The sequence below is a fragment of the Colletotrichum lupini genome, chromosome 11, assembly GCF_023278565.1.
Source record: "Colletotrichum lupini chromosome 11, complete sequence".
NCBI classification, from domain to species: Eukaryota; Fungi; Ascomycota; class Sordariomycetes; order Glomerellales; family Glomerellaceae; genus Colletotrichum; species Colletotrichum lupini.
In genome coordinates this window covers 35,598-89,585 of record NC_064674.1, presented here as the reverse complement: position 1 = coordinate 89,585, position 53,988 = coordinate 35,598, and the positions used below count along the sequence as shown (strand labels likewise).

Below are 53,988 nucleotides of genomic sequence, written 5' to 3'. Positions count from 1 at the left end.
TAGAAATACGATAATTAATGATTCTGCTTATTTCGATCTATAACTCGTTACCGCTATTAATATAAAATTTAGCGCCGATTAGCTAATAAAAAAAGAAATAAACGACCCGAAGTTATTAATAATACGTAGCGACGTAGGGATTATATATAAATACCAAAAATCTAGTAGTAAATACGAGGTAATTTATAGACTTTAAAAAGATCTTTCCGAAAGAGAAATTATACTTTAGGGGGAAGTATAAGGTCTTATAAAAAACCCTAACGATGTTTTATAATTACTATAAAAAAGTTAGAATTAGGGAGTATTAGTATTATTTAGTAATTAATATTATACTCGTAAGTAAAGCCTCTAATTATTATTACGAAGCGGTGCGTAATCTTAATTAAAACGACTTTTTTAGTATAATTAACGTAATCTAAAGCTACTTTAAGACCTACGATAGGAACTTAGAGCTCCTATTTAAGCTACGAGCGATTTTTTTTATATTTATAGCTAGGATAATAAAAGGTAAATTGCGAGTAGAGATCTTTGAAGAGCTTATTAATCGAATTAATAAACTAGCGAAAACCTAGCTAAATAAGGGGATAAATAAGTAGAAAGTCGGATATTTTTATACCGTAGTTTAGCGTATACTAGAAGTAAAAATAACCCTATACTAAGCACCCAAAGACTATAAGACGCTCTACTTAAAACTAAGATTTAGTTTTAATATTAAAGCGAGAATGCCGTACTAAACTTACTTCTAAGCGTATAACGGCCCTTATTAATAATATTAGGTCGATTAAACGTATAATAAGAAAAGAAAAGAGGCTAAATATAATAATCGCTAGTAAGGAGGCCTAGATTCGTTAAATAAGTAGAGATTTAACTTATAGGTAGAGTAATAGAAAAAGTAATATTATATTTATAAAAAGGATAGATATTAGTTAAGTAACTACTCCGAGGAAGAGCGTACTAAATCGTATAAATAGTATAAAAAGTTAAGGGTAATAAATAGTAAAACTAGCCCTCGTTAGTTTAACTAATTCCTTATTATATATAAAAGTAAATCCGGGGGTACGGAACTTAGTAACAGTAGTTAAAGTAGCGGCCTAAAGTATATACCCCCTATAAGAGATTCGGAAAATAAAAAAGATCTTACCCCCTATATTAATAAATTAAATTATAACGAAATTAACGATATTAACTACTCTTTTTTCGCCCCGTTAGCTTTTAAAAGATATATAAGGCTAAACGAATAGAGGGTAATAAAAGCTCTTAATAAGTAGGCTTTTATTTATAAATAGTAAGGGAAGGTCCCTTAGATAACGGATACGGAGGCGGCTAAAAAGGCGAATTTAATAGGGCCGAAGCTTATTCTCTTAATAATTAAAACGAAGATGCTATTTCTCTTAATATTTAAAAAAAAAAGAATATAGTACTAAGTAAATCTAGGGGTAGCTAGAGGGGTCTTTTTTATATTATTTAGATCCCTCGAATACTAAGCTTATATAAGTATTCTATACGAGCAAAAGGTATAGCCTAGACGATTTTTATAAAATTATCTTAGATATTAAGGTATCGTAATAGTTAACTAAAAGAAAAGGGTAATTCTAAGCGCTATAAAAAATCGCGCTAGTAATATTTAATACGTTAATAGCGGGTATTACGAAGATTAGTTTTAGCCTAAGTAAGGAAATCGTCGCCCTAGGTATAGTAAAAGTAAAGACGTACTTCGGAACGATAACTTTTTATATTTTATTTATTAATACCCTATTTTTTTTATATTTAAAAGATATGGATCGACTAGGTATTATATTCGATAATATGAGGAATAAAATCTCTAGTAGTAAATACTTCGAAATAGTCGAACGACGATGGGGGCATGCGTTTATAAAGCTTACTAATAATACGAAGTTAATTAATTACCTAACGGAAAGTAAGCTTAGAAGACTATACTAGAGATTTGGGTACCCGTTAGTTATAAAGTTATATAACCTCCTAAAGTAATTAAGTAATAATAATATTAAAATAGGGGCGCTAAAGTAGTTAATAAAAGTATATTATTAATACTAAATAAATACGCAGAGCCTACGTAAATTTAAATTTAAATTATATAATAAGCTTAACTTTAACTAAGAAATCGTCGTCGATATCTTTTATTTAAATAGTTAGCTAGTATTATATATAATCGACGTAGCTATATCCTTCTAAGTAAGGTAATTCCTCCGGGATTTATAAGTAAAAATAGTATAAATAGCCCTACGAAAAAGCTAGATTAATATATATTAAGGACCGCTAGATAGTATTAAAACCGATACTAATACTAACTTTAAGTTAGCAAAATTTAGGGATAATACGACGGCTTACGGTATATAGCTAAAAATCGTACCCGTTAAAGCGTATTATAATATTAAAAAAGTAGAGAGGGTATATTAATAATTAAAAAGGGCGTTTAGAATTATTAAAAAGAAAAATCCGGATTTTATTAATAACGAATACCTCTAAATAGTACTTAAATACTATAACGATACTATAGGGCCTAACGGACTTATACTAACGCTATTAGTATTTAGAGCATATTTAAGAACGACCTTAGCCTCGCTACTATCGCTAGGTATAAGCTAACGAGCCTAAGTAGTTAAAAAAGTAATACGGGTACTATACGAGGTAAGCGTAAGAAAGTAAGTTAATAAGGTAATTACTATGCGCAATAGGCCCGATATAGGGGATAATTTAAATATATTACTAAATTCGGATATATAAGTATAGTGCGAAATTACTTAATAATAGGCTAGGCTATATAAGTTAATTTTTATTAACGAGCGCTCTTATATAGTTACGAGAGATCGCGACTAGCTACTCGAAGTATTAATTATAGTAGTTAGACCGTATTATATAGATCTTAATAAAGTAATTTCTAATTTATAAAAAGAAAAAGAGCTAGGGGAAACTATATAACCCGCGGTAGAGGTATAAGAAATTATCCTTAATAAAATCGTCGTAGTAGTACTAATAGATAATAAGGAAAAAGAAATTATTAAAAGGGTACTAATACTACTAATAAGACGTTATAAAAGACTACGACGGTAAGCCCTAACGCGGCAATTTATTATTAGTAACGAGGTAATTAATACTTTTTATATAATAAAAAAGAAAGCCGATTTCGAGCTAGCGGTTAAACTACGTAAAAAAGGCGTAATTATAATTATTAAAAAGCTATATAAGGGATTAGATCTTATTAAAGTAGATACTCTTCGTAATCGAGGGGTCTATCGATTTATCCTATACGACTTAGAAAAATATATAAACCTCTATATATTTAAATTACGAATAGTTCGTAAGATTAAAGAGAAAGGAATACCCTAGCCGTACAAGAAGTTTAGATACGTAATTTAGGGATATAGCGATATTAAAAAAGTAACGCTACTTATATAATTACTTATTATATAGCGCTATAGCTAACGATTAATAATAGTACTAATAGTATTACTATGGAAAAAGGGATACGAAATTTAGAGCCGTAATATTACCTAGGCCTATACCTAATCGGCTATAGGGCTTATAAAGAAAATCCTAGCCCATTTACTAAAGGAAATAGCTAATAAGTACTTAGAAAGTATAATTATTAAAGTACTTAAGCCACTATATAGGCCCGCAGAATCGGGCACTTATTAATAAGCTACATACTACGATTTTTATATTAATTAACTATTAATAATTACCTCTACGTACGACCTATACTTATTAATCGCAGAGTATAAAAGTAATTAATTTAAAATCGTTAGAATATAGACCGACGATATATTAAGCCTATTTAATATTAACTTTATAAAAAAAGAGGATAAAGAGCTCTAAAAAGCGGGCTTTATAGTAAAGCTAAAAGAGGTCTTTATAATAAATACCCCCCTAGTATTTAATAGTAGGATTCTTATAATTAAAGGGGAAACCGTTATTTTTTAATAAAAGGGGTAAGGTAAAAAGATTAACCTCGTTAATCCGAACGTAATTAATATTAAAAAGTAGTATAAAACTAAGCTTGCGCAAGGGGTATATATTATAAGTATTTATTAGCCCGAAATAACTTTTAACTACGCTAAAGTAGCGCAAGCTATAAATTTAACTAAACGAGACGTCGAGGTACTTAATAAGTAGCTTAAGTAATAATAAACGAATCTCGATCGAGGTCTCGTTTACTACCTAATTAACTTTATAATTAATAAGCTCTACGTCTTTATTAATAAGTTATTTATAAATAATAACGACCTTACTTCGTAATTAGGGTATATTATTATCCTAGTTAATAAGAGTATAGGTAAGAGCGAATTTACTATATACGGTAATATAATCTATTACTCGTTAATTAAAAATAAGTAAGTAATAAGAAGTATACTAGTATTAGAGGTTTACGGTATAGTTAACGGTATTAACCTCTCCTACGCAATTTTAATAATACTAAAGAAGATTACTAATCGAATTAGCCTTCTACTTATTCTAACGGTTATCTATACTAATTCCTACTTATTATACGAATACCTCGTTAAATTAAGAATAAAAAAAAAAAAGGCTTATAATCGATATTATAGCCCTTAAGTAATCGTACAAAAGGCGCGAAATACTTACAATCCGTTAAATTAATAATAAAAATAACCTCGTAAACGCTTTTATAAAAATAGTACTAAATAAGGGATTAAAGTAATTTATAAGTAGCGAAAAAGTTACTATATAAATAGAGGGATAAGTTATATAAAAAGAGTAAAAAAAAGGGGGAAAAAGAGATAACTTAATAAACGGGCCCGAGGTCGAATTATACCTCTAACCGCAGCGGTTAAATTAATAAAAAAAAGAAAAAGTTAGTATTAAATTAAAAATCTAATTCGACCGCGGCGTACGGCCGACTACGTAGGGGCCAATTAGGGGCCCTATTTATAATTATCGTAGCCAGCCTAACCTACGGTTAGAACCTCCTTTTTACAACTACCCAGATATTTATATAGTTCAATTAATCTCTTCGTCAACTACGGTTCGAACTAACTACCCTGTAATAGGGATACCAACACGTGGCCTCTCGCTAGCGAATCCGTCTGGGCCAGTTCCTCCGGTCCATTGCTTAAACACAGTCAATGTCCACTACCCATGTAGTTTAGCGAATCTCTCGGGAGGGTATCTGTGCGATGTTGTTAGTACCTTTTGATGGAGGGAAGGCAGGGGCATCGTGTGGTAGCTTCTGTGTAGGCATAGTATGGTAGCGAGGTATCGCTGATGGAAAGAGGATGGTCGGCGCCGCTTAGGGCCACACCCATCAAGAAAGAGGTAGACGATAATAATCAATAGATGAGGAAGTTCGGGGCGAGTGAGAACAGCGCCGTCAAACAAGCACATTGACTGCGAGGAGTGCCATCAGGTAACGCCCGGTTGATGGGGAGGAAGCCATGTTTGCCAGAGTGACGCAAAGTAAGGTGAGGTAGACTGAGGAAGGAAGGGAGGCCGAGACGACTACACGGCGACCTAGGTAATCTTCGAACTGGGAAGTCGCGCTGAGCTCTGGAAAGATCTTTTAGTGGGCAAAAGGAAGGTGCATCGTCGATATTGGCAACAGTGAGAGGACAGGAAAGAGCTGGTTGTTGGAAAGGCAGGAGGGAGTGACTTTGCGACCCAGCCAACGACTAGCAGCAGTCGCCAGCAATTGACGAGTGGAAGGAGCAATGCTCATTTAACAGCAACAATGCTGCTGTCAAGTCCCATGTCGACCAGCAGCATTGACAGCAGCTGCGAAGGGACCGCATCTGCCAAACACATGAGTGGTCTGTCCAGTTAGTCCAGTCTCTGTTGTGTTCTGTCTGTCTGAAGTCCAGTGTGTGTGGGGCAGGTCCCCGGTACATTGAGAGGAAGGGAAGTCCCCGAGGATTAGCCGAGTGGAGTATTGGTGACTAATCTGACGTGACAGTGGCAACGACAGCATCCAACATCAACAGCAGCATTGCTGTGTGCCAAGTCCCATGTCGAAGGAGCTCTTTCAGCTGTCATTAAGTATATGTAACGGTCTTACATGTGGAACAACTCATCTGAGACTACAATATGCGGGCAAGCCAAGATCAGGATCTAGAGAACCACCTTGAAAGCCTTCACCGTGAACGTCCTAAATGTGGTTTTGCCAGGTGACGCTATTGATGTTCAGCTGAGGTAGTGGTGGGAAGTAAAATATGCGATTAAACTTGGGTAAAGGATTCTAATGACATGAATGACATATGTCTGTCGCGGAGTTGCGATTGGCAGAGTCCTGCCAGATGAAGTCACACCGTGGAAATTTGTCGTGAACAGACTGCTCCCAAAGTGTTTCTGCGGCAATGTGCAGTCGCAGGTCTTCGTGTGTCTCAGTGGCTTGCTATGCAGCGGGTTTCTCATCCAATAAGGAGTCGAAGAGCCACGTGCGAGAAAACCAATGAATCGAAATCAACCCGTTCCAGATCTGGGAGAGATGAATGATTAGCCGAAGATCGGATGATCCAAGGCAGGGCTTGAATTCCCAGTCAGCATTTATTACGTCTCGTCTAAATTCGGCAACACCACCGAGCATCTGCCAAACTTCTGAATCTTCGATCCATTGGCTGCAGATCAATCATCCTTGGCGTTGGCATCGCCTTCGGAGCTGCTAACTGTGGGAGAAAGGAGCTTGCTGAAGTGACCTTTCGGAGGAATGCCTACTGGGGAGGCTGAGGAGTTCGTGAAGTGATCCTTCCGTAGTGGATTTTCGGGGTAAAGAAGTCGCATGGCGTACTGAACTGCCGTCTTCTCAGCGGGCCGAGGAGTTGTTGGAGGAAGCTTTCCCGGTGGCCAAAGATCTGGCGGAAGTAATCTCACGTGATGTAATGCGCTCGTGAAGCTTTCATCTGTGTTCCGCAGTCGAGTAATGATCGTTAACACAGAGTCGGTCGTCATCCTACCAATCAGCCTCAATGACCTAAACAGTAGGTAAAAGAGCTCTAGCTCTTCTGTTGAGTGTTCTCTGGCTAACCTATGACAGAACAACCACTAGTCCATACGTACAAGGACGCATGATTCGGGATTATTCCAATAATCGGAAAACCAGAAGCTGCTTTCGTGGTCCATGCTCGACATCATGGCTGGGAAGGGTTTTTTGACAGGAAGGCGGCTCGCGGGCTTTCAAACGATGTAGCTGATGTCTGATATCTGCAGCTGAAGTATCCCATCGTCAACCAGGTCACCGTCATCTTCCACAGCTTCGGGGACGAGTGGAGGGGAGAGAGCAACAACTACGTCGTCAACTACAACGTCGTCACCAACCGCATCTTCGCCGATTACGATTCGCTGGTGACATGGTCGAGGAGACCTCCCGTCTTGAGTCGCACAAGATGTACAAGATCAAGTTTGGGCCGAGAATCCTGAGACTGGCTGGAGCACTTAGTTTTGTGGACGTCCAGCGACGCTCGAGTTGCGCCCAGTTGCGGCTCTCGTATGGTGACGATTCCAGTTTCCCCTTTGATCGTCGCCACATATGCCTCAGTATAGCTCGGTCCAACAATGCTTGGAGAAAGCCAAGCTCAGCCTGCACTCGTGGCATGGTCTGTCCACCTTTAGCGCCCGCCCTCATCTTAGATCCAGTGTAAGGAGCAGACCCTCGACCAGGTCACACAAAAGACGCCAACTGACATCCTTCTATCGGCCCATCTACTCCGTCAGCATCTCATTAGTTTCATTACCGAGAGTATTCGGGTAGGATAGGAATCGGCAGCGGCCGGCCTGATCGAGGGAGTCTTAGGGAAGCCACTGCCACGCTTGGCGTCGCAATACAATCCCGCCTGAAGAATCCGTCAACGAAGCCTGTCTGTATTGCACTGCTGACTACCTCGGCGTTCATCAAGAGCTCGTCAGTCAACCGAAGGCACATGAAAGAGCACTGCGGTGGGCTCCTGTACGTCACGACCTTGGTATAGAATGTATCGCAGAGCTTGATGCTGAACTTCACGTCGTTGTCGTAATCCGTGACCTGTCTCTTCATCGAGAGCGAGATGACAACAGTTGCGTAGCATCACGAGCTCTTGACCTCGAGTATCCTCACTACTTCGTTTGGCTTCGGGGGTGTGTGTTCCTTTCTTAGCCACGACCGGGTGCTTGTATCAGGCTGTGAGCTGGCACGCGGTTAGCTGGTAGCATTTGAAGGTGGATGGTATTGACTTGCCTCGCTTCTCAGAGTTGATGCCTGTGTCTATCATCCTCGGGTCCCTGTTCAAGATCTTCATTGGGACGTCCTCTATGACGATGTTTTCGCAGCTCTCCTACAGGCGTCATGAACCTTCGTGATGATGCTGGAGAATAATCTGGCCTTGCTGACCTTCTGGTTCTTTAAAACTTCCCAAGACCGATTGCGTACCTCATGTGCGGGATGTCGTTTGAGGAAATGAGGGCTTTTTGTGACTTACACCCCCTCGTTAGGAATTGAGCACTTGGTAGTGATAATGACATTGACGACGACACAGTTGGGGGCCTGATGATGCATTCGTGATTGATCTTGACGAGCTGCTCCCCCATATGCTTGGGTTCGTTAGCGCTCGACCCGATGTTCGTGCCCGGGACGTACTGAATGGGCCTGGTTGTCTCCACGCTTCAGCTCGTTGCAGACTGCTTCATGGGAATTGCCAAGGTCATGTTCTAGACCTTCACCTAAAATATCTTCGCCAAGCCCGTACCAGCGCCTTCTCCTCAGCCCCCAGGGTCTCGGTAATCCCGTTCGCCTCCGACGTCGCATCCGCAAACCTGTCCGAACGATTATCGCTTTCTTCGTCGTCGTCGTTATGATCGCCGCTGCTTTGGTCTTTGCGGCTCTCGTTGTCGCCACCGTCCCCGTGATCATGGCCATGTTCGTCCTCGCCCTCCTTATATCCTCCCTTGTCCTCTCCGTCTTCGTCATCGCCATCTTCGACAGGTTTCTCCATTTTCCGGTTTCCTGGGACCGGGTGTGGGCGCCTAACCGTCTGCTCCAAGCTCATGGCGTCCCGTATCTCGTTCGTCCTTGTTACTAGCTGCGGAGACGTCCTGGACAGCCTTCTTGACGTTGATAATCCTAACATTCGTCTGCCTGGGGGTGTTGTAGATTCTTTCTAAACGAGCTCTTCTTGGCCACCTCATTTTATAGTAATCTCTTGTTTTGAAGTTGATGGTGAACTCGGCGTCAAGCTCTTAACGACGGTCTACACGATCCTGTGCTTGATCGTGTGTGTGTGTTAGTTCGAAGACCTTCAAGTCAATAGCGGGTCGATAGGCTTTCTTCATGTTCGAAGCATGAATTGGGGCCGCACTCTGTGTACCTGTCAGCATATACGTTAGCGAGTAACCGTATGATTGGCACGAAACGTCAATAAAGTGGTGTGCGTTGCTGCGTATGGAGGTTGAAGTGTCGTTGGTATGGCCCCGACCGCCTTCCCGATCCACCCTATCCGCCGGCTGCCCAGAAGCCAACAGCGCCTGATCTTCAACGGCCCGAGGTACCTCGCGTATTCTCTGCAGACGACGGCGTTTTCGCGAGGCTGGATGGCATGGCCTTGAACGCCGCTGCTCGTCTTCACGTCTATGCCGCACTTCACAGCCATCGCTCACGTCGCGGCCTTGCACTTGAACTTATCCGACACCTACTCGTATGCCCAACCCCCGGTGATCTTGTTCGCGGCCTTCTGGAAGAAGCGCGTATCTCGTGTTGGCCTTGTAGACCGTCATAGCCGCGGATAGGAACTGGACGAGGGAGGTGTTGGTGATCTAGCCCATGTACACGAGCGTCTTCTCTGACATTTCCCTGTCCACGTGGTAGATCACGAGCCTCCTGTCGATGGTGTTGACGATGAAAGCCTTGTCGTTGACCGGAGTTGGTTGCTGATAATGCGAGTCGCAGGAAACGAGAGAACATCGCTGATGTCGTACTTGTCGCAGACCAGGAACCTCTTCTCGACATGTTTTTCACTACCTACAACTCCGACAGCACGGTCTTGGCTGTTAGTACACGTACGACACAGGGCAGAAGCTCACAGAGGCCATTTTCTGTTGGGTTCAAAAGGATGAATTACTGAAATTTGTCCCTCCCTAGACGTGTACTCCCTGCGCTGACATTTGTGCTGGAGCGATGGGTATGTATGTAAAGACGAAGGGAAGGGGACAAAATTCTCTGATGCCAATGGAAAAGAACGCGTCTCTCGACTCGTCAAAGAGAAGTTTGTTCCCTGTAAGCCATTCATCCCAATTTCCAAGTCTTGCAGATGCAGCGGCAATTTTCCTCATAAGACATGTCCCTCTGCACGGAACTTGTTCCCCTACGCCTTATTCTCCTCCTCATATCTCCTATATCCCTTTTCCAAACATCCTTAACAACATCCGCAAGGCCCATCGCCGGGATATGCCGGCCGATGTTCCTGAAGTTGTCGACTCTCAGTGGCGGCGCAGCGGCCGATTCGACCCTCAACCAGACTCCAATTGACCCTCCAACCTACGGCTGGAACCTCATTTTCACACACCACACAAAATGAATCAAGAGCCAGCAATTGACCCTTCGTCACCCACAGAACCCGGACAGTTCGAACCAACTACCCTATGACAGGGATATCAACAGTTTGCCATGTCATCTGTGTGCTCGATGCAAGCGAGGCTGTGAACCTCGTCGGGTCGGGCATGGCTAAAAGAGCTCAGAGAGTCGGCCTTGATGCCTGTCTTGGCTTTCGTCGTCTGTGTCGATGAATGAAGTGCTTGTTTTCGGACAGGGGCAGATGATCTGATCGGCTTGGGCATCGGGAGATAAGATCAAAGTTGTTTGAGGCTCGTGGCTCTCACGCCATTCAGATCGAAATATTGCCAAGAAGCAGGATCATTGACGGGCCCGGACCGCTAGATCGACGCGTCAGTACTGGATGCAAACGTATCCACCATATTGATCTTGCCTTCATGGACATACCTGCCAAAAAATATTACTACCGCAACAACGCCCTCCTCGGCGTTCGCCAAGGGCCTTCCTACTCTTCACATTAAGTTGGGCTTCTGGTCGTCCCCGACGGGCAACAGAATCTTGTCAATGACCTTCTTATCCATGTGACCGTGCACATGAGTGGGGGTCTCGGACGACGAGGAAGAGCAGCGACCTCAGGCTCGACCTGTATGTCGTGTTAGCGAGCGATAGGGTTGGCCCAGACGCAAGGGCGACTTACTGCTTGTAGACGAAGTGTACGTCCACCTCGACCGGCGTGATGGCGAGGGACGACATAATGATGAGACTCATCACGAACAGTTGCCGGTCTTGGTCTTGGAGATGGAGGACCAGATCTTGGTCAGGTCCTGGACCAGGGTGTTGCGCAGGTTCGCAAGGGGCGTCGTGTCAAGGTGGTCTCGGATCACGAGAAAGAGCGGTGATCTTAGGCTCGACCTGTGTGACGTGTTAGCGAGCGGTGAAATTTCCCTCATGCAAGGACGACTCACCGCTTGTCCTTGATGAAGAGCTGGACCCCGAAGGGCTCCGAAAATATCGGTCAACGAAGAAGAATAGCAATCTTAGGCTCGACCTGTATCGCATATCAGCGAGCGGCGGGGCTTGCTAAGTGTAAGGGCAACTTACTCCTTGTCTTTGAGGAAGAGCTGCATGTTGTTGACCTCGAAAACGGTCTTGAACAGACCCATGTTGGCACCGTTGTACAGGCCAATCAGGTCTTCCACAGGTCAAAGGTTGACAATCAGGACCCCACTGAGTGCCCGGGCAAAGAGGACTCCATTCCTCTCGAAATCCTGGTCCTCGCCACAGTCACGGCCCCTGGGTGGAAGGAAGGGAAGCTGCGGTTTTGGTGGTTCGACTTATGCAGCTGAGCACTCAAAGTAGCTGGTGTTGGATAGCAGTGTCGGCTTCCACGAGATCTGAACGATGTATAGGTAGACGAAGACAAAGGACAAGGTCAGCGTTGCGACGTATGTGCTTGGAGCGATTGTAATGCTCAGCAGGGAAATGTTGTTGTTGACGGTGACCAGCGACGACATGGAAAGCATGAGGGTCAGAATAGGTTGGGCGCGCGACCCTCTTGTAGGTTCCGTAACTGCGACGGTCTAACGTAGTGCTGTCCATGCTGTCGCTGGTCTCCGTCAACAACAACGTTTCCCTGTGAGCCGTCTGGTTGATGTGTTTGTGTGTGTAGGGTTGAGGTTGAAGTTGAGGTTCTGTCGTAGAAGGTGGTGGAAGAAAGGGCAGCTCATGAGGTGTAGCTGTGGTTGGAGCTCTTGCTGATTTTCCTCACATGACAGTACCAACGGCCCCCCGCCCCTACCTTAGGTAAATGCGTAGTAGATGGGAGGGCCGACCTACCAGCTAGCGACGTTCGTCTCTTTACTCCTTCCCCACTGTCGCTATACCTTAAGGTAGGTACCTGCTATTGTCGTGGTTGCGTCATCGGGCCTTATCTTGCCTTTTTGCCTTGGTCTTGCTCTCTGGTGCTTGGGACTGCCTTAGAAGGTGCCACTTACTCATCCTTCCGTAAAAGCCCATTCATCTCATTGCCTTTCCTTTTCTTTGCCGCCGCGGGCCTTTATCGTCTAGAGGCGGTGCTATAGGAGCTTTTACGACCCCGTTTTCGAGTGAACCTGCATCCACGATGCCTAACCCCCGTGCATCAGCTGAAGTACGTCAAACCGTTCGCCACTGCCAGAGACTTTGAGTGCGGTAACTTCGTCAGGTCCCTCTCCTACCTAGTTGGACATTGCAAATGAGTCCCTACCCCACGCAGGAAAGCCGTCCAGGACGCACATGACGCCGTTCTTTTTGACCGACACCGAGAGCTGCATATTGGATGTGTGCTGGGTTATGTACTTCAGTTGTGTATGCAGCATGCTCAGCATGATTCTGCGCATAGCTCTACAAAACCCGCTGCGCGTCAGAACGCGGATCTGAACGCTAGTGCGAGTACCATCCAGGTAGATGGACTGAGCTATAGGACAAGCAGGACGATTCCCGGCGTTATCTTGTAAGTCGTCAGGAACAGGATGGAGACAAGGACATGGGATTTGCAGAGTCCCTAGACTAAGTTACTAACGAGAAATTTTTGGACTTGAACTGACTGAATCTTAGATGGCTGGGTGTCATGTGGTAGGGTCCAGGATAGCGCGCGGAAAGAACAGGATAGTATTGCACACCATTTTGACCATTCCCACCCCGGCTGAGATTTTGGCGAAAGTTGACGTGGATAATGAGGGCCGCGATCGTGTAATCACTAGTCTGTCAAGCCGCGACCATATCCAGCATCCAGCTCTAGACCTCCTTGGTGTGGGCCTACGCCAGCTTCTGGGTGTCGTTTTCCGGACTCCGAATCACCGTACCGGAGCGGCGTTTACTTACTCTATGCTCTGTGTCTGCACGTATTTCATACTGACTTGACCATCCCGATCCCAACGAAGTTGATGTCAAATGTGAACGCTGACAATTCCAACCGCAGAACCGGGACCTTACCGAGCTTTAAGAACGAGTTATGCTGCTGAGAGCGTGCTCGATCTACGGGACTGTCTCCAGCGGCAAGGTGGTCTACGAAATGATCGGGATGCTGAGCCCGGATGTCATCGCGATCCACAACGGTCGGCTTCGACTTGAAGACCGTTGAACGTCACCGTCGTCGTAGGCTCTAAATACGACGTGAACAAAGACGTGGGGTCGAAACGAACCTCCATCTATCTGGATAGCATCTCGACCGAGTTGAGGCTCTCCAAGAAGGAAGAAGCTCGGGCCCGACAACATAATGACGAACATGGACGACGAACATGGACGACAACTAACGCCGTGGTCCAGATGATGATGTCAAACGTCAGGGGCTTAGACTTGCACGCCCTTGTAGCCGGGAAGATGAAGGCATGCGACGGGTTGTACAGTCTGGCCAGGATATCGAGGAGCACGTTTCTGGACACCATCACCGGCAACTCCGAGCTCATGGCCTTTTGGCCTTTTGCTATACCGCTCCTGTGCCCAAGGCCATGAACATGACGCTAGACATGGCCCGGTAAACTACTCGCTATATATCCTCAGACGGACTTCGTCTTAAGACAGCCATCGTCCTAAACCATCCATCGTCTTCAGACAGCCGTCGTCTTAAGACAGTCGCCGTCTTTAACTAGCCATCGCCTTAAGACAGCCATCGCCTCCAGACAGTCAGCGTCTTGAGACAGTCGTCGTCTTGAGACAGTCAGCGTCTTGAGATAGTCGGCGTCTTCAGAAAGCCATCGTCTTAAGGCAGCCCTCGTCTTAAGCTAGCTATCGTCTTGACCTAGCCATCGTCTTAAGCCAGACATCGTCTTCAGACAGTCGGCGTCTTGAGACAACCTTCGTCTTCAGACAGCCATCGTCTACGGCTACATCATCTTAGAGCTCGGGATACATGTCGATAAGGATCTCTTCAACAGGACGCTAGATGGTCTTGCGGAGAAGCTACTGATACATAAACATGCCGCAGCTCCCACCCGACGTCACGACCAACAACACAATCGACCAAGGAGACCAAGTCTTGATGATGGACGGGACAGGGTACTTGTACATTGTAAAAGGCTGTTCCACGTTATTCGGTGAGGTCTCACATGACTTGACCAAAGGGAGAGCGACGATGAAGGCGGAGGGGAACATGAACAGGAATGCAGGGTACAAAACACTGACAGTGAGCGCTTTCGACGCCGCGGCCAGCAGCTTCGGCGTCAGCAACTCCACAATGTGCGCCATAATTGTTATGGTCACTGCCAGATACTACATGAGGGACATGGTCAAGGTCGCCCGGAAGCTGGGCTTCAACATCATTTACGGCGACATCGATTCGATCCTCGTCCGCGTCGAATGGAGACAGAGCACGGCTGCGAGGATACGGCCCATCTCATCACGCAGTCCGTCGTCAAGGACATAAAGGGGACCATCTTCGCGGAGGTCGGAGCGGGCGTCGAGGCGAACTACAAGCCCACAAGCATATCGGCCAAAAAGAAGTACAAAGACATGAACTGGGACGACATGTGTGACACCGAGGGCTTTCGATGAAGATTGTAAAGAGGGTGCGACTTATGCAGAGTGGTTTCAGTCCTCCACGGGGAGAAATCTGTCGGACGCCAACAAAGAGGCATATATCCTTTCGGGGATCGTCAGGACAATCATGATGGCCATCCAGGAGGGGTTTGTGGACGCGGACTGAGCCATCTCGGAGACAAGGATCCCGGGCTAGCCGCACCATGTCTACGAAGATAGCAGATGGAAGCAGCAGAAGAGGCAGGCCGGGTTAAGGATATGTCCGTTTGACATGCGTAAGAAATGGGCGAGGTAGAAGATAGTGTCGGAATCGACTTCATTCTCGTGTCCGTGGGCACAGATAACGTCGGGCAGCTGATCTTTGTGTATAATATGCGAACAAAGATATCCGCGAGAACCGAGGGGTTCAGAAGGGCAGATGAGACCGCAGACGTAGTCGATAGCGGGCAAGCCTAGATCAGCGGGGTCCGAGGTCGACCTCTCCATCATCGTCATGCTGTGCTGGTGGACGGATACCGACTGATGTGACACCTGGAACGCCAATACGACTGGCGACATGATATACAACGACGAGGTGTTCATGATCGAGCAGCTACCTACGGAGCTCTGCTTGGATAGTCCTTATTCCTAACTTGGAGCTCTTGCTCGTCACCAAGTCCTGTGCGAGCGCGTACTACGATGGCGGAGTCATTGTAGCTGTGGATTCCGTCATCTCCGAGAATGGCAGCAGTGAGTCCCGCCCGGTCAGATGTATGCGACGTCCACCTGGGCTCGATAGTCGGTCACGGCTCGATAATGGACAGCGTGGGCCTGACCGTCAGCTTGGTTCTGTGCAGGGTGAATACAAGAACATATCCGTAACCAAGGTGCTAGCGACGCTGGAGAAGTACAAGAGTCTTTCGACCAAGTGGTCCAGTCCGAAGTCAACGTCTTTGGCGGCTCCACTGTCTCCGTCAAGCTATCGCTCAAGGCTATGTGGCTGGGCTGGACCGTTTTCAAAGACAACACCCCATGTTCGTGGCCGGGGTATGCGTCAGGGTCATAACGTTGGGGACGATCTCAGGTGGCGCGGGAGATGCCGTGGGGGTCCAACATGTACCACACCGAGATCGTTGACAGATGGAGGATATAGTGCGAGCCCAACATGCCGATGGTGCACGTCTTTGGGAAGGCAAAGGCCTTGGTGATCTCGTTGTCCAGCGGTGTCCTGATCAGGCCCATCAGGCTCTTGGCCGACGGCAAGAAGTTTCACGACTTGCGTTGAACAATGCGACACGATGGAGTGAGACTTGGACAAGTTCTTCCCGACCCACGACGTGAAGCCGGGCCAGGTGGCGTCCCCAATCGCGCTGCTGATCCCATTCTGCAGGTTCTCCGTGGAGCCCAAAAACCAGCTTGGACATGGGGATGATGAAGCACGCCCCTGCCCCTTGCCAACCAAGGGCGACAATACCATGTTGACGAACAGCCACGGAGGCCCATGGAAATGACATGGCTGCCGGGAAACATGGCTCATCACGAGTCCAAGGGGTCTAAAGTTGTTATCCTGGAGGAGGATGCGGCAATGACGTTTAACGTCGTGCAGCAGAAAAGTCGAGGACGAGTGCGTGATCTCCGATGAGTGTCGCTACGTCGCAGCAGGTCTCGTGGTATGGCGTAATCGACTGCCCCTACCCGACTTTTGGCGTCTGTTCAGAGGGATCATGGTATTGACTAGGAAGAGTGGAGGCCTACGATGCCGAGTTGGTCCTGAGGACGTATGGAAACGGGCTCGGGGTTGATAAACGCGGTTGTGTGTGTGTGTGTGTGTGTGTGTATGTGGAAGAAGAACTGTTGGTTTCCAAGTCAGCAGGGTAATTGTGGTGTTGAACTTCGTGACGGGGACGTGGAAGGAGAAGGTTGGTGGGCAGAGCCCAAGAATCCTTCGTTAGGTTTATGGAAGTGAAGGAAAGGGCCGTTTGCTTCTGCCGTCAATTCCAACAGGAAACTCGAGATTAGGGACAAGTTGGCGAACTGGTATGAGCTTACGTTCACGGTTGGCTCAACGCTTCTGACGTCAGAGATGCCGCACCTTGAGGACCCGTCATGAGGGACGAATTTCGGCCGAATATCTTCGTCTTTACCAATAAGTTAATGCGGGAGACTGTGGAACAGATTAAGGGGGTGAACGCGAACCTAAACCCATTCAATGGGGCCATCAACTTCAGGATGGGGGACAGGAACGAGGATGCCCGGACCACGCTGACGCACGAAGACAAACCCGACTATAACGCTGAGTTACCGTCCGCGTATGTGTCCTGAAAGAAAGAAGATCAAGATTGCCGAGCGGCTACGGCGACGTGAGGAATGGAGTGCGACCGCGGTATAGCGAGGGGGATAACCTTGAGGTAAAAGCCAGTAAGTCACCGGCTTCGTGCCCAGCATCCCGTCCTCGATGTCGTTGTGGGAAAGGTCAGCTACGTAGACGGGGGAACGTTCTTCGACAGCAGGGTATTGATCTCCTGTCAGCAGTACAACATGTTGAAAAGGCAACGCGCAACCTTCCCGAGATGAGGCACTCTATCACGCCTTCTGACACCAAGAAGTCTTGGAACGTGCCGTTAAAGATCATGATGTTGCCGAACGACCTCATGAAGGCCTTGACCTGCTTCAATAGACTGGTTTCCGCGTCGCAGTTCAAGATTCTGAGCCTCGTCTTCTGTGCAAGCAGCCTTGAGGTGTTGACATTCAAGTCGACGACCATGTACGAGCGGTTCCTCGGATCCAGGTTCTTGAGCTCCTGGAACTTTAGGGTTCCCACACAGACAATGGATGACCTTCCTGCCCGAGGCCCCCTGGCTCTTTGCGCAGTTGCTGCTTATCTTCCTCATCTCGACCGATGTGCTCACGACGTTGTATAGGATAGTGGATACGTTCTTGTTGCTGACCGCAGCCAGGATGTAGCGCCTGATCATCTCCGGGGTATTGGGTCTGTGATTGACGAGCCTTGGGACAGGGTTGCACAAGGTGACGCTGTTCCCGAACTCGTGCTTCGACATGGTCAGCTTGATAACAACGCCCTTCATTGTCGACTTACCGGCCTTTGCGTACGAAACCTGGATCACCGGGTCGATGGTCCTTAACAACCCAGACTTGGAGACCATGTCCAGTGTGGGCAACTTCACCCCCCAATGTCTGGTTCTTGCTGATGCAGACGTAGCCCTCGTGCGCCAGGTTCTGCTTGTTCTTTAGCTTTGACCCGTCGTCAAAGTTATCCCGCAACATCCTAAAGATCATTAGCGAACCTCGACAAAGTGGTAATTCGCAAGGTGACGTGCCCCCCCTGCTTGACAATCACCTTTTCGTCCATCGACAGGGTGTCAAGGCAGGCCAGTTTCTCGTTCAACATCATCTACGCAACCAAAGTATTGAGCTAGTCGGTGATCTGGCCCATCATCATCAGCTCGATCAGGAGGTAGCTGTTCAAGAAGAAGAGTCACCTTATGCGGACAGGTTCGTGTCCGGGAAGCAGGCCACGCAGCCACACAGCCGCAAAGGAGAGATGTTGAGGAACGCCTGGGATAGCATGAAGTGAGTGGTAGTTCGGGGAGGTGATGTCGAGGCGCTTCGCGGAGAGAGTGCTCCTGGAAGAGCGTCAAGGTCAGGACGAGAGGCATCAGCGAGAACGTGGTCAAAAGCGAGAACATCGTCAGGAACGAGGCTGCGACCTGCGAATTCATACCTGGATTGATCGCGGCCGTCTCGCACGAGTACACGTTCGTCGGCGACGTCTTGAAGAACCGACGCATGTCCAACGTGTCTCGGAAAGATGCGGCTGTACCATCGTGTCAGTGGAGGTTACGATCAATAAGGGGGTGCATGCAGACCCCGACCCGCCCTTGTTCTGGTGCAAGGTAGAACTCACGGACACGGCAACGTTCCTAGGTCAGTCACACGGACCACGACGTCGGCGACGTGACGAGCCTCCAGTCGTTCAGGGGCATCTTCATGCACAAGGTCGACGGCATGAAGGTCCATGTTCGAGTTGTGCTTAGTCTTGGCCTTGGAGAGGCTCTCACAATGGTCGCAGCTGCTCTTGTCGTTGACGGAGACGTCATTCTCGTTGTAGCTGCAGACGTCGCTGTCCTGTCCAACTCTTGATTGTGGAAGGCCTTCTCGTCGTTGTTCCGTACAGCCGTGTTGCCCGAGCCGTCCTATCCGAAACCAGTCGTACAGATCCTCAATCGTCCCCCAGATCAGCGCACCGGAGGGGATCTCCTCTAAGATGACAGTCAAGCTGGGGTCGTGGCCTCTGACGCTCGGCTTGGTCTTGACGTCCTCGCAGCTCTCTTGATACTTCTCTCGAGAGATATCTTGCGAGTTCTCTTTGAAAACGGCGGTTCATGGACCTAGATACGTTGAGCTTGAGCTTGGTTCTGTAGTCCCCGACGGTCGCCTTCTTGATAGGGCTCTCCTTGATATACCTAGATGACCCTTGCAGGCGCGTTCGGACAGACCCACTACAATCGTCTTGCCATCTTTTCCGCGGAGGGGCAGGCCCGAGGGCTGATGTCTCGGGGAGTTCGAATAGGTCAAAGACCTTGTCGTTGTAGATCTCATAGTATGATAAGACAAGTCGGACCCCATTCGCGGGGCAGAACTCGATCATATTCACACTTGGCGAAGTGGTTCAACTAGATGTTGTCCGTGTGGTAGTCATTAGTCAAAGGTTTTGATGATGGCGCTCGTCTGTGCTTTGTTGCGGACATTTGTGTGCTGTGTCTCTCGTCAGTCTAGTCCAGCTAGACCGATGGAGCACATGGGTACTTGCAACAATCCGTGTGATGACGCGGTCCACATCTTGAACACACGAAGTAGCTGACATCTGCGGGTCCTGGCACCTGCGGCTCACCTGAATACATCAAGCTTTCATAACGTGAATGGTGAATAGGTCGCGTCTGGAGCATGCAGTGAAGCTGGGAGGCGGAGCATAACCACGGAGGATCGTGCTGAACGAGACGCCGGGGCTGCTACTATGCAAGTGCGAGTCGGTCGAGGCATTGATGGCGTTGACCGTAGAGATGATGAAGAAAGCGGGGCTACACAATGAGGTTTGAAAGAGCCATTGTCAACAGCCCCGTGGAGTTGACCGTGGCGGTCTGCACCGCGCGTGTTAGTCTCAGAGACGCGCTTTGGCGAGGCGGTGGAAGAGGAACGTGCTGCAGACAATTCCGGACCAAATACTCCGTGGAGAGAGGAACAGCGCGCAATCACGTGCTTTCGCGGTTGCCGGTGAAGAAGTCCCTTCCCATGAACAGTAAAGTAGGTACCCGACCATTTCTCACTTTCCTTTCCCGCTATGTCGCATTGGGAACCATCCTGCTCTGCCCTGCAGGAGCAAAGTGGGTTCCTCCAGCCATTGCTATGGCTCTGTACGTACCTACTGTTTTGTGGGGGCAGGCGCGCCAGGTGGACACCGGATGAACCTCCTGCCCCGTGCTGGAGATTGGGAGATTTTGCAAAAAACACCCAAAAAAATGGGAGATTTTGGAATGTGGCTGTGTGTGGCGGCAGCCACCCAGACCACCTCTTCCTGCTCCCGCGAACCTGCCAACCAATTAGCGTCACCACTGTTGGTGGATCGGGCAGCTGGGGCACTGCTCACTTCCAATGCCTTTGGGTCAGGTCCACTTCCACAAACGGCTCCACGATGCGTGAGGCCATCGCGTTATGACAAAGACCACTGTGCGCGCCCTGTCAACCTTTAGAAACATTCCAAGTTCATGATCGACAATGGGCCTCTCCTCTTTTTACCTTGTCATTGTAGGAATCGAAATATGAGATGTCGGAAATTCTGTCTAAACACTCGCGACTTCCGATTCTACCCGCAGCCGCGTGAGCCAGCCTCATGGTCACGTGCCAGACATCAGGTGGAACGAGACCTCGACGCAGGACCCCGACAGCCGACGTGAGGCAAAAGGCCGACTTCTTCGCGGACAGTAGACGGCGCTCGGAATCATCTTCGTAGACGACATGACCTTTGACTGGGAGATGAAGACAGATGATATGGAGGGCTTGTTGATAAGACTTGCACGCTGAGTACGCAATGTCGCCACGCCCCTGATTTGTAAACGACTGTGACTGACGAGAGGAGGAGGAGAACGATGACGGGGACACGGTCATAGGAGCGTAACCACAGAGGCTGGCAAGTACCTATGGGCAGGGGCAGGTACATTTTGGTGGATGGCTACGCGCCCCAGGATCGCGTCCGCCCAGGTCAAGTTCAACCTCGAGCCCAGGGGCCTCATTTTATGGCGGCTACGGGTCCAGCATCACCACGACAGCGCAAACTGCACGCAACACTGCCCGTACGGCGTCAAGATTGATACTACGGCCATCGACGCCTACCAAACGTACCTCAACTTCACGTTTGGAAAATACTCCGAGAAGTCCTACGGGGGACCGTACCCCGTGATATTGATGCCGGATGCTTCGATGTGCGGGTTTTGGACAGTGAGTCATACGTCGCGTCCCAAAGCTATATTCTCTACGAAACGATGTCAGAATACGAGAACGAGCATCTTTATGCCATCTCCCTAGGGACTTTGCATCAGGTTGTTATCATCCTCCTCGGGGTCCTCACACCGCCATCTTCTCCGTCTTCATGGTCGACTTGATGATGTGCACCAAGGCCAGGTACCATGCGGGAATCTCCTTAGGCGACACCCGGAACTACATGCCCCCAAGTTCCCGTACAACGTCAAAATGCGTCGGCCTCGCCCTGGAAATGCCCACTTTGATCTTTGACCTATTCTTAGACCTAGGTCGAGACGGATTCGTGCGTCGTGACGTCCATCTCCGACTTAATTCTCCTCCCATATGTCGACAAGGGCAATGGCCGTCGCCAGCTGAGTCACGAGGAGCACCAACCGCCCCATCACTCATGGTTTGCGCGTCTGTGTGTCGCATCGTCAAGACGTTGGTAACTTTGTTGCCGCACCCCATGGATGACATGGAACACAATTGTACAAGGCATACGTAACAGGCCATGGAGGCGATTCTCGAACTGTTATTCAAGTACGGAGTAATCCCGAGGCTATGAGGACGACTACTGTTGCTATACACGTCAGCAGGGCAAGTCTTTCGGCCAGTACGAAGTACAACAGTCGATTTCGACTGCGCACATGGTATGGAAGAAAGGCATTGGTGGGCAGAGCCACAATTCTTCCATTGGGCATAAGTAGAGGGATGGAAGAGCCGTTTGCACCGGCCGGGCCACTTTATGAATTCCTTTTTCTGCCGTCAAACTCCAACAACCACAGTACCGTGGGGTGAGGTTCACGAGACTTGACAGGCATTGTATAACTAGGAAGTGAAGGCGAGAAGCTCCGCCGCAGCTCTAGGCAAGGCATGCAAATGGTGCACGGTACAGAAGGAGGCAGAGGAATGAACCAGAAAGTGTTGTCGCATACGATTATGAATGAGAGATCCTAAACGACACAATGATTGCTTCTGTGAGCATGTTGATCGGGATACCCCTGTGCCTGAACAGCGCCGACAGCTGGTTGTTTGCGACATGAAGATATACATGAACTTTGACCCCTCCCTCCAAATGCTGACACATCTTACGACCTCCTTCGCATTGTCGTTTTCCCTGATCTTGGTCGAGTAGCCCACTTCTCGTCTGCAATCACTCGTATGTCCCCTGAGCCGAAGCCTGAGAGGCGTATACGTTCGCCGCCTGTATCATGTTCCGACTTCAACCACACGAGTAGATGGCAGGGCTCTTGTCCTTATCGTCGAGGTGACTGGAGGAGGCTTGCCGTCGGAGTGGCTAATGGAGGAGACTTGGTGTTGGGAGATTACTTTGGTAAAAAAGGAGGTTGTTCACGTGACAGTTCTCCGTCGAAGTCTTGGTTTGACGGAGGAAAGGGTATGGGAAATGCTGGAGGAGGAGGACTTGTCGGTGGTTTTCTGGTGGAAGGACGTCATTTGGCATATCAGGAAGCTCTCCGACTGCTGCCAGCGTTGCGTGCTGGAGTCTTGTGAAAGTGATACTTCTGCTACGAGTTGTTAGTGAAAATGGGGTGTGATGGACGATGAAGGAGGGTTTGACGACGTGACTCTTCCTTGGCGGGTTTCTGGCTGAGAGAAAATCTCGCATGGTAAAATTTCCTCTCGTAGCTTGCCTCTGGCTTTCGCGTCGTCCGAGAGTCGAAGGGGGCGAGCGACCTCCGTGGACAAAACGGGGGATCGTCGATACATGGCCTGCTCTTGGTATCAATAGCGCCTTCATGAGTTGCCCCTGGGCCGTCATCCGAGCATCGAAGGGGGCGGGCAGTCTCGGTGCCATGGTGGGCAAAGCTGGGGGATCGTCGAGCAGGATTCTTCCGATTTCGAAGGCACAGAGCCAGTCGTGATCCTGCCATTGGGTCTCTCCATCTAAAATGTTGACGCACCTTGCTCTTCTGATGAGTACCCTGGCCATGCGAAGTTGTGTGATCTCAACACTGACGATTGATGGTATAAGATATACGTAAGCAGGGGAAGGCCCTTCGGCCGGTGAGAAGCTCAATCATCTGGAATTGATTGGAGTGCGTAGTAAAAGAGATATGGAAGGAGGCTTTGTTGACATGACTGGATGAAAAGTGGAAGTAGGTGGGTAGGTGGAAGGGCTGTTTGAAGCGACCCAGACCGAGCACCTTCCCAGAAGCCTCTTTTCTGCCGTCAATATTCCAATACCTTCAGGTACCTTAGATAAAGGTAGCTACGACTGCCACGACCGCCACGACTGCCGCTTGTGCAAGAAGTTGGCGAGCTCAAACAGCGCCACAGAGCAGCAGCATGTGCTAGAACTGGAGTAGGAACATAGACTTCTTACAAAGCACCTTAGATGACCAGGTGCAACCAGCACAGTGTCAAAGATAATGGCCCACAACAGCGTGAGTTATCATGGAAAGGAGCATCCTGGACAGATATGATGCCTGTGAGTGATTGCTATGATTTGTGATGCGTAAGGTAATGTCACGTAACAGGGATAGTAATCGCACCTCACAAAGTGCCCGTCACGTGCTGAATCACGTGTCTATCTCAGATATCGTGTATATAGACCTTTTCCTTTTGTCTATTTCTATTTTAATAATTAAGCCACTTTTATTATACTCTATATACTTATTACTACGTACTATAACTCGTAATAGTTATAAGCCTAGCTCTTAGTTAAGACCCTATACTACGATAACGTACTTATTAATATAATTCTTACGATCTTTTTAAGATAACTAACTTACTTATACCTACTTTAGCCTAAGCTAAACTAACTAGCTATAATAATTAAATTAAATAGTTTAATATACTTTGTGCTATAAGTAAAGGCGTCGGGGTTTAGAAATACGTCGACCTAAACGCTCTAAATTCCGATATATTCCTCGACCCCTCTATAGTACTTACTTCGCTCTTAGAATTTAGATAATTAGTCGTAACCTATAATAAAGAAGAATTACGAGCTTACTAAGCCCGTTATAAAGCGTTTAAAAACGATTAAAAAAACTAAGAAATCCTCTATTAGTAGCTTCTAAATATAATTCCTAATATAAACCTTTCGACTTTCTTGAGTACGAGTAACTTATAGAACTAAGCTAGGTTTCTTTTTATAAAGCTAGTTATATTACTTACTTTATGTAAATAAATCTATCCCTATACCGTACTTATAAAGAGGATCTATACGCTCGAGAGTATTTAGAAATAATAGGAGCTCGATACTAAATATAAGTAACTGTTGGTATCCCTATTATAGGGTAGTTAGTTCGAACCGTATTTAACGAAAAAATTAATTGAACTATATGAATATTTGCGTAGGTATAAAAAGGAGGTTCTAACCGTAGGTTAGGCTAGCTACGATAATCGTAAATAGGGCCCCTAATTAGCCCCTACGTAGTCGGTTATATACCGCGGTCGAATTAGACTTCTAATCCGATACTAACTTTCTCTTTTTTTTATCGATCTAACCGCTACGGTTAGAGGTATAATTCGACCTCGGGCCCGTTTACTAAGTCGTCTCCTTTTCCCCCTTTTCTCTATTCTTTTCGTATAACCTATCCCTCTATTCGTATAATAACTTTTCCGCTACTTATAAATTGCTCTAATCCCTTATTTAGTACTACTTTTATAAAAGCGTCTGCGAAATTATCTTTACTATTAATCTAATAGATCTCGAGTATCTCGCGCCTTTCGTACGATTACCTAAGGGCTATAATATCGATTATAAACCTCTTTTCCTTCGTCGTTCCTAATTTAATAAGGTATTTATATAGCGAGTAGGAATTAGTATAGATAATTATTAAAATAAGTAGAAGGCTAATTCGATCGGTAATCTTCTTTAGCGTCGTTAAAATTATATAAGAGAGGTTAACGCTATTAACTATACCGTAGACCTCTAACGCTAGTATACTCCTCGTTACCCGCTTATTTTTAGTTAACGAGTAGTAGATTATATTACCGTATATAGTAAATTCGCTCTTGCCTATACTCTCGTTAGCTAGGATAATAATATACCCTAATTACGAAGTAAGGTCGTTATTATTTATAAATAACCTATCGACGAAGACGTAGAGCTTACTAGTTATAAGGTCGATCGGGTAGTAAACGAGACCTCGATCGAGATTTGTTTACTACTACTTAAGCCGCTTATTAAGTACCTCGATATCTCGTTTAGTTAGATCTATAGCTTACGCTACCTTAGTATAGTTAAAAGTTATTTTAAGTTAATAAATACTTATAATATATACCCCTTACGTAAGCTTAGCTTTATACTACTTCTTAATATTAGTTACGTTCGGGTCGACGAGGTTAATCTTCTTACCCTACCCCTTTTATTAAAAAACGACGGTTTCCCTTTCGATTATAAAAATCTCGCTATTAAATACTAGGGGGGTATTTATTATAAAGACCTTTTTTAGCTTCGCTACGAAGCCCGCTTTTTAAAGCTCCTTATCCTCTTTTTTTATAAAGTTAATATTAAATAGGCCTAATGTATCGTCGGTCTATATTCCGATAATCCTAAATTAGTCGCCTTCGTACTCCGTAACTAGTAAGCACGGGTCGTACGTAGAGGTAATTATTAATAGTTAATTAATATAAAAATCGTAGTAAGTAGCCTACTAATAAGTACCCGATTTTGCGAGCCTATATAGTAGCTTAAGCACTTTAATAATCGTACTTTCTAGGTACTTACTAGCCATTTCCTTTAGTAAATAGGCTAGGATTTTCTTTATAAGCCCTGTGGCCGATTAGGTATATACTTAGGTAATATTACGGCTCTAAATCTCGTATCCCTTCTTCCGTAGCGATACTATTAGTACTATTATTAATCGTTAGCTATAGCGCTATATAGTAGGCGATTATATAAGTAGCGTCGCCTTTTCGACGTCGCCGTACCCCTAAATTACGTATCTAGACTTCTCGTACGGTTAGGGTGTTCCTTTTCTTTTAATTTTACGAACTATTCGCAATTTAAATATACGGAGGTTTATATACTTTTCTAGATCGTAAAGGATAAATTAATAGACCCCTCGATCGCATAAAGTATCTACTTTAATAAGATCTAATCCCTTATATAGCTTTCTAATAGTTATAATTACGCCTTCTTTACGTAGTTTAACTACTAGCTCGAAATCGGCTTTCTCTTTTACTATATAAAAAGTATTAATTACCTCGTTATTAGTAATAAATTGCCGCGTTAGTACTTACTGTCGTAGTCTCTCGCGACGTCTCGCTAGTAGTATTAGTACCCTTTTAGCAATTTCCTCTTCCTCGTCGTTTATTAGTATTACTACGACGATTTTGTTAAAGATAATTTCTTATACCTTTACCGCGGGCTATATAGCTTCCCCTAGCTCTTCTTCTTCTTATAAGTTAGAAATTACCTCGATAGGATCTATATAATATAGTCTAACTACCGTAATTAATACTTCGAGTAGCTAGTCGCGATCTTTTATAACTACGTAAGAACGCTCGTTAACGGAAATTAATTTATATAGCCTAGCCTATTATTAAGTAATTTCGCGCTATACTCGTATATCCGAATTTAGGGGCATATCTAAATTAACCCCTATATCGGGCCTATTACGCGCAGTAATTATTTTATTAACTTACTTTTTTGCGCTTACCTCGCGCAGTGCCTATATTACTTTTTTAACTACTTAAGCTCGCTAGCTTATATCTAGTAACGGTAGCGAGGCTAAGGTCGTTCTTAAATATACTCTAAATACTAAAAGCGTCGGTATAAGCCCGTTAGGCCCCATAGTATCGTTATAGTATTTAAGTACTATCTAGAGGCATTCGTCGTCGTCGGAATCGGGATTTTCTTTTTTAATAATTTTAAACGCTCTTTTTAACTACTAGTGCGCCCTTTTTACTTTTTTAATACTATAGTGCGCTTTAACGGGTACGACTTTTAATTATATACCGTAGGCCGTCGCATTTTTTTTAAATTTTACTAACTTAAAACTAGTACTAGTGTTAGTTTTAATACCGTCTAGCGGTCCCTAGTATATATCGATCTAGCTTTTTCGTAGAGCTACCTATACTATTTTTGCTTATAGATCCCGTAGGAATTGCCCTACTTAGAATAATATAGCCTCGTCGATTATATATAAGACTAGTTAACTATTTAAGTAGAAAATATCGACGACGATCTCCTAATTAAAGTTAAGCTTATTACGCAATTTAAATTTAAATCTGCGTAGGCTCTGCGTATTTATTTAATATTAGTAACATACTTTCGTTAACTACTCTAGCGCCCCTATTTCGATATTATTATTACCTAAATACTTTAGGAGGTTATATAGCCTCGTAACCGACGGGTAGCTAAATCTCCGGTATAGTTATCTAAGCTTATTTTCCGTTAGGTAATTAATCGACTTCGTATCGTTAGTAAGCTTTATAAACGCGTGCCCCCATCGTCGTTTAACTATTTCGGAGTGCTTACGGCTAGAGATTCTGTTCCTCGTATTATCGAATATAATGCCTAGTCGATCTATGTCTTTTAGATATAGGAGAAATGGGGTATTAACGGGTAGGATATAAAAAGTTATCGTTCTGAAGTGCGTCTCTATTTCTATCGTACTTAGGGCGACGATTTCCTTACCTAGGCCGAAGCTAATCCTCGTAATACCCGCTATTAACGTATTAAGCGTTACTAACGCGATTTTCTATAGCGCCTAGAATTGCCCTTTTCCTCTTATTAACTATTACGATGCCCCAGTATCTAGGATAATTCTATAGAAATTATCTAGGCCGTACCTTTCGCTCGCGTAGAATGCCTATACGAGCTTAGTATTTAAGTAATCTAGGTAGTATAAAAAGGGCCCTTCTAGCTACCCCTAGAATTGCTTAGTACTATGTCTCTTCTCTTTAGATATTAAGAGAGTAGAATTCTGCGCTATTAGATTCGTCCTTTCGCCCACCTCCGTATCCGTCGTCTAAGGGACCTTCCCTTACTATCTATAAATAAAAGCCTACTTATTAAGGGCTTCCACTACCTTTTATTCGTTTAGCCTCGTATATCCTCCCGAGGCTAACGGGGCGAAGAAAGAGTAGTTAATATTGTTGACTTCGTTATAATTTAATTCGTCGGTATAGGGGGTAAGATCTTCCTTATTTTCTGAATCTCCTATAGGGTGCGGGTACTTTAGGCCGCTAAATTAGCTACTTTCGCTAGGTTCCGTACCCCCGGATCTGCCCTTATATATAACGAGGAATTAGTTAAATTAATAAGGGCTAGTTTTGCTATTTACTGCCCTCGATTTTTTATATTATTCGTACGATTTAGTACGCTCTTCCTCGGAGTAGTTACTTAACTAATATCTATCCTTTTTATAAATAAAACACTACTTCTTCCGTTACCCTACTCGCGAGTTAAATCTCTACTTATTTAATAAATCTAGGATTCCCTATTAGCGATTACCGTACCTAGCTTCCTTTCCTTTCTTATTATACGTTCGGTCGACCCAATGCTACTAGTAAGGGCCGTCGTACGCTTAGAAATAGGTTTAGCGCGGCATTCTCGCCTTAATATTAAAACTAAATCTTAGCCTCGAACAGAGCGTCTCATAGTCTTCGGGTACTTAATATAGAGTTATTTTCGCCTCTAAAACGCGCTAGATTATAATATAAAAATATCCGACTTTCCGCTCGTTAGTCCCCTTATTTAGCTAGGTTTTCGCTAGCTTATTAATTCGATCGATAAGCTCTTCGAGGATTTCTACTCGCAATTTACCCTCTATTATCCTAGCTATAGATATAAAAGAAATCGCTTATAGCTTAGATAGGAGCTCTAAATTCCTATCGTAGGTCTCGAAGCGGCTTCGGATTACGTTAATAATACTAAAAAAGTCGTTCCGATCGAGATTACGCACCGCTTCGTAATAATAATTAGAGGCCTTACTTATGAGTACGATATTAATTACCGAATAGTACTAGTATTCTCTAATCCTAACTTTTTCGTAATAGTCGTAGAACATCGTTAGGGTCTCTTATAAGACCTCGTACTTCCCCCCAGAGTATAATTTCTCTCTCGGGAAGATCTTTTTAAGATCTATAAATTACCTCGTATTTATTACTATATTTTTGGTATTTATATACGATCCCTGCGTCGCTGCGTATTATTAATAACTTCGGGTAGTTTGCCTCCTTTCTTACTAGCTAATTAGTACCGAATTTCGTATTAGTAGTAGCGACGAGCTATAGATTAAAATAGGCAGAATTATTAATTATCGTACTTCTAGTACCATATTTTACCTCTATATATCCTTCTGCGACGATAGATTGCCGTTAGTAATTATAAAAAGGAAATCTGGGTCGTTTACCCTTTTTCTAAATTTGTTAAAGCGATTGTACGCCCTATCGACTTATACCTAGGTCTATATTACGAATTCCTCCTCCGTAATCGTCGCTACTAGGATTTCGTAAGGTTCTCGCGATTATAATTACGCTAGTAGTACCCCTCGCCTATAAAAAAATTTATTAACCGCTTTTACGATTCTTAAGCTTGCGCTTGCGAACTATTTATCTAGCTAATAACTAAGGTCGTCTACGATTTCGTAAAATAGGGGTTGCCCCTATAGCCCCTTTTTCTCGTAGACCTTAGTTAAATAGATTAATACTACGTTAATTTACTTACCGTTAGGCTAATCTACGATTCTATATATTTACGTTCCCTAATAGTCCGGGTTAATATTTACCTACTTATAAGGGATTAGGATTCCGTTTAGGATCGGGTTTTTTCCTCTTCTTTTTTACCCTAACTCGCTAGGGGTCGTGCTCTAGCCTATGCCTATATTAGCGGTCGCTAGCGTGTTTAATCTTAACGGGGATATATCTAATCCGCGCGTTAGTTATAGTAAACCCGTGCTTTTGCTACCTAACGAATTCGTTAGGGTCTGGGCGATTCCCGTTTCCTCTTACCGTCTCGTTACTACTCTCGTTTTTACTATTTTTAATAACTACTACTAGCCCTCTAGATCGCTAGCTATCGTTCTTATTAGGATCCCCCTTTTCGTTTAGTATAAAAAGGTAGGTTTTAGTAGTCCCTTTTTTATCGGTAGCAGTAGACGTTTATATTACTATAGGAAGATAAAGTAATTAGTCTCGGGATCTTTACCGGTTACCGATTTTCGCTATTTTTAAATACTTCTAGCCTCGTGAGCCTCGTGTTCCTTATAATCTCTAAATTACTTCCTTCCTTAACCTACTTCTTCTAGGGCGGTATTCCGTAATAATAGTTAAAAGTAAACGCTAGGCGTCTCGTAAAAGAGCCGTACGGGTAGTTAGGTACGGTTAGCGAGGTTAAGTCCTCCTTTTTATAAAGTCGCGCAGTTATTAAAAATACCTACTGCGATTTACGCTCGTACTAACTAGGGTTAGATACTTTAAAAATCCTTTTTCTTACGGCCTCTCGGTACCCTATTTTATAGTTTCTTAAGTAGTCTTTTTCGTAGGCTAATTACGCTAATTTAGTAATTATCGTTCGCTAGTAATTCCTTCTATTACTTAGTTAATTTCTTAAAATTAGTAATCTCGCGCCGGGAGCTAGTAGTATAAAAAGGGGCCTCTCGACGGCCCTCTAAAAGATTCCCTTCTTTTTCTTTAGACTTTAGTAAGAGGTCGCTTACCCTCTCTTAGACTAGTAACTTTCTTCTTCTCTTTAGGCTAGCCGTCTCTTTCCCTAGGCTAACCTCTAATACTCGTAATACTCGTAGCTCGAGGCTATTATAATCTCTAAAATCCCCTCCTCCTTTATTAGACCGTCCCCTTAACTATATTCCTATAGAATACCTGGGGGGTAGCTAAGGGGGCTATGAGAAGGCTATCTAAATCGCGGGCCTCGAGGTTAGATCTATAAGATCCTTATAGTAGTAAACCCTTCTATATACCGTAGATTTCTTAGCTTTATAACTCTTATATTAGTAGCTATTATACTTATTAAAAAGACTACTATGCTTAAGGATCCTTTTTTTAAATCGCGCGGTGCTCTTTTATACTATACTATCGAGCCCGTTCGTCGCGCTAGTTAATTAGGTAGGTAGTCGTCGTACGGGGAATTCTTTTTACCGATTTAGCTAGTTAATTTTTAATCGCGGGCCGGCCGCGGGGAAGTTATTTAGTAAAAAAGGCTACTTAAGGTAACGGCAAAATACTAGTTACTTAAGCAGTTCCGTTAATTAGCGTAGTTTTAATATAATAAACGTCGACCTCTCGTAGGTAATAAAGGGCTACGATTACTTAATTCCGTGCGGTATTTGAGAATCGCCTCCTTTTTCGTCTACTTCCGTAAGGTTAATTAGTACGAATCTCCTATCCCGTGCGGTATTAAGAAGTCGTCTCTTTTATATAACGAGATGCCTTACTCATCTACGATAGTAGAATTTAACTACTAATTAGTATTAGTATCCCTATTATAGAGTAGTTAGTTCGAACCGTATTTAATAAAGAGATTAATTAAACTATATAAATATCTGCGTAGGTATAAAAAGGAGGTTCTAACCGTAAGTTAGGCTGGCTACGATAATCGTAAATAGGGCCCCCAATTGGCCCCTGCGCAGTCGGCTATATACCGCGGTCGAATTGGACTTCCAATCCGACACTTATTAAAAACCTTTTACGAGCTAAGTTCGAATATTTTTATATACTTCTTAACTTTTATAATGCGCGAGAAGCTATTATAAATAGCTAAAATAGTTAAAAATAATTAATTTAGGCTACGCTTAGAAAAACTTAATACCCGAAGGTAGATAATAAACGGAACTTAGAGTGCGGCCCAGAGGCCTAAAATAAATAAAATAACCTTACCCCGTAGGGTATACGTATATAAAAATAAGACCCGGGCTTATACTTATTATTTAAACTCTTAGTTTATAAAGTATATAATTACTAAGAGTATAGCGTTATTAAAGAGGAGGGTTAGTATACGCGTTAAAAAACGCGTTTTATATACCTCGAAGTTTATAAAGCTAAGAGTAGTAGGGGTAGCGGGGGGCATAAGAGCTAGAACAATTATTAAGTTAACGACTTAGGGTATAAAAGCGGGTAGCGTAATAGGAGGTTAGTTATAAATAATTACGATAGGTACGAGAGAGGACTAGGGGCGCGCGTTAAGGAAGTCCTTTATATAAAAGCCGATATAGTTCTTATATATCCTTTAGTTATTATATATTTAGTAAACGATATTATAGAGCTTAGTTATATTTTATTAAAACTATAGTTAGAAGTGCGCTTTTTAATAATAAAAAAGGATAATATACTTATAAAAGAGGGAGCGCTACTTATAATAACCTCGGTAAGGGCCTAGGCTATTAGTTATAAGACGACCGGTATATTAATATACCCTTTAGCTAAACGGCTATTAAAGTAGTACGTATACTAGCTATTATTTTTTATAAAATAATAATTACTATTCTTAATATTAATATACTAGAGGGCTATTTTAAAATAAGGTAAGTACTAAATTTCCTATTTTTTAAGAGCCTCTTTTTTAAGCTTCTTAAGGACTAAGTATACGTTAAATAGGCTTAAAATAATAAAGAGAACTATATTTATTACGGGGGGTGCCTTAGCTTCTCGGCGTTCTCTTTTACTTCTTATTACCCTTTTAAGAAAAGCTAGCCTTACGTTTTTTAGACCTTAGAATAATATTAAATATAAATTCTTAAAATAATAAGTATATAATATACCTTTTTCAAAGGGCTTATTATCTAAACTAGTCTTATCTTTATTTTTAAATTCCGAGGGGGGGATAAGTAAAAGCTTATTAGAGCTTTTATTATTACTATTTACTTTATTATTACCCTTATTACGGCTACTAAGGAGAGCTTTAAACTTAATAAAGTCCTTAGCGTCTTAACTAATAGCTTTAATATCCTCCTAGCTAGGGAGGGAGAGCTTAGTAGCCGGGCCTTAGTAAGCGGGTAAGAGGTTATAGGGGGGGGTAACGACTTAGAGGGGCTCGTTAGTATTATTACTTATTTAAACTCTTAGTAAATTATATAATATATATATACGAGGTATTATAAAAATTACGCAAAACTTATTATTATTTTTAGATATATTAAATATTTATATTTAGAATAAAATTAGTAAACGATTTAATAATATAGGCGCGCGCGCGTAGTAAACGGGGGTACTTATAGTAATTACGAGAGGTTAAAAAAAAAAAGAAAAATAATAGCTAAGTAACGCTATAAGAATTTAGATATACGTAAGGTAGCTAGGTAGCCTCGCCCTTAGTAATTTATATACTAAAAGTAGTAAAATACGCGCTATTTTAGGTTAGGATTCTATTTATTTTAAATAAAGGGATATATTTATAATAAACGTAGTTTAAAAGACGCGTATCCCTTATGCTTATTTTTCCTTTATTTATATTTAACTAAATTAGGCCTTTATGAGGGCATTTAGAGATTCTATTTTAGGTATAATAGCTCCCTAGCGGTAGTAATTGGGGGGTGTGTTACGTAATAGAGATAGTAATTATACTTTATAAAGTGCCCGTTACGTGCTGAATTACGTGTTTATTTTAGATTTCGTGTATATAGACCTTTTTCTTTTGTCTATTTTTATTTTGATAGTTAAGCTATTTTTATTATACTCCGTATGCCTATTGCTGCGTGCTATAACTCGTAATAGGTAATTACTTTGTACTAGCGGGGCGAGACCGAGATGGATATTCGTAGCTTACTTACCTTACCTAGCCTTGATAGCTAGCCTACTCCGTTCTTTACCTTACTGTTCCTGGGACTACCGGTGGATCCGGGGAAGAAGATGAGGTGCTTATTAAGTGCCGCTGCGCTGCAGCCGACTCTTATGTATCTCTGATTAGATAAGCGACAACTAATGACCCCATCCCCAAGTACCAACTCACTCATGGGCATGGCAGTGGTAGAGAAACACCAATCTCATTTCATTCACACAAAGCGCTTGTACTAAAAAAATTGAGCAACCAAGAAGAATGGGCAACAGTATCCCCCCCCCCGACGGATTCTCTTCCACCACTCCTCTTCGTTTACTCAAAGCACCTGGATAAGCTGTTAGAGACGGACAAGTCATCGCCTGCTGGTCGGGTAAGCTTCTGCAACCATGTTCCTTCAGCGGTGACTTTAAACTACAACTCCTGCAGACCCGGATGTCTCGGTCAGTGACTTGAGGGCGACATTGATTATGTGCGCTGCCAGCGCGGCCTTCTCCTTCGGTGACAACTCCTCCTTCTTGCTCGTAGTCGTGGCCCCTCGCCCTGTATCGATTGCCCTGCCTCGTATTGTCGTCGTCGTTGGTTTCTTCTTTTGCGCTGTTGATTACGGTTTGGCCGCGGTGGGCAATGGCCTTGACCCAAGGTCAGTTGCTTTGTTGTCCAGGTCATGAGCCCTTGAATAGCTGCAAGGACCTCAAACGTGCCCAACTCGCTGGGCCTGATGATATGCTCCAGCCAAGAGTCTGCAAAAGACTTACTCGCCTTCCCTCGTGTTGTCGTTGCCACTTTCTCCTTTTGCGCTGTCGGCTGCGCTTCGGCCTCGGTCGCGAGAAGTTCTTTGAGTAGCACCGTGGTTGTTGATGTGCATGTTGATGATGACGATGATGATGACTATGATGATGTTGTGGATGATGATGATGTCGTGGATGATGATGATGATGATGTTGATAATGATGAATTTTTTGACGTCTGTTCCACCTCGCAAGGGCTAAAGGGCGCCTACATCAGCTGTTATTGATGTGCATGTTGCAATCGAGCACGACTTTGTGAGCACATCTTCGTCAGTACGGTTGGCCAACAACTTGCACCGTGAAACAGGCGAAGCGGGCTGATGTAGAGAACATTACTCATCAACTTGCCGCTTAAATCTCTCTGGCAGCTCAATGGTCGTGGTATTTGATTCGGGCCGCTTCGAACGGGCCCTTCCACCTACTTACACCCAACGGAGGAATCGTGAGCTCTGCCCACCAACATCATCTTTCAGCACACATACGCAATTCAATCCCACGATCATTGAGCTTCGTACCGACCAAAAGGCTTGCCCTACTGACTTGTATACCAACACTGATAAGTGCTTTGGTGCTAAGTCGGCCATCACAAAAGTCAGCCGATGTCACTTGATGGCAGGAGAGTCCGCAGTAGTTAGCAAAGCGATGAGATGACGTACCAGGGAGTGAGACACAACTAGTTCGTTCCAGCTAGCTATCCTTCATCTGGTGATGTTTCTGATAGCCTCTCGAGGTGGCTTGCGATGATCTCGATCGATTCCGGTCGACTATGCCGTTGAGAATAGTTCGAAACTGCTCGAGATGGCTCGTGATGGGCTCGAACGCATAGAACGTCGTCTCGTCGACCTTTGGTCCGGGTCAATTACACCGTTAGATAGAATAACGAGGCGCTCGGTTAGCTACGATGTCGAGCAGCTTGGAGGTGCCTCCGGTGTGGGCTCTGAAGCAATGGAACCAATCATGGGCTGTTCTGCAATTGTTTGCGCCCCGGTTGGAACGCTGTTATGTTCGCTTCGATTATCTCCTCAAAAAGTGTGGGAGTTGAGATCTCACTTGCCTTACGCTTTGGAGTGGTCTCACGACAGGCTCGGGCAAGTTGGATGTCATCTCGTCGACCGTGCCGTTGGGTGCGGTATCAAGCTGCTTGAGATGGCTCGCGATGAGCTCCATCCCATGGGATGTCGTCTCATTGCGTTGACCTTCGGTTTAGGTCCATTATACCGTTAGGTATAATATTGAACCCCTCCGTTATGGACAGTGTCGAGCCGCTCGAGTTGGCTTGCGATCTCGCTCGCTAATCTGGAGTGCCTCCGTCTATGTTGCTGCAGCCACCTCTGTCGTGTTGTTGACAACAGCCAGTGTCTCGACCGTGCTCTCGGGTGCAGTGTCGAGCTGCTCGAGAAGGCTCGTGATCGGTTCTGTGACGCGGGACTTCGTCTCGTTGACCTCAGGCTTCTCGACAGGGTGCGAGACCTCTCTTCTGCGTCTCAATGTGGGCATCTTGGGGATGATGGGCTTGCGCGTGTGAGTATTGATGGAGGAAGCAGCACATTGATGGAGGAAGCAGCACGATGATGACTGGTGATGGGCTAGCTGCAAGTGAGGAAAGCTTTCGCCAAGAAGGGAAAGGGACTTCCTAAGCACGTCCTCCAATAACAACGCAAACGAGCGGCTCCAAAATGCGCTGCCTGTGTGGTTTTCCGAATTCCAAGAACAGGGAGGAAATCAGAGCAGAATGGACGGCACTGTACGGACTTGCGGTCCTGTGGTGGTCGAGTCGGAGGTTATCGGCGCTGGTGTCATCCGCTCAATGGTTGCGAGAGAGGTAGAGCGAGAAAAAAGAAGTTCAATGGTCCTCAACGAGGCCCTCAATGAGCATGCCTGCCACGAAACCAACGGGCGCGCACACTGACGGTGTCAGACTCGGAGCAGTTGAGCGTCGGCAACGTGTCTTGGCCGCATGTTCCCGAGTTGCGAAAACGACAACTAGCGGACAACGAATCTCCAAAGTCTACGCGATCATCAGTCGATTCATTCGTCCTCGAAATGCAGTCACGTAAATAGGAAAGACTTGCCTCCGTTACGAATGCTGCAGTAGACATACTGCAATACGAGTACTGTGGTAGGAATACTGTAGTGAATGCCTGCCACGATCCTCAGTTAATCCATTCACACTAACGGTGCAGACGAGAACGGTTTACCTCTCGGGATAAACCGCATTACACCGGCATTTATTCCAGACTGAGACTCATACACGATGATTAAGACCTTGCATTGGAACAGGAGGAACGCCATATACATCTTATGCCACTTATTTGGCCGCATCGGGATTGGCGATGTGCCAGCTGCAGGTATGAGAGAGAGGTAAAGCGAGAAAAGAAGAAGTGAATATCAGCAGCGCAACTGTACGGTTGGCACGAAGGGTCAATAAAGTGGTGCGCAGTGCTGGGTATAGAGGTGGGAAGAGGAAGAAATTGCGAAGTGGGGGAGTTGGACGAAGTCGACGATTGTTCCAGAGAGTGTCCTCCAGAGGTTGTCTGTGAGTGGAAAGACCATTGGTGTGGCCCTGGCCTCCTTCCAGATTCACCGTTTCAGCCGACTGCCCTGAATCTTCCATGGATGAGATGAACATCCAGCAGGAGCATGTCACAAGCATCAGCTGGACTTTGTCAATTTCAAGCAGGAAAGAGCATAGTCAAAACTTTGAGCATCTTCAATCCGTAACGGTAGGAACGTACAGTACGTGGCCTGATCCCTGCCTCACTTCTCAAGCTACCTACGTACTCAGGCAGGTACCCACCTTACGGAGTGCCTTGAGCACCTGCCAAATGAGATGGTTGACAATATCAAGTTCCTGCCATCTCTCATTTAGACGGGCAAGCACCTCTTTCATCACTAAGGTACCTTACTATCACAACTACCTTAACCTGGAAGATACGGGCTGCTACTCATTTCTCCCGGGCGTGACATCCCCCCCCCACCCCCCTTCGAGGCCTCTCTAAGGCAGATCGGGCACCGTGCAATCGGGGTCTGAACTGCGCCTCGGCTCCTCCTGAGTGAATCGGATGACAGAACAGCCAGAAAGCCATGACCATACGGCAAACACGAACGACCGTCCTTCGGCTACGTGCACACGCCCCGCGAATGGTACGACACTCTACCCTTTCCATCAACATATTTCTCATATACGTAAATGGATATACTCTTTCTTAAGGAACCTCAAGATACCTGTTCTGGTGATAAAAGTGGTGGAAGTGCTTTTCGAATATGTCGAGCGGAATCGACTTTATCTCTCATCGTGCCTGCTCACCTCTGTTTGCCTCTGCGTGCTGTGGGCAGTTTGCTATTTTCCTACAGGCCGTCTTCCGCCTTGGTTCCTTCTCCATTGATTCCCAGCATCTTGACTCCACAAAGGATCCAATTCTGTTCAGGATTGGTCCTTCCCGCCCCTCTTCTGATGTCAGCGGCAGCTTAGGTAAGCACCATCTCAGGACAAGGCTAGTCTCTGAGAATCATGATGGGATTCATTGCCCATGAGGTCACTTCAGCTTTGGCGAGTTACTTAAACACTCGCGTGGAGCTTAAAGCATCGATCAATGTGCCTAGCATGTTTTAGGTACGCAGCAGCATAAAATGGCGCCACCATGACATTGAGGCAACACATGAGGGAGCTTGTTTAGCTCTTGCATCGTCCCCGCGAGAAAGTCCTCTCTGCCAGTCCCCGAATTACCGGCCAGCCTCTCGTAGACCATGAGGCCTGGGAACTTTCATCCAGGACGGAGTATGTGATGTGTGTGACAATGATAAGCAGGTGAAGGGAAGCGAACGACTGGTCTTGATGTCCACAGGCAATCTGCCCACATCCAGGGCTTAGAAGCCACATCTCTTAGAGCAAGAAGTAAACAACCGTGATTGCAAGAACGACGAGATCACCGGAGGCTTATCTTCTCGACAAGACTCGCCAGGACATCACTCTGAACTCGCTGGGAGTCTTATCTTGGGCTTCGATACATGGAAGTCTCAAGTCCCAACCGGTTCGGTGAAAGTGGGAAAGATTGCGGATCCAGTGGGGGATAAAAGGAGGTGGAAGCTCTATGTGTCTATTCCCCGTCTTTCCCCAAGTTCGATGCATACACCTTTGAAGTGCTGCCAGGCCATCGGAGAACACAGAAAAAGTCGCTTGGAGTCCACTCGAAGACATTGATGGTCTTATACTGTGGTCTCGAGCGATCTCAGAAACGCAGAGGGCGCTATTCGCTAACGTCACGCCTGCATGCAGCACAGTTAAGAATTGATTGAGCGTGTTTGATGGGTGATAGTCAAGGGCAATGGCAGAAAGTCTAGAGCTGGAAAATTGACCGAGCTCAGCCCAGCGCAAGGTTAAGCAACTAACCGCTTACCTCTAAGCGACCGCAACAAATAACAGTAAAATAACAGTAATCATTCCAAGAACCGAAATCATTTCATTGAGCTGCCACAGGTTGAAAGGTACGAAGCAGAAATGGCAACAAATTTGTAAATATCAGCTATGAAACAGACCCGATGGAGAAGGATTTTGCCCAGGCTGCTAAAAGTAACGATGGCATGATGGATGCACAAGAAGAAGACCACAAGATTGTCTGACCTGGAGTCATGGCTGAATACGTTCAGAAAATGACTTTTCGAACATTGAGAAACGGAGATTCGTCAATAAGCCGAGCAGGCGCGCAGACGCGGTTAGATTGGAAAGATAAAGCAACAACTCATGAATCTAGATAGCGACATAAGTAATTGGAAGCAAAATAAAGCAATTCGGTTGGAACAAATCGACAAGATTACTTTGGACCTATAGCATCATAAGTAGTCAGATGACGGCCTCATAGCGGATTAGAACTGAGATAGGGAAGGGACTACTAACTTAGAAAAGTGCATAGAAGCCGACGGTCACTCTCACGGCAGACTGGATAGCAGCTTCCAGTAGCTTGCTGATTGCTTGGATGCATCCTTGGAAGGGTAGACAAGATTGCAGGCCCGAACAAAGGCACACACTGAGGGAGCTGACTTCGCTAATGATACAAAACCACCAGACACACCGTCAATAGGCGAGTCAAAGAATGCGTCTAAAGGGTAAATACAAAGCTCAAGAATCTGGACAGCTTAGCAAAAGAGTCAAAACCATACTTGTTGCATAGAAAGACCGAGCGGCTAAAGCCGATATCGTGGCGAAAGAACAGACAAGGTTGATCGATGGTCTCAAATATGTGCATTCCCGGCTGGAAATCTATGAGACGCAGAGAAGGAATGCCATGGAGGATAGGAGCGAATTCGAGAGGCACCTTAAGCGGACATTAAAAGCTCAAATATCAACGTTAAGCAAATCCAGATCATGGCATCAAAATAGAAACCAAGAGGCGGACAGCAATGTGACGTACGAAAAAGCCATACTGGCTTGGACGGCTAGAGAAGACTGAATGTTGACCTTATAAACTTCCTGCCCTGACCCGCTGAACCACTAGCCGGAGGACGAACACGGCAAGGAGGAAAAGGGTAGTTGAGACAATAAATCGCTCAGCTCGAGGCCATGCAAAGGACAAAAGAAAGGGATGGTATGCCCAGAGCGAGACAAACCCAAACGATCAAGCAGTCTGACAGCAGAGCTCGCAGGCAAAGTGCCGAAGGAAAAGCTCTCTATCCATAAGCATAGCCTGTATCAAGGCTTCAAATATGAAACCAGTGATTTGAAGCTAGCTTACTCAAATGCTATGTACTGGCGTCTACCCAGGAATCAACCGAGGTGGCAGCCAGCAAGGCCTTGACGAAAAACAACAAGAACAAGAACGGCAGACAGCTTTGGGCAGTAAAGCTTTCTGTTGGAATAGAAATATGCGAGAACGTACCTCCAGACACATTCTGAGCGTGACAAGGAAGATACTATATCTGATCATGTTCGCCTTTAATCAGAATGGTAGGCTTCTTACCCACTGGCCGGGAGCGGCATCAGTCTAGACATTCTGTCCAGCAAGAACGACTCATATACGTCGAGATCCAAGGCAGCGGGTTTCGAAAAGATAATAGTGTCTTAGGAAGGTTGGGATGGAAAACACATAGATGTGCTATGGGCTATAGCTAGCCACCCTGACGCAAGCTCAGAGAATGAGCGACTTCTATTAAAACTGTACTAAGGTTAGTGAAGCAGAATTCGAAGGTCATGCTGAAGCATCATCTGCCATCTCTACCTATTTAAAAGATAGCGACGACTTGGAACAAATATCAAAGCCGCTCTGAGGTCACCTGTCAGAATTGATGCAGATTGCGCGGAGAATAGGACGCCCTGGTAATAGAGAATAAGTTAGAATAGGCCTTTTGTGTGAAAACACTGAGCTTAAGGCTGAAAGACTTAGATAATAGATGAGAGACGCTGGTAGATGGTATGGAGACAAATCCTTTATGGCTAAGATCGCTAAGCATAGGAATCAGAACACGAAAACTGATGATAATATGGGGCGAGGTGAGAAATAAGTCCCGCTTCTCCACAGTGTACTTGAAGGAGAGAAACGTCGCCAGCCAGAGCTTGACGACAGGCGGGCAGTGAAGGCGAGTGCGGCGATGTATTAATATCCTGGGAAAAACGGCAGCGAGTGCAAGGAGCTCGACAGACTGGACAATACGATAGTAGCGTTAAGGATGTCTTCAAAGGTAAGCCTAACACTTAAGATCATGGACGAGAGACGGCCGCAGGAATAGCTCAAGTCCAAAAAGTCCATTTTGTGGGCTCCCATAGCAAGCTTCTCAGACTCGGTCTCGATGAGGTTGTAGCGTTAGATAAAGACGTTCTAATCGGCCGTCTTAAGTCGTCCTGGCAAATGATAAAATCCAAAAACCTCGACCATCGAGTCTATGCATTGCCAGCTTAGCTATCGCCATCAATGGCAGGTGGAGAGTCGTATGGATCAATTAGGCAAGCGACGCCTTCGCGCAACTCGGCAGATTCTTTAATTTGTGCTAGCACATATCGTAAAAGAGGGTTCATCGTTATCGTGGGGCCCGATATTGGCCGCGGGAGAGGGAGACAGCGGCCGCATGCGTTTATGTCTAGATGATGTTGTTTGTTGGAAGTTATTTAGTGTTTCCATAAAAGACTGGGAGGGACAACTCAAGCTTTCTTTAGCTACTGTAGAACCACCTTCTTCCTTCACCGTCCATCGCAGCTAGGCATTCCGCTTTCCACGTTCCCGCATCCCCTCGCCCCCTTCCTTTTTCTTCTAACTCGCAGTGCTTTCTACTTCTAGAAAAAAAAGTCACTAAGGCTTTCTGTTATCACAAACGTCAGCAGTGTACCCGCACGATTAGCAGGGAGGGTTAAATAAGTGGTGTTTCTTACTACGTTTAGAGGTAGAAGAAGGAGGAAGTGGGCAGAACCTGCGATTCTTTAGAAGTGGTGTGTAAGTAGAAGGTATGGCCCTGACCGGCTTCCAAGTCCACCTTTCCTGCTAACTAATCAGAGATACAACACTTCCCCCCAATCTTTACTCTTTAACCTTATCGTCGCAGTTATCATACCCAAATACGTTAAAGATATTATTACCGAGTCCCATTTGATACCGATGCCGATCCTTAAAGCGTCGCCGGTGATAGGTAAAGGAACCTCCTAGACACAACCAAGCACCGTATCTAGGAACTCAACGGCACCTACACCGAGTACTTCCAAAACGGACGCTCAGCCTCTATCACAAACCACAGCTCTTTAGCTTCGTATCCTTCTATACTTCAATCTCTTTATCACAAGAGACCCAAAGAAAAGCTCCTGAGGTTGAAGGGCGAATCCTTTAGACGTCTCTGGCTTAGTTATGGACTCTGTAAGTGTCCCGCTCTGCTCTTGGCTCTTATTAATCCCCTAAAAGCTGCTAGCGGAAATCCACGCATCTGATCCGACCTCATCCCTATCCCATGCGCAGCGGCCATACGCTCCTCCGACTCTCTTTATCTACCTTGCGGTCTCTATAAGGCCTGCTCCTCCAACTCTCTATATTTACGTTGAACTTCTATAAGGCCCGCACCGCAGCTCTCAATTACCACTTCCAATAGCAAAAGCCTGCAAATACTCCGGCCTTACGCTAAACCGATAACTTTTCACCGGCTAGTTTTCTACTAGCTACAATAGTATTTAGCCATTGCAATGGTTAAAACCGTCAAACCAATAGTGTTTTTCGTAGCAGCGTCCGTAGCAGCCTCAAGCTGGTTCTTGTACGTGCCATGTTATGTGTTACTCTTATCGAGGAGCCGAGGAAACTAATAATATAGCTCTTCTCCGCCTTAGTAATAGCGAGATTATAGCCTATAGCGATCAGCGGGGTGCCGCTGCTAGTGGCGGTGGTAGTGGTACTACCGCTGGCCAGAGCAGCCTTTAGAACCGCATGTGCCCTAGCATGCGTACTTCCTTGGCATTCTCCTCGAAATATACAACCTGAAAACCTCTAACAAGGCTGTACTCCCTCGACGCATTTGTATAATTAGCAAGAAGGCCTAGCCCTTATAATTCAGGCCCAAGTAATGATCAATAGCAATACACCAAGGGCCTTGTATAAAGTATACTACTCTTGTTCGGTTCTGTCCCTACTCGACGCTAACAAGATTGGACACAGCATTAATGCCAAACTCACATGGCCATCCGATAAGTCCCTCTTATTAGCAGCCTGCTTTATCCTAGCATCAGTCTGGTGCTGGCACGTGTATATATCATCCTATTCCACTTTCTTGTCCAGGAAGCTAAATCTGTGGTCATAGCCATGACAGCGGTATCCTTAACCGCTCAGGTCCATCCCATCAACAACCTCCTTCATCATAATAGCAGCAGCAGCCTAGCATCGACTCCCCTTCTCCTTTATCCGCACCCCTTCGCACGGTTACCGAGCAGTTCTCGAGCAAATTAACAACTCATCCCACACGAGATCTATATTATGCACGATACCATCCGGCCGATCCTCAAAACGTTCTCCTTGCGGTATCAAATACACAAGGGCTCCGACGATGTCTCCCTCTCCTCTTTCGTTATTAGTCGCATGACATAAAACCCATGCTAACACAGTTGGGACGCGTCTCAATGAATTGTTGGCTCATTAGGGGCCTTGCCTTCATCAGACAATCGAGACTAAAGCTATATTCGTCGCCGTGGACCTCGAGCTTATAGTAATAAGCGAAGGTCAGTCTGACTCGTATAATGACTTTGATCATGACAACAAGGCCAGACTTGTCGCCGAGAACACAGGGGTCGCTGCTAACGGACGTCCGAAGCATAAGAAGATCGGGTAGTTTACAGTTTATAGAGGATAGTCACGTAGCTAATCAATCCTTCTGCTTTATACACCTTCGAATTACGCCCTTCAAGCAATGATACATGGACCACGTCTCTCAATAACCCTCGTTAGCATTAGAAAGACTCTTCGTTCTTCTTCTCCTCACAGTCCCCCACGCTTCGCTCCTAATCTTATTCTATATCTACTCAAACTGCACAACCTTGCATCGATCGGTAGCCTCCTCCCACTCATCAACTCAGTCGCCTGTCCTTAGCCTTTCTTCCCTATCCCTTCTAAGGCCTTGTATCAGCTCCTTCTTATGCTGTTAGAATCCTGGGCACTACGCACCTTAGTTACCGTTAATATTGTCATTCGGTAGCGGAGCGCTGCCTGTAGTAGAGCTGTTCGTTGCGCGCTGCGAGCCCTCCACAATGTCTCGCTACTCTTTCTGGAACTCGAGGCTCGCGGGATAACTGCCACTAGGAATAAATCCGTCATTGTCAATACCGTCGACTAAATGAGCCGTGGCTGAGGGAGTATCTGGCTCGTTCAAAGACGAAAGAAGCGGATTGTATGTATCACCAGACTACAAGACATCGGCATTTAGTCCGCCACCCATACCATCCCTAGCCATTTTCCAAGGATGCTACTTTTACTACCAGGAGACGTCCGGCTTGTCTATCTAGTCCATGTCCACTGCGCCATTATTATCGCTCACGCACCCGATCTAGTTTGCAAAGGTCCTGTTATACTAACTCCTGAGCTTACCTTGACCGGCTTCCCAGTCGCTTATCCAGGGCTCTTCGTCTTCGCCTCTATCTCCTCCGCTACCACCCACGAAGGTTACAAGCTCATTAATATTGGCCAGTCCGAAGTCCATCTCTTAAAGTTTCTCCTCTACGTTAGTCTGGGGCGCCTTAATGTCGGCATCGTTAAATTCGAGGGAACGCAGAACTTGTTGTCACGAAGTGCTCCATTCGTCAAGTCTTTCGGTTTAATCTTCTCTGCTATCATATCGGCATTGGCGATATCGCCTAGATTTCGTGTTTCAGGAAAACAGCCTGTAACGTTGAGCTTCTTACATCATATTGAGTCTTGGCAGTAAGAATATAAGTAAAAGCGACGAAACGCTATTAAGGATTGCGGAGCCATACATATTTGATTCGATAGACTCGCCGGCCATAATATACCTATTTATTGCTATTCTGTCACGAGAATAGGTTTGACCTTGGTGACGTCCTAAAAGCGACGACGATGAGCTTGGATACAGAAAGGATGTAGTCTTCTCTCTCTCATTTTCCTCTCTTCTCCTATACCTACGCCTTGCATAAGTAGTCCAATGATATATACGGTTGCGCTAATATTGTTAAACACACTACAAAGATTAAAACCATAACTCGTTAGACAGATGGCCTAGCTTCCCTGCGCCACCTTATCAGCCCCTTCCGGTCTTCCTTCTAACACCATCAGATTCTATTACGATCGAGCTCTTCTTTTCGAAAGCTCTTCTACTGCTTTCTCCCGGGTTCTCTCTATAGTTAGTAGCATCGTTCCAAGATAATAGGCCCCCAGCATCAAAACCACACGATTCATTCTATATATAAAGAACCGTTGACGCTCAAACATACTATTGTCGGCAGCGGCTAAGTATTAATAGCAACTCCGGTTTCCTTGCCAACCTTCTTAATCCACGCTTATGGAATCATGGTAATAAGCTGCTCCACAATATAATTAGAACAGGCAGTAATACCGATAGAGTCGCTTCTGTCCAAGTGGAGCAAAGGGGGGGCAGGAGTCTCCCCACAGCCTGTGCTCTCATCATCACTTAGGGCTCTAAAGAAGATAAATCCGACGGCGCGCTTCAAATCGATATTAATGCGGTGCTAAAGCGTGGATCTATAATAAGTAGTAGAGATATATAAGAAGTATAACGACGACGATGCCGAATACAGAGTTGGGGCTTCTATTATTGAAAGAATATAGGGCGGGTGACGTGAGTAAGATAGTACGGATTAGTGTAGTGAGTGAGACAAATAAAGCGGGGAGTGAGTGAGACAGGTGGAGTGAGTAAGACGGGCGGAGTAAGTGAGATAGGTAGGACGAGTGAGATAGTTAGTGCTCGCTTACTTCGTAAGTTACCGGACTGGATCGAGTTACCATAGTGGAGATAGCAAGAAACGAGAGGCGGTCGAGATAAGCGGAGCAAACCTAAATTCAACGCCCTCTATTCTACTATAAGTCGCCCTATTGATTGATATATGTATAGGCGGCGGAGATCCTGCCGATCTCGTTAGTTAACTTGGTCTTGTCCTGTCTAGAAGGATTCTTACCCCAAGAAGAGAGTGTGGGCTCAAGTCAAATGCGCGCAATAATGCTATGTTAGTAGGACGAGAGTCCGGATAGCAGACTACGTCTTTCTACACCTTCTAACGCCTGTCACAGAGTTATATGTTCTCGTTTTACCTAACTCTTCTCCACCTTCTCGTCGTGGTCAGCCAGACTCAAAACACACACGTCAATCTGTTACCTTATCACCATGAGGGCGGCTCGAATTTTGCTGCCCGAGTAATGCGCTTTGTAAATATGAGACTCGAGCGGCATGTTATGGAGACTTTCTGAGTCTCACAGACTCTATGGTTACATCATCTTGTTGAAGGCACCTTGTAGTCTCGGGGGAAGACGGTAGTTTACGCATAGGGTTCATCCGTCTTCTAGTCTACTCGTAATTAAAATTGACGACTAAGAAATTATCCTCGGCTATTGAACCAATTCTTTAAAATCATCTCAGTCTAAAGCCCGTCGCGGGACATGGTCACGAGAAATTATACATCACTCTTACTTCTCGACGGGCTCCAAGCCACTCAATAACGCTTCCACCATTTGGGCCCGACGAATGGGTAAGCCCATATTATCAGGCCTCGCTAGTTAGGCCTCGTCAGTTAAGGGATAGCTCAGGGGGTATAAAGAGGGGGACTAAGTAATAAAGGAGTAGCTTAGGTATATATAGAGCGCTAGTAATATACCTCGAGGGAAGGGTAAATTTTAATAATTTATTTTTTAAACCTTAATAAAAATTAGCCTCTATAAGCTTTTTTTTTACATTATATACTTATTAATAATTTAAAATCTTTATTTATAAAAAGGACTAAGTTAAGAACTTAAAATATTAATAAAAATAAGATATAATAAAAGAGCGTAGTTAGTGCTATAATAATAATAAAAAAACGACTTTTTTTTATTAAACCCCTTAAAATTACTTTTTTTTTAATAAATAATATAAGAACGAAGCGAAATAAAACGAATAATATAATAATAATATAAAAGGACCGTATTATTAAGAATATTAATAAATTTTAAATAAAATAATAAACCTTTTACCCTTATTCGCTAGTATTTAAACTAAATAATAAGTAATAAGTTAGTAAAACTATAAAAATAAGAACGATAATTAAAAAAGAAATCCTTATTATAATATATAAAGAGCGCTTATATAAAAAACGAGTAAATTTAAAATACTTATAAAGCTCTTTAAATAGCCTAGCCCCCGCGCTAAGGGCTATAATCTTAGTTATAATAGCCTCAGACGTTAGTTTTAATATAAATAAAAATATAAACCCCCGGACTAAGGATAGTTTAATAAATAAAGCCGTATTTAAAGCGCTATTTAAGTAATAATAAAGCGACGAGTTCGTATTACTTAAACCCCTATTTACTAACTCTCTCTTAACTTAAATAAGTACTATAAGTAGAATATTTATATTTAAAATACTATCCCTCCTTAACTTATTATATATTAATAAATTAGTACGGGATTTATAAAGCTTTTTCTTTACTTATTATTATTACTTCGACTTATAAGCTTAATAAATAAAAATAGATTATAATAAAATAATATATATAATTAGCTACTTAAGTAGTAATATAAAAACCTCTTAAATATACTATATTTTTAATTATTAAAGGACCCTTGGGTTTATAATAGACTAGGTTATATAAAAAGAACTAAAGACCTTTTTATAAAATAACCTATTTAATCCTACTAGCTAAGGAATAATAGCGAATATATAACTAAATAGTACTTTATAAAACTAAAAAGAGAAAATTAATAAGTTCGTTAGCTATATTAATAAGCTTAAGATAGAACTAAAATATATTCTAATAAAAAAATAAAAGATTTTTATATTAATAAATAAACTACGGCCCGAACTATACCTCGTAATAATATTATAAATAAAATTTCTATAAACTTATTTATAACTAATATTACTAATAAGATATATTAAATAATCCTTACTATTAATAAAAAGCTTATAAATATCCCTTAAGTAATATTCTAACTTAAACTTAAATAAGTTAATAAGAAAATACTAAAGTATTAATAAGTTAAATACGTAAAGAATATGCTATAACTCGTTTAATAAAAATATTACGTATTATAATTATAAAAAAACTAGCTATATTATAAAGGATTACCTATAACCGTAAGAGTAGTATTAATAATACTATAATTATAATAAAACCGAGTACCTTATTAATAACTACTTAAGTATTATATATTATAAATATAATTAAAAAGGGCATAAGGCCGCTAATTATTAATTAAACCTCACTATTAGTATCCCTATTATAGGGTAGTTAGTTCGAACCGTAGTTAATATAGAGATTAATTAAATTATATAAATATTTGCGTAGTAAGTATAAAAAGGAGGTTCTAACTATAGGTTAAGCTAGCTACGATAATTATAAATAAGGCCCTTAATTAGCCCCTATATAGTCGGTTATATGCCGTAATCGAATTAAACTTCTAATTTAATACTAACTTTCTCTTTTTTTTATCGATTTAACCGCTATAGTTAGAGGTATAATTCGACCTCGGGCCCGTTTACTAAGTCGTCTCTTTTTCCCCCTTTTCTCTACTCTTTTTATATAACCTATCCTTCTATTCGTATAATAACTTTTCTACTACTTACGAATTACTCTAATCCCTTATTTAGTACTATTTTTATAAAAGTATTTACGAGGTTATTTTTATTATTAATCTAACGAATCTCGAGTATCTTGTACTTTTTATATAATTACCTAAGGGCTATAATATCGATCATAAGCCTCTTTTCTTTTGTCGTTCCTAATTTAATAAGGTATTTATATAGCGAGTAAGAATCGGTATAAATAACCGTTAGAATAAGTAAAAAGCTAATTTAATTAATAATCTTCCTTAGCGTTATTAAAATTATATAAGAGAGGTTAACGCCGTTAATTATATTATAAACCTCTAATACTAATATACTTCTTATTACCCACTTACTTTTAGTTAACAAATAATAAATTATATTATTATATATAATAAATTCGCTCTTGCTTATACTCTTATTAACTAAAATAATAATATACCCTAATTATAAAATAAAGTTATTATTATTCGTAAATAACCTATTAATAAAGACGTAGAGCTTACTAATTATAAAGTCGATTAGGTAATAAATAAGACCTCGATTAAGATTTATTTTTTACTACTTAAGCCGCTTATTAAATACCTTAATGTCTCGTTTAGTTAAATTTATAGCCTATATTACCTTAGCATAATTAAAAATTATTTTAAATTAATAAATATTTATAATATATACCTCTCGCATAAGCTTAGCCTTATACTACTTCTTAACGTTAGTTATATTTAGATTAACGAGGTTAATCTTCTTACCCTACCCCTTTTATTAAAAAACGACGGTTTCCTTTTTAATTATAAAAATCCCGCTATTAAATACTAGGGGGGTATTTATTATAAGGACCTCTTTTAGCTTTATTACGAAGCCCGCTTTTTAAAACTCCTTATTCTCCTTTTTTATAAAGTTAATATTAAATAAGCTTAATATATCGTTAGTCTATATTCTAACGATCCTAAATTAGTTATTTTTATACTCCGCGACTAGTAATTACGGGTCGTGTATAGAGGTAATTATTAATAATTAATTAATATAAAAATCGTAATAAATAGCCTACTAATAAGTACCCGATTTTGCGAGCCTATATAGTAATTTAAGTACTTTAATAATCGTACCTTCTAGGTACTTACTAGCTATTTCTTTTAGTAAATAGGCTAGGATTTTTTTTATAAGCCCTATAACTAATTAGGTATAGGCCTAGGTAATATTACGGCTCTAAATCTCGTATCCCTTCTTCCGTAGTAATATTATTAATACTATTATTAATCGTTAGCTATAGCGCTATATAATAAGTAATTATATAAGTAGCGTCGCTTTTTTAACGTTACTATACCCCTAAATTACGTATTTAAACTTCTTATATAACTAGGGTATTCCTTTCTCTTTAATCTTATAAACTATTTATAATTTAAATATATAGAGGTTTATATATTTTTTTAGGTTATATAGGATAAATCGATAGACCCCTCGATTGCGAAGAGTATTCATTTTAATAAGATCTAATCCCTTATACGGCTTTTTAGTAGTTATAATTACGCCTTTTTTACGTAATTTAACTACTAGCTCGAAATCGGCTTTCTTTTTTATTATATAAAAAGTATTAATTACCTCGTTATTAATAATAAATTACTACGTTAGGGCTTATTATTATAGTCTTCCGTAACGTCTCGCTAGTAATATTAGTACTCTTTTAGTAATTTCCTCTTCCTCGTCGTTTATTAGTACTACTATAACGATTTTGTTAAAGATAATTTCCTATACCTCTACTACGGGTTATATAGTTTCCCCTAGCTCTTCTTCTTTTTATAAATTAGAAATTACCTTATTAAAATCTATATAATACGGTCTAACTTCTATAATTAATACTTTAAGTAACTAGTCGCGATCTCTTATAACTATATAAGAGCGCTCGTTAATAAAAATTAACTTATATAGCCCAGCCTATTATTAAGTAATTTCGTACTATACTTATATATCCGAATTTAGTAACATATTTAAATTACCCCCTATATTAAGCTTATTACGTATAATAATTACTTTCTTAACTTACTTTTTTATACTTACCTCGCGTAGTGCCCATATTACTTTTTTAACTACTTAGGCTTATTAGCTTATACTTAGTAATAATAATAAGGCTAAGGTCGTTTTTAAATATATTTTAAATACTAATAGCGTTAATATAAATCCGTTAGGCCCTATAATATCGTTATAGTATTTAAGTACTATCTAGAGGCATTTATTATTAATAAAATCCGGATTTTCCTCTTTAATAATTCTAAACGCCCTTTTTAATTACTAATATACCCTTTTTACCTTTCTAATACTATAATACGCTTTAACGGGTACGACTTTTAGCTATATACTATAAGCCGTTATATTATCCCTAAATTCTACTAACTTAAAGCTAGTACTAGCGTCGGTTCTAATACTATTTAATAATCCCTAATATATATTAATCTAGCTTTTTCGTAGGGCTACCTATACTATTTTTATTTATAAATCCTAGAGGAATTACCCTACTTAGAAAGATATAGCTACGTCGATTATATATAGTACTAGCTAACTATTTAAATAAAAAATATTAATAACGATTTCCTAATTAAAGTTAAGCTTATTACGTAATTTAAACTTAAATTTACGTAAGCTCTGCGCATTTATTTAGTATTAGTAATATACTTTTATTAACTACTCTAACGCCCCTATTTTAATATTATTATTATTTAATTACTTTAGGAGGTTATATAGCCTTATAACCGACGGGTACCCGAATTTTTAGTATAGTTTTCTAAGCTTACTTTCCGTTAAGTAATTAATTAACTTCGTATTATTAGTAAGCTTTATAAACGTATACCCCTATTGTCGTTTAACTATTTTAAAATACTTACTACTAGAGATTCTATTCCTTATATTATTAAATATAATACCTAATCGATTTATATTTTTAAAATATAAGAGAAATAGGGTATTGATAAGTAAAATATAGAAAGTTATCGTTCCGAAGTACGTCTCTACTTTTATTATACTTAGGGCGACGATTTCTTTACTTAGGCTAAAACTAATCCTCATAATACCCGCTATTAATATATTAAGCGTTACTAATACGATCTTTTATAACGCTTAGAATTACCCTTTTCCTCTAGTTAACTATTATAATACCCTAGTATCTAAGATAATCCTATAAAAATTATTTAGGCCGTACCTTTTACTTATATAAAATACCTATACGAGCTTAGTATTTAAGGGATCTAAGTAGTATAAAAAGGACCCCTCTAGTTACCCTTAGATTTACTTAGTACTATGTTCTTTTTTTTTAAATATTAAAAAAAATAGCGTCTTCTTTTTAATTATTAAGAAAATAGGCTTTAGTCTTATTAAATTTGCCCTTTTAGCCGCCTCTATATCCGTTATCTAAGGGACCTTCCCTTATTATCCGTAAATAAAAGCTTACTTATTAAGAGCTTTTATTACCCTCTATTCGTTTAGCCTTATATATCCTTTAGAAACTAACGAGGTAAAAAAAGAGTAGTTAATATTATTAATTTTATTATAATCTAATTCGTTAATATAGAAAGTAAGATCTTCCTTATCTTCCGAATCTCTTATAAGGGGTATATATTTTAAGCCGCTACTTTAGCTACTATTACTAAGTTCCGTACCCCCGGATCTACTCTTATATATAATAAAGAATTAGTTAAACTAACGAGGGCTAGTTTTATTATTTACTACCCTCGACTTTTTATATTATTTATATAATTTAATACGCTCTTTTTTAAAGTAATTACTTAACTAATATCTATCCTTTTTATAAATATAATATTACCTCTTTTATTACCCTACTTATAAATTAAATCTCTACCTATTTAATAAATCTAGGCCTCCTTATTAATAATTACCGTATTTAGCCTCTTTTCCTTTTTTATTATACGTTCGATCGACTTAATATTACTAATAAGGGCCGTTATATACTTAGAAATAGGTTTAGTACGGTATTCTTATTTTAATATTAAAACTAGATCTTAGCTTTAAGTAGAGCGTTTCGTAGTTTTTAGGTACTTAGTATAGGGTTATTTTTACCTCTAATATATACTAAACTACGGTATAAAAATATCCGACTTTCTACTTATTTATCCCCTTATTTAGCTAAGTTTTCGCTAGCTTATTAATTCGATTAATAAGCTCTTTAAGGATCTCTACTTACGATTTACTTTTTATTATCCTAGCTATAAATATAAAAAAATCGCTCGTAGCTTAGATAGGAGCTCTAGGTTCTTATTATAAGTCTCGAAGCGGCTTCGGATTATATTAATTATACTAAAAAAGTCGTTTTAATTAAGATTACGTACCGCTTCGTAATAATAATTAGAGGCTTTATTTACGAGTATAATATTAATTACTAAATAGTACTAATATTCCCTAATTCTAACTTTTTTATAATAATTATAAAATATCGTTAGGGTTTCTTATAAAACCTTATACTTCCCCCTAGAATATAATTTCTCTTTTAAGAAGATCTTTTTAAAGTTTATAAATTACCTCGTATTTATTACTAAATTTTTAGTATTTATATACAATCCCTACGTCGCTATATACTATTAATAACTTCGGGTCGTCTACTTCCTTTTTTATTAACTAATCGGCGCCGAATTTCGTATTAATAGCGGTAATAAGTTATAAATCGAAATAAATAGAATTATCGATTATTATACTTCTAGTACTATATTTTACCCCGGTATATCCTTTTATAACGATAGATTTCCGTTAGTAA

The 53,988-nt window shown here is 42.8% G+C and overlaps 9 protein-coding genes across 9 annotated transcripts; 3 read left to right on the top strand and 6 right to left on the bottom strand.

The window, feature by feature from the left end:
• Nucleotides 1–5,704: 5,704 nt before the first annotated feature.
• CLUP02_18369 (uncharacterized protein) lies at nt 5,705–7,462 on the top strand (the record flags this gene model as incomplete). The annotated part of the gene is made up of 4 exons (XM_049297271.1): nt 5,705–5,792; nt 5,939–5,964; nt 7,177–7,354; nt 7,422–7,462. The coding sequence occupies 4 exons, from the start codon at nt 5,705–5,707 to the stop codon at nt 7,460–7,462; spliced, it is 333 nt and encodes a 110-aa protein (XP_049138495.1).
• Nucleotides 7,463–11,253: 3,791 nt separating this feature from the next.
• CLUP02_18368 (sey1) lies at nt 11,254–11,649 on the bottom strand (the record flags this gene model as incomplete). The annotated part of the gene is made up of 2 exons (XM_049297270.1): nt 11,254–11,398; nt 11,588–11,649. The coding sequence occupies 2 exons, from the start codon at nt 11,647–11,649 to the stop codon at nt 11,254–11,256; spliced, it is 207 nt and encodes a 68-aa protein (XP_049138494.1).
• Nucleotides 11,650–12,702: 1,053 nt separating this feature from the next.
• On the bottom strand, nt 12,703–13,932 carry CLUP02_18367 (uncharacterized protein; the record flags this gene model as incomplete). The annotated part of the gene is made up of 4 exons (XM_049297269.1): nt 12,703–12,941; nt 13,072–13,228; nt 13,380–13,592; nt 13,765–13,932. 4 exons carry the CDS (start codon nt 13,930–13,932, stop codon nt 12,703–12,705), a joined length of 777 nt encoding a protein of 258 aa, XP_049138493.1.
• Nucleotides 13,933–14,441: 509 nt separating this feature from the next.
• On the top strand, nt 14,442–14,888 carry CLUP02_18366 (uncharacterized protein; the record flags this gene model as incomplete). Its single annotated transcript, XM_049297268.1, has 1 exon — nt 14,442–14,888. One exon carries the CDS (start codon nt 14,442–14,444, stop codon nt 14,886–14,888), a length of 447 nt encoding a protein of 148 aa, XP_049138492.1.
• Nucleotides 14,889–16,060: 1,172 nt separating this feature from the next.
• CLUP02_18365 (uncharacterized protein) lies at nt 16,061–16,404 on the bottom strand (the record flags this gene model as incomplete). The annotated part of the gene is made up of 2 exons (XM_049297267.1): nt 16,061–16,228; nt 16,315–16,404. 2 exons carry the CDS (start codon nt 16,402–16,404, stop codon nt 16,061–16,063), a joined length of 258 nt encoding a protein of 85 aa, XP_049138491.1.
• A 1,053-nt stretch (nt 16,405–17,457) lies between these two features.
• CLUP02_18364 (uncharacterized protein) lies at nt 17,458–18,277 on the bottom strand (the record flags this gene model as incomplete). Its single annotated transcript, XM_049297266.1, has 4 exons — nt 17,458–17,502; nt 17,580–17,786; nt 17,890–17,971; nt 18,078–18,277. 4 exons carry the CDS (start codon nt 18,275–18,277, stop codon nt 17,458–17,460), a joined length of 534 nt encoding a protein of 177 aa, XP_049138490.1.
• A 204-nt stretch (nt 18,278–18,481) lies between these two features.
• CLUP02_18363 (uncharacterized protein) lies at nt 18,482–19,649 on the bottom strand (the record flags this gene model as incomplete). Its single annotated transcript, XM_049297265.1, has 3 exons — nt 18,482–18,815; nt 18,906–19,336; nt 19,398–19,649. The coding sequence occupies 3 exons, from the start codon at nt 19,647–19,649 to the stop codon at nt 18,482–18,484; spliced, it is 1,017 nt and encodes a 338-aa protein (XP_049138489.1).
• An 868-nt stretch (nt 19,650–20,517) lies between these two features.
• Nucleotides 20,518–21,966, top strand: CLUP02_18362 (uncharacterized protein; the record flags this gene model as incomplete). The annotated part of the gene is made up of 4 exons (XM_049297264.1): nt 20,518–20,660; nt 20,872–20,948; nt 21,180–21,493; nt 21,805–21,966. 4 exons carry the CDS (start codon nt 20,518–20,520, stop codon nt 21,964–21,966), a joined length of 696 nt encoding a protein of 231 aa, XP_049138488.1.
• A 12,666-nt stretch (nt 21,967–34,632) lies between these two features.
• CLUP02_18361 (separin) lies at nt 34,633–36,511 on the bottom strand (the record flags this gene model as incomplete). Its single annotated transcript, XM_049297263.1, has 6 exons — nt 34,633–34,780; nt 34,982–35,211; nt 35,567–35,585; nt 35,805–35,857; nt 36,074–36,196; nt 36,344–36,511. 6 exons carry the CDS (start codon nt 36,509–36,511, stop codon nt 34,633–34,635), a joined length of 741 nt encoding a protein of 246 aa, XP_049138487.1.
• Nucleotides 36,512–53,988: the final 17,477 nt, after the last annotated feature.